Source organism: Grus americana, chromosome 9, assembly GCF_028858705.1.
Source record: "Grus americana isolate bGruAme1 chromosome 9, bGruAme1.mat, whole genome shotgun sequence".
NCBI classification, from domain to species: domain Eukaryota; kingdom Metazoa; phylum Chordata; class Aves; order Gruiformes; family Gruidae; genus Grus; species Grus americana.
Genome location: NC_072860.1, coordinates 6,573,959 through 6,646,047, shown reverse-complemented (window position 1 = coordinate 6,646,047; position 72,089 = coordinate 6,573,959). Strand labels below are relative to the sequence as shown.

The 72,089-nt window shown below is 37.7% G+C and overlaps 2 protein-coding genes across 6 annotated transcripts; both read left to right on the top strand.

Moving 5' to 3' along the window:
• The first annotated feature begins 21,099 nt into the window (after positions 1 to 21,099).
• NMNAT3 (nicotinamide nucleotide adenylyltransferase 3) lies at positions 21,100 to 50,571 on the top strand. 5 transcript variants are annotated; one of them, XM_054835812.1, is made up of 7 exons: positions 21,100 to 21,217; positions 21,781 to 21,869; positions 30,483 to 30,602; positions 32,798 to 32,934; positions 40,800 to 40,983; positions 45,307 to 45,416; positions 48,464 to 48,875. In XM_054835812.1, exons 4-7 carry the CDS (start codon positions 32,826 to 32,828, stop codon positions 48,871 to 48,873), a joined length of 813 nt encoding a protein of 270 aa, XP_054691787.1. In that variant the 5' UTR covers positions 21,100 to 21,217; positions 21,781 to 21,869; positions 30,483 to 30,602; positions 32,798 to 32,825; the 3' UTR covers positions 48,874 to 48,875. The 5 variants fall into 5 exon arrangements, with proteins under 5 accessions (XP_054691787.1, XP_054691788.1, XP_054691789.1 ...); XM_054835813.1 differs by lacking the exon at positions 21,781 to 21,869 and having other exon boundaries at positions 21,126 to 21,217; positions 30,493 to 30,602; XM_054835814.1 differs by lacking the exon at positions 21,781 to 21,869 and having other exon boundaries at positions 21,191 to 21,217.
• Positions 50,369 to 67,019, top strand: RBP1 (retinol binding protein 1). Its single transcript, XM_054835816.1, has 4 exons — positions 50,369 to 50,492; positions 51,108 to 51,286; positions 63,389 to 63,490; positions 66,763 to 67,019. The coding sequence occupies exons 1-4, from the start codon at positions 50,420 to 50,422 to the stop codon at positions 66,814 to 66,816; spliced, it is 408 nt and encodes a 135-aa protein (XP_054691791.1). The 5' UTR covers positions 50,369 to 50,419; the 3' UTR covers positions 66,817 to 67,019.
• Positions 67,020 to 72,089: the final 5,070 nt, after the last annotated feature.

The window sequence follows — 72,089 nt, the reverse complement described above, 5'->3', positions numbered from 1 at the left end:
GCTGCTGTTTCATATAAACCCACCGACTTTTACCAAATAAAATATTTAAAAGCTTTTAAATGTTTTACCAGTGTATCTAGCATTTTCCCTATTGGTTCAGATAAGTTGTTTAGTACCAACTTGGCAAATATACACAACAAAATTTGAAATCTGAGAGCGCTTTGAAATTAAAACTTAATTGATTGCACTTCAGATTGGGGTGGTAGGGGAGGAGGAGAAGCTAGTGTTCCTACCAAGAAGCACACTTATACCCACTAGTTGCAAGAAGGACTGCTCCAGAAGCACCTGAAACAAGCAAACCTTTCCCATAAAATAATGAGGACTTCTGAACACAGTTATCTCCTCTCTAATGAGAACAATTTGACCTTTATGAACACACCAGTTGCAGATCCTTTAGTCCTGTCTGACGTATTTCCAGTTAGAAAATCATGCCATATGTGTACCCTATGAAGTGGTGACTTGATCAAAACAACGAAACGTGAGTGTGCCAAGGGAAGGCCTACAAATCTGCACAGAGCGCCCTTCTCTTGCAAAGCCTCGGCAGCATTAAAGCAGATTGCCTTTTTGTTAACCAGTCTCAGGTCTCTATGGAAGTCAACATCTGAAATAAGAAAATTATCCTTTCTGATCAGCTAACAAACTCATATAGAACATCAAAAAAGAAACATTTCGCTACCTGTTTCATGCCATAAATGTACTGAAACAGGCAGAAAATAGAATTTTTAACTGTGTAGTCCTCTGTATGATGTTGAGAGACAGGTTAACTTTGGCTCCACTTGCTGGGCTCCCTCTCCTGGTGTATACAAGGTAGTTTCAACACTTCAGTAATGAGGGGTTTGGCTGACCTTAACTTCAAGCTTCATTTCTGATATTCTTTCATTCACTCCTCACGTGAAATCCAAATCCCCTCATTCTGAAACTCCCTTATCAAAAAAATAGATAAGTTTTAGCAATTACTCATGAAATAAATTATCTGCTTTTCTAATTAATAGACCAAAGGCAGTGTTTGCAGAAGACCTTCTTCTAAACATTTTTATTGTCATAGATGTCTAGCTGTGCTTCATTTGTGCTTTTTTTCGATTTCTTCAAATGGGAAGCTAGTGGGGATTTTCTTGAGGTGAGGGGAAAGGCTGGTGTGGTGAAAAGATGAAGTCCTGTACATTTTGAGGAGAATTCCAAGCCAGGTCAGCATAAGAAGTTGAAGTACACACTGCTGGACAGTGGAAAAGTCCCCTTAGGATCCATAGGGCCACCAAGATTTGGGGCAGGACTCGTCCTGCTGTATGCCACACTCAGGGAAGAGATGACAACAGTAATCAAAGTCTCTCTTACTCACCCTTATTAAATGCAGCTATATGAAATTCAGTGATCTGTCCTGACAGCTTTTCGTATTACCTTCCTCCACCTTCATATAAAAAAACATTTAGAGTGCAAACATTTATTTTTAAGCATTATCCAGCAAAGAGAGGTATTGTGAAATCACCGTTTTCCAGTTGACACAAACCACCTGTTTATGGGCTATCACTATTTAGCTTCTATTGCTGAATTATACTGTGTGATTTGGAGGATGACATCCATCAGTCCCATCTGGTCTTAAACTTTGTTCTGTTAGAAGAACTAGGAGTTACAGAAATCCTCAACGATTATCAAGAGAAACATGAGGCATGAGTTACTTAGTGATATAAAAATAAAGGCATCTATTTCTGAGTTTGCTATAGCTCCAGAGACCATTTCATGGCTAAGGACCTTCATTTCCATTTCTAACATGAGCACGTTTTCTGCATCGAACTTCACTTCTTGCATTGTCTCAGAGTATAAAATTTTTTCTGGCCCAATTCCCAAAGAAAGGAAATTTCCATTGTGTTCTGTAAGTATTTGGGCTCCAGTAGGAATAGCAACAGGGATCCATTTCCCTGCCGTAAGGAATGAGAATTTCATAGTCAACCGCACCGCAGTCCCTCAAAGCTGGTGGGGACTAGGACCCTGACAGAGGACTGTAGCCTCTTTAGCCTGCGCAGTTTAAGCTCTCAAATACTCCACCCTCCTACCCAGCCCTAGGTTTGTTGTACAGTAGCTGTTAGAGCTCAGCATTCCAGACCCTCTGGTAATATGTTTCTTACCTCATCATTACATAAAAGCATTACATAATGAATAATATCATATAAAAATCAAGTTCTAATGCTATAATTAAAGAAAATCACACTAGTGAAAGACAAGCATGTATAATGATTTAAAGGAAAGAGAAAGAAATGTAGGATTTCATGATGTGGGTGAAAAAAATGTAACGCAAAGATAATTCCTAACATAAGCTACAAGCAGATCTGAATCTGAGACACCAATCATCCATCACAGCAAAATAAATGTTCTTCCATTCCACCTCCCACACCTCGTACAACTCATGTTTCTGCTTGTAGCCATACCTCTCTTCCTCTAGTGTTAAGCTAACCAGAAGGCCTGAGGAAATATCCTATTCCTAGGGACCCATTTCTTTCAAAGCTTTTTGACACAAGATAGTGAAAAGCAGCAAACGAAAGCCTGATCTCACATCAAGTAGAACTCTGTTCTCTACCACCAGCTGTTCAGAGAGAAAAATTCTTCCTGGCATAGCACAGGTGGCACGCACAAAGTGCAAATTAAAGCTGGGGCTTCTACACAACACAGGTGGAAGACACAGCAGTTGTGCTGGCCTAGTGATCTGTGCCTGACCTGTGCACACGAGAGTGACAAGATGGGATGGACAGACAGGCAAGAACGGGTCACAGAACAAGTGCGGGCGGCAGGCTGTGCTGCAGCAGCTACAGAGGCTGTGACCAGCACCCGGGCTCTAATTCGGAAGCAAGTTGCACTTCTGAACACATAACCTGTTTGAGTGAAGTTCATTTAGCCTTTTAAAAGCTAAATGTTGTAGGTTTTTATTTAACAGGTTTTAAATACCTGTAAGAGATGTGTGCATTAAACTATACAGCTTATTGTTAATTATTATTCCCCTAAAAAAACAGAAGTTGTACAGATAGCTCTGTACAGTCAATACTAATGAAAACCAATCAATAGCCAAATAACAGCTGATGATTTCGGTTGTACCAGGACAACTTCATATAGGTGAGATTATGCCAGATTCATTCTGACATAAGAGACATGAAAGATGAGATTTACTGACATATTCCAATGGTCTGAGCCACTGTGGCAATGCAAACCAGCCATAACCCCAGCTCAGCCCAATGAATAGCAAAGGACTCTGGCTCCTCTCTATCAAAGAGGAGCAAAGCTGCAACAATATACTGGTGCCACTGAAATAAACTTCCCCAACTGCATTATGGAGCTGAAAACAACATGCAGCAAGTGTGACATTTGCCACATTTATTGTGTTTCATTTTTTTGGAGTATGGCTGGAACACTTTTTGTATTTTCCAGTGTGGGCTGTTCACTATTTAGGCCATCTCATTACGTGTTTGTGAGACTGTCTCGTTCGCTGCTCCTTTATCTCTTCTGCATCAGAAGGAATTTAGTCCCAGAGCACAATTCCCAGGGAGACAGGGATAGGCATACTGATGTGTGAGGGAAATCAAGAAAAATAAATATGAGCATAGAAAATGTCTTAATAAAGGTCCCAAAAGCCAAGTTGGGTCTTAAACTCTTACGTACAGAACATACAATATTTTACAGATGTGAAGTCCTTCCTCCTTATGTCCAATGAGCAGTAATATTAGTCTCCATGGATCAGAATAGACCAAAGAGTATTACTTTCCACTTTAGAGAAAGAATTGGTTCTAATAATGCCCCCAAAATTCAGAATGGAGAAATGTAAATAAACATGGCAATTTTCTTAGAATTAAAGTAGGTAATTTTTACACCTATCTTTGTAGGAATCTTTAAATATTCCTAGTATTTCAATTTCACATATATTATTAAAAAGCACAGGTCAGCATATGACAGCCTTCCCTACATTTTGGGTCATTTCTCAGGTAGGATAACCTGAACGTTTTCAGTGAGAAATAACTGGAACAAAACATTGTGTTGTGAAGAAATTCTGACTTCAAAATCCTGCAGTAGACTTCAAGCATAATTAGACTTTGCCTCTTCATGTCTCCTAGTAGCTGCTCTACAAAGGTCCTTATCTGTGTTTATCACAGCTGGTACAGCAGATTGCTGAGGGATGGCCTTTGAAATACCTTGCAAAAGCTTTAAGACTAAAGCACAAGATCTTCGGCTGAATCTACGATCAGACAAAATGCCAGTACAGCACTGGGAACTCTGCTGTGTGCATTTGCCTTAATTCAGCAGCTGATCCCAGCTTGTTGAACCAGTTGTTTACATGCAGTTTTTGTAACAGCCAAACATTCAGCAAGATGCAACAGTAAACCACAAATGGTAAAAAGGGGATATTTCCAATGAAAAGTAACTGCGCGCACAGGAAAGAGGTGGAAACAATTTCCCTAAGTGATGCAGCTTGTTAAACTGTTTCAGACACCTGTATTTGTAACTGTCAGTGAGAACATGGATGGGTAAAGCAAGAAATGACAAAGTGAGCCCATTCCAGCTTTCCAAATTCAGAGAGGAAGATTATATTAATCAGCCTGAAAGGGAAGAGACAAAAATATATCCTACATCCCTTAAGGCAGGACCATGCCACAACAGCTCTTTGGTACGGGAACAGGAGCTTTCCAGTGTCAACTGTATATGAAGCCATTAGCAGAATGGTCATGCACGCTTATTAGAAGCACCACCTTTTATTTGCCTGTTGAAATTTATGATATGGGGAGAAGTACATTTGTAGCTGTTGTGCAAAAAAACCACTGGTGATTGCAGATTTGTAGAGAAATGGTGAAAGATCGTACATCAAATAAAAAACACAGTATCTATACATTTGGTGGTATCTTATAAGCTTTCTCTATTTTCAGGTCAGATTAAACTCATCCTCTCACTTCACCACTCTCTTCCATGCTGTAACCATTGTTGATACAATAAGACCAGCTCTGCCACTTACATTGAACTGTACAAGTATCTACGTGAAATGCAAATCTATGACAAACATGGGATCATTATGTTTGTCCTGCTCACTCAGGCAATAGTAGTCTTACCTAACTTTTAATATCACGTGCTTCCATGTGCAAACACGAGAACTGGATCAGGGAAAAGTACATAAATGTCCCATATGGGACTTCATTTTGGAGTACCAAAGCACATCCATAATGGGCAAAGCCCCACAGAAGCTAAATCAGTGACCCACAATGGGAAGGTTAGCTGTCTGCTTTTCTATTTTCTGTTGAACTGGAGGCTAAATGCCATATACAAGAATTACCTCCTTACAAAGTAATTTTTTTTTTTTAAGAGCTGTGTTTCTCATTAATTCAGTTTTCTCTCTGAAGCAGCCTATTATTGTTCTGTTCTCCAGTGCGTGAAATCTAGCTTTTCCCCACCTTGTATTTTCTTTAGTTATGGAATTTTTGTAACAATTGTATGAATGTGTTAGTGGTGCCAATGTTTCATTTATAATATTGCTAAAGAGAATTCTAAATGTATCAAAATCAAACTTTCCATGCTAATCCAGTAAGTGTATCTGAGGAGGAAATGATCACTCACTGGACCTTCTGTATAAGTTGCACTTCTAGCACAATTTCAATGCTAACAAGGATTTTACTGATCTCAATTTTAGCAAAGTTAGACATATATTCCATTACAGACTCTACAAACAGGTGAATTTCATAATATCCTGATTTTTTGGTGGGTTTTCTTTCATTCTCACTTGCAGATACATGAACCAAATTACTTTTTTAGACTATTCAGTCTGGTAGACAGTATATAAAGTAGCAGAAGGGTACATGCGTAGGAAGTAGCTACCAATAAACTTCATCCTACAAATGTTTGGTACAATTTCCTACTGATTTTGATATAAGCTGCTTTAACTTTTCATAGCTTATCTCCTTTTTCACTATTCATTTTAGGTGTTGCACACTGCACAGCTTAAGGATGAATATTGAAGGACATACACCAAGATTTCATTGCCCGTTACTACTGCTAAAAAGAATGACATGACTCAAATATTCTTCGTTTTACATACTCTGCTTCTGTATCTGAAAGTCAAAAGCTATTTTAACCCTTCCTTTGGCAAGATGGGGGCAGCCACGTTTTAAAATAGTTGCATTATATTTTCTTATGCCTTCTTGCTTCTAAGCCCATATTGACATAGTCTGTCTTACAGATGGAATTAAAAAAATCATTCTTCACAACTCCTTAAGAAATTCTAGTTATGTTGTTCAAAAATATTTATATTGTTTACTAAATAAATAGTTCAGAGAAAACTGTGAAAAGAATTATTTCTTACTGACCCTGGTGGCATCAGAAAGTCATCTCCACACAGAGAAGTCTGTTACTCAATAGCCACAGGAGTTCTGCAGGGCAAGGATGGTCCATTGTCCAGAGACTTAAATTTGGATTTCTATTATTTCACAAGTTTCCTATTTTACCTTGGCCAAATTACACAAACCCAGGCATTCAAAAGTTACCCAGATGCTATAGATCACTATGGGGTTATCTACCTAAACAGTTTTAAGAATCTGTATCCATCTTTTCCTCTCTAAATTGCAGACAGCATATCCCTACCCAATACGGATGTTAAGCTAATAAACATTTTAAAGATCATCAGTTCCTCTGTAACAAGTGCCAATGACTGATAGGAGGAAAAGTTACCTAGGTTTTTTGAAGCATCTCTTTTGAAGAATTCTTATTCTAACTTAAGGGCAAATTCATTTCCTGAATAAAGCAGAACCCCTGTCATTAACCTCACTGAATTGCAAGCCTTGGTAAAAACTCCCACCTTTCCTACTATTGCTTTGATTCAAATTATTCACGTTTAAAGAAAGCCAAATTAGTAAGAAATGCGAATTCAGTTCCATAAAGCAATTTCAGAGATAACGAGCACCTGCATCCTCACTGTAGAAAACTTTACAAGAGGAGCCCTTTATTGCCTAATTCACAATTCAGCATTACTATGTATGGGCTCAGGAAACTCTGGAGGAGAATAAATTAAATGTTAATTATGTTTCCTTTAACCTAACCCTCCTTTAATATACCTGTTTCTAGCCATATAATATTCATAGATGGTTGAACCATTCATGGTTTAAGATGCTTTTAGATGTGAAAAGACTTAAATCAGGTATTGCATTCCCTAGATTTTTTTTTTCCTGCGTATTTTGTTGGAGTTTAAGACTTCTCTTAAAAAAAGTCCATTATCTTTTTAAGAACATCAGGCATATTTTTCTTCTTCATCTCGCTGTGCCATTTCTTGCAAATTGCAAAGAAATGGAGTCATTCTAAATATGGCACTGTTGAACTCATTCACTGCATTTCAATGTCAACACACATTAAAGTTTTGGGGTTTCTTTCCCTCCTCCTTACTACTGTTTTACTCTGATTTTCTTTCCTTTCTGAAAGAGGTCGGCCATTTCTATAGTAGTTTGACTGTCTGTATTGTACACATAAACAAAAATTAGAGGTTAGACACACAACTGTTTTAACCTTTTCGTATATGCAAGTAATATTTCCTCCAAAGAGACACTGCTCCTCTCGTGCACAATCGCAATTTTATTTTTAACTAGTTCTTTATTCAATGCCATGCTTTACCTTGAAGGTTCATAACTTTCATCTTACAAAGAAATCTGTCATCATTGCCACTGCGGTCTACACTATTAGATTCCAAAGACTAATAGTCCTGCAGCTGACACCGAAGTTGTTCACTTCTGCAATTCTAAGGGCTCTGTGCTGGCGTCATACTCTGCTACCAACAAATACAACTAGCGGGAAGAATGCAGAGAAACCGAAAACAGGAAGGAATGAAATACCAAATTTCAGCAGTACATGAGAGGTGCAGACTTACCATAGCTTTAACAAAAATCAAAATCTATTTGTTATGAGTCTCAAACAAATGTTTGCATAAAAGTCTGGATAGGATAGAAGAAAGAGATGAAGAGCTGGTTTAGTACATTCTTTTCTTCTCTTTAAGATCAGCAGCATGAAGAAACGACATTACAGTGACGTTACCTCACTCTACATTATGCAATCTTTGACCACACAGGCACCAGGATCCAGAGGGGTAGATGCCCTCATGTAAAAGGCTTAGTCATGTAGAACCAAGAGGATTAAAGCTCTGCTAAAGTAAATATACTGCAGCCTGGAAAAGCTCAGGGATGCTGGGACAAATGGAATTGCTGGTTTAGTTTATTGTTTATTGGTATCACAGTTGTCTAGGGGAGAAAGAAGCAAATGAACTCGTCTGCTCTGTACATTATGGGTATTTGCAGCAGAATCATTGGATTTTTTTCTCTTCTCTCCTTTTCTAATCCAAGCAGCACTTTGGAAATATCTTTTTTAAACAGGCTGAATTTTCTTCTCCTGCTGCTAAAACAGCTACTAGTTTACACAAGCCTTAGCTTATAATTTTGACAAACTAAATATGCAGATCCTGATTTTTGTGTCTGTCTTGCTGCATTAAAAACCCCACATCATTATGATTGCATGTTTGGAGGAGTGTTCTTATAAGCATTTCATAGATTAGCATAAGCAGTCATTAGAGGAAACAGTAAAATTGCTCAGTAGAGCAGGAGGAAAGCCAACCTGAAAAGAACAACATAGATAATGTAGATAGGCACAAACCTAAAGCTAAGTGAAAAAACTTGGGCAAGTTGCAAGCAAAATGAGAGTTGAGCTAAGGAGGAAGAATAGTAGTCCTTAGTCACTGGAGCCACTGGGTTGAATATTGCACTATTTAAAGAGGGGATACTGAGCTGTCTTTTCAGAGTCTCTTGGTCTCCTGGAAACAAATTTTCCTTCAGAGACAGAACTCAGTAACCACCTTCCCCAAGGCCCAAACAGGAATAAAAAAACATGCAGATTTCACATGAAGGTGAAGAGTAGTAACTGGTCACGTCTTCCTCTCGCCCCTAAAGAGAGGTACCAAAGCTAGGGCCAACATGAGGACACAGTGTTCCCAAACATCTGAGCTACCTCAAGACTTCCTCCGGACTTCATGAATTTGTGAGTGAAACTATCTTCTCTTTCAGAGGACATGATAGAATACCCATGAGAAAGCTTTTAGAACAATATCCCCCTCCTGAATGGCTTTTAATATGAGACAATCATTGCCTGGAGCACAGCTAGGCAGATGCAGACTTACTCTGAAGTTTATACCTGCAGCTACAAAAATAAGAGCACAAAATCTCATTGACATAAAGGAGCCCCTCCCTCATACCAAGACAGTTTCATATTCCAGACAGTTCTCACTGTACCCTGATCACATCATTAATCATAAAGGCCCCATAGCTAACAAAATATCCTCTTCTTTGAGAATAAAAACAATACTGAAAGGTCAATAGAAGTAACGGCATGAATCATAATAGCAGGCAATTATATCTGCTGTGGTATCAACAAGGTACTCAAAAATGGCATCAGAAGTTGCTTGATCAATGACTGGAGCAGGATAAATGAGCTCAGTGAAAGCGTAGTTGTCTGACAGCTATAGCAAATACAGCCTTGACTACAGGTGCTTGAACTTCATTACTATTAATGGTGGGTTCCCACTTGGAGGCCTCAGTTACAAAATCCTCAGTGGAACAAATGGTTAGCAACAAAGATATTTCTCAGAGTTTGCTAGAACATTGATGTGTTGGGGGTCAGGATTTAATGGTGCTTATAAGTTGAGGATTTGAAATGGTAATTTTAACTACAGCTAAGCTAAGTTTTTGTTAAAATCTTTTGTTAAAGTCTACTCCATTTGACTTAACTTCAAGAAGTTACTACAAGATATCATGCTATTTCAAATAGCTGTTTAAAACAGCTAAGCGTTACTTATTTCACATCATGAAGAGAAACATGATACACCAACTTTTACACAATCATAGCATGTTGTCTTTGTGTGTTCTACTGCAGTAAAAGCTCCCACCTGCATTATCCACTTGGAGATGCATCTAAACATCTTTCACAGAAATGGAGAAATGTTATCCCATCTCTTTTGCAAACTTGCCTTCCGTTCTTCGGTATCAAGAAACTCAGCTAAGAAATTTTTGCATGTAACCATATAAATCATTCTGGTCCTAAGTATATGTCACAAAACAATCATGCAGTGATGGTCAGCATGTTTACAAGAACACCCTAATGAATAACAGATTGTAGAATGAAGACCTAATTTTTGCATTCAAATTCTAGCAGAAATTTCCAGAAGAAAAATGTACGGACAGTCTCCACTTCTGAACTTCTGCCTCTGAATTCCTCTACTCTCATACAGATAAATTAACTTGCAGTTGTAATCTCATTAGCCAAGAAATTCTTCCAATATCTTACAGTTACACAATTTCTGCTTTTTTCTTTTTGTTGGCTATATAGATTTATACATATAAAGCACTCCATCACATATATTTCCTGTTTAATATACATAAAATGCCAGCAATAACTGAATATCCTCTCACAAACTGTCCAGGTCTTTTTGGAAAATAAACTAATGGCAACCTGTTGAATCTTACTAAGGAGAGATTTTGCTATTTTTACTGCAGCATGCAAATAACTATAATTATTTATGCTGCAAAAAATTTTAGTAAAAAGTATTTTTGAAAGTCACAGGTCCGTAAATTATATTTTTTTATATAAATCATGAAAATATATATCATAATATCTCAATTAACTATACCCATAGCTACATTTAATGCAACCAAGAATGAAGTTCTACTAAAACCCACTGGAAGTGATGTAGCAAGCCTGACATACGTCTTTGTTGATTGAAATGGTGCCTTTAAACATACTGCAATAAATCTGCACCTTGTCTAATGTTAATCAAAAATATGCACCAGAGCAATGATCCAATGCATTAATCATGGTATACAATTGCAGTAAAATAATAAACAGCCACAGCTTGAATAATGTTTATAGTTTGATGACAATGCTTTTCCAGTCAATTGTCAAACACTTATTTTTTCCCCGAATAAAATCTTTACTATAGATTTAGGGCAATGAACAATATTTAAAACCTCACGCAGATGACATTCATGAGATATTTTTCTCATCATTCAGCAATAACTTATTCACTTTTCTTCTTCATTTTATTCAACCAAATTGCTATGAGAACAGTTGCCAGGACATTGACATTGTAACATTTACCTTCATATGTGTTCTCAAAAACATTATTTCTCCACAAAATGGAACATTGAAAATTGGATAGATTATTTCTTGAGGGCAATGAAAATAATGTTGTTTACTGCTACTTTTCTAGGTTTTTATATATAATAAGACACTGAAATTAGCTCCTTGGGAGGGTAAATGAAGTAAGCCCATTCATTGTACAGCAGAAGCAATAACTCACTTTAATCCCATGTTAATATAATTTTGCCTGGATTTTTTTTTTTAGAAATACACTGATTCTGTTCAATTCTGGTGCAAATTATGCACCCTTTGTACATTCTGAGCATGCCTTGATAACCACAGATTCCATTATGTGTTTAATAATTGACTATTCAATAGAGCATTGATGCATTTTTGTCTGGAACTAATTCACCTTTGTCTGTGTATCAGCATGAATGTACAGTGAATTACAGATATGGTCTTGAAATGTAAAGGCCATATGCTTTATTCATCTCAGGTTTTTTAAACTACATATTCATGACAGGCACTGCTTAGAAATTAATATCCTAACTTGTATAAGCTAGTGTACGTACAAAATGATTTATTAGAGCAGTGATTCATTGAAAAGCACCTTGAACCTTTATCGGGAAAACAGCACCTCCTGTAACAGGCCTGACCTCAAAAAGAGAATTACTCGTTGCTGTATTTGCAGAGATATGCGTGACATGGCATATTAACAAATAAAAACAGTGGTTAGGGTATTTAAAACAAATTTTAAAAAGCCACAGAGAAAATTGCTATTACTCATACACATGAATATCTCTGTGGCAGAAAAGCAAGCATAGAGTCATAGAATGGTTTGGGTGGGAAGGGACCTCAAAGATCATCTAGTTCCAACCCCCTGCCATGGGCAGGGACACCCTCCACTAGACCAGGCTGCCCAAAGCCCCATCCAGCCTGGTCTTGAACACTTCCAGGGATGGGGCATCCACAACCTCTCTGGGCAACCTGTTCCAGTGCCTCACCACCCTCACAGTAAAGAATTTCTTTCTAACATCTAATCCAAATCGACCCTCCTTCAGCTTAAACCCATTACCCCTTGTCCTGTCACTACACCCCCTGGAAGCATGAGAAAGTACTCAGTGTTCCATGCAGACCTGGTACCCCACCATTGCCAACTCAGGAAAAAAAAAAGGTTTGTAACAAAGTGCTTATTCACAAAGATACCATATTCCATCTCACCAAAAAATAAGCATTTCCATTACCTCTGTTCTCTCCAAACAATTCTTACCAAGATCAATCAGCCTGGGTAGTTTCAACCACAAGCTTACTGATTTAGGCCACACAACCCCACTAAATTCAGTCAGTATTAGCCAAGAACAAAAAACAGACTGAAGAAAATCTCTAAAATTTTCAACGAATGACATATAATCTCAAGAAGAAAAAGTAGTAATTTTTCCCCACTGGGAAAAATTATCATTTAGCTATACAGTTACCAAACTACTTTTTCATCCTTAGAAGCTCTATGTCTAAAGGCGAAGTTGGTCTATAGTACATCAGTCAAGCCAGCACCTTTAAGAGCAATAAATTCACATAAAGACTATTCATGTCACTTTGCCATAACTGCACTATTGGCCCAACGGTGCCTTTGAATTTCCTCTAACTATAACCAATGCCTAAGGCTTCAGAAGTAAAACAGCAATGCCCAGAAGTAAGACGACAGCTGCTTTTAGCCCAATCTGTAAGATCATAAATGTTAAATTTATTAGCCAGTTATCCAGTTCTTATAAGACACCCCTTTTCCTCCTCAGCACAGTGATAAGTCAGTAACTATTATAACACATACAGGCTGACATATATCATATTAGAATGTATGCTAAACAAATGATAATATTCAATTTCACATTTTAAGAGACTTCAGGTACAAAATGTGCTATTGGTTTATTATTAGCAAGTGATTATTCTCAGATAACTGCAGAGTATACTACCATTTCAAACATGTCTGGGCAAGCTTACCTTAACTCTTGCTGTCTCCCCAGCCATCCATCCAGGTTCTTTTGTTTTAGCATCTTAATATGTTCACTTCAAACCATAACAGACTTTCTTCCCTTAATTTACAGTTAATTATTTTCCCTCAGAAGATTTAAGGAATGCTATAGACTAAAAAGTACCCCTTATTTTGTAGGATGACAAAGGGTACTGCAAGCATTTTTCTCCACCAACACACAGCCATATCTCGAGAAGCATTTCATTAAACTGGATCACAGTTTTGCCGAAGCTATGACAGAAACCACCATGACTATTCTCCAAAGTCCCCACATAAATGCACTATTTCAAAAGTCCCATTCAAAGGGACATACTATCACAGCAATAACTCACGCTTGTAAGGTCAAGCAATACATTTGTTAAATTCTATTTTGGGGCTACCTACAGATACCCTGTGTGTTCAGTTGGATAAATAACCTTTCACTACTGCTATCAAACCAACAAAACAGAGCTAGTGGGTTCTGTTAAATAAGTGCTGTTTGTCACACACCTGTAGTTGCTGACAAGCAAGGTAATTCCTATGCATATATGGAAAGGATCCAAAGTCTTGTCAGCTGCAAGCTGTTGGCACAGCTGTAGCAGTGGGGCCACTGCAAGTACCCCATTATCTTTTAGGTCTGGATCCTGTATAGAGAAGAGAAAAAACAAAAAAGGGAAAAAAAAAAAGAAAAAAACCAAAAAAAACCCTGAAAAGATCTGACCCAGGGTTTTTAGGAATCTACCATTATTGACTTTTAACACACTTGTGATGTCTAAATTTCATTTCTCTGAGGACTTGTTGTTTGACTACACAGCTATCCAAGTGTTACACAGCTTCATTCTTGATTGGATGCTTGTCTGTGATTGTGTCTCACCTGTTACTGGTGGAGCTCTCAACAGGAAAAGTCAATTTAGCAATTTTCTGAAGCAAACAGGAACTTACAAGATGTGGACTCAATTCACAGGCCAGTTAAAGTTTTGGGAATCTCCTAAATGATTTTTTTAGATGTTTAATGTGGTCCTGTTGTACTTAAGAATATTTTTACTCTTTCCCACCTTTCTTTGTTGAGAATACCTTTGAGAAGTACTGTTGATTCCCAGCGATATATTTCACTTCATGTTTATTTAACAAGATATGCTCTTTACCTATTTATACAGTGTTAGAGCCCTGATATGTTGCACTTTCACACCTGTACTTCCATGTTTGTTGGGACTGTGATTACAGATACATGGGCAACAAAGATACTATGCATTAAGCTCTTAATTACATAGCCTGTTTTTCCTTGATTTTTTTCTTCAGGATAACTACCATTCATTTATAACACAGAAAGCTGTTTTTTTTGTTTGCATGTAACTCTGTTAAGTTGTCACTGCATTTAGCAAAATGTATCTAGGGAAAATGATAAAAGGGAAAATGCTTTCAATTGAAGACTTTGGGAGATAATGCAGGTTCTGCATTAGCTGGAAAATTACTGACATTTCATTGCATGAAGGATGCTGTTTACTAAGTGGATACTTCACCTTTTAAAGGGCTTATTACAAGGTTGGCTATATGCTGTACCATTACACAGAGATTTCGTCTTTCATCAACAACAATGGCAAGCAACAACACTGTTCTAAAGCTCTAGAGACATTTCAGCTGCTGATGGCTTCTAAGTAGTGAAAATAAACCAGCAGTTTCTCATTCCCGAGTTATTTTATGGATTTCATAGTTGGCTCTCTCGGTTCTCTGTATGCAGTCTAAATAAGTTGCCAAATGCCCCACCCAGGACTAAAATGCAAATGCACTCAAAAATGTGTGGGAAAGGAAGATTGCTGTTAAAACATTCATATCTTTAATGAAAAATAGACCAAGCCCTACTTATACGTAGTTTTCTGTCTCTTTTTTAATATGCATATATTGTCAATTGAATGTTAGCACATCACAGTCAGCTACTCTATTTTGCAATAATAACTAACAATGACAGTTATGCAAGATTTTATGGCTCTCCTGAAGGAAAAAATCTTGACACAGCAGTAATGAAAAGAAAAAAAAACAACCCTTAGGTCTGCTTTTCACAGAGCTTCATATAAAATATTCTTCTCTGCAAGGGTTTATTTCACCAGTGATCTCTGCAGGAAGAACAAAGCTACAGATAAAGTTAGGCATTGCCGTCAGATTCTGAATTGCCTGTGTACGGACAAGCCAATTAGTGACTAGCAATAAGTCATCAGGTGCAATTGAAAGGAATATGCAATCTGGCTTTCCCTTTCTCAAGAGGCACTTATCTTCTCATCTATTGCAGCTATAACTTGAAACGCCTCTGCAGTTGCCATCTGGCATGTAAGTGTGGATCTGGGCCTAAATAAGAAACAATAAAGACGGATGAAAGCCTTGATGCTTTGCGCTGCACAATACTGCTTTGTAAAAGATTCTTTATATTAAATTATACTGAAATCAAGATTTTGAGCATTATATTTATGCCCATCATATCATTTTAAAGTTTATATAAAACAGATTAAATAATCTTCTAGCCAAGTCATTAAAAATAGACTGGCAAGGGCTGAGAGAAAGAGAAATCCCCTAGCTGACAAAGATAACAGAAACCAAGAAAGAAAACTGTGTTAAAAATGGGTAAAATGTGATATTTACATTGCGTTTAATCTTTATGCTTTAAAGTACAATATTGCATGTTTTAAAAAGTGTACAAATATGAACTTCTTTTTTTTTTTTAATTAAAACCATGTTGTGCATTAGTAGTCCTTGAGGGGGATGGCAATATCAGCTACCCAGAAAAGGCAGGCATCCGACTGACGGTAAGGGGCTGCAGCTGACCATCACCCGAGTACGCTTCTCACCGCTTGGTGAAATTGTACAGCTTATTAAGCACATGAGCACTGTCACTGCGTGTGCCCAGACAGAATTCTCTTCTGGGAAGAGGGACACTGCAATGCCCCCTCAAAACACAAAAAACCCCACTACTGACCACTTTGTCCACAAAAATCTTTCTGTACTAACAGTAAGTTTGGTTGTAAGCAGGCAAAAACTCCCTCAATTTTCCCCTGACATCAATAGGAGAGAAGAAGAAAAGGAGGTCACATTGGGAAAAAAACCTGCAACTATAGTTTGCTCTCAGAAAATAGCAACAAACTTGAGCATTTCAGCAAACGTGTGGCTGTGGCAGCAGGAATCGAAGCCCATATTACCTCCATTACTTAGAGTGGGCAAATGATGAGCCTCACAGCAATTCCTCTCAGATAAGCAATAATGAAATCCACATATCGTACCCATTTTTCTATGTTACACAATCCCATCTTATGGAGAAGCTATTCTAAAAATTACAGAGCTCCCCAAAAGATGACGGCTCTTTTTCACAAGAAACCTTCAAGGTTTTGAAATTAGTCTTTGTTCTGCATTGAAAGAACACAAAATCTTCTCGGTGCCTTTGTAGAATGGAATTGTGTCAGATATCCAGTTTTATGAAAACCCATACGCTTTCCAGTATTAGACTTGTTTTCTTTTCTCTTTGCCCTGTTTGTGCAAGAGATCAGCGAGGACTATGCAGTCAAAACTTTATCAGAACAAATATGCCACCATGATGCAATTAAATTTTGACTAGTTATATATTTTAACTGAAAGTAATTTAATTAAAATTATTCCAATCATTACAGAACTGTTCCCTGCATTTTAAACAGAATCTTGAAGCCCAGAACTTTGTTGTTCCTCTCACGTATAACCAGCGTAAAGTTACAAAGGTTCTGTTCAGGCTAAGGCGGCAAAGTGAGTTACTGTCATCCAACAGTATAGAAGCGAATGTTTCTTTTCGATCCAATTTCATTCTCGGTAAACAGATGTAGAATATATACTGTATTCTCACCACAACCTTTTTTACTACTGGAGTTGCTGCTCTAGAGACTTTGCTGACGTGGCCCTCCCCACACCCAGCTCTCAGCGGGGCCCCCACCGCTTTTCTCTCAGGAAGCCACAGCCCCACTCAGCACAGGGACGTCTGTCCGGCCGCATCAATGCACAGAGATCCAGCAAGTGCCCATACCGGATTGCGTCACTCAGAGGAGTGTTTTCTCTGCTGCTTTACCCATGTACCGCAGGTGCTGTACAGTAACTTAGCTGTACAGAAACGTGTTAAAGTACAAGCATTTTTTGTCTCCATCCTTTCTGAATTGGAACAGAGCCAGACCAGGAAAACAGGAATGGTTTCCTTCTGATAACGATATTACTCCCACTTTCAGCTCAGCAGAACTATTAGATCTCAAACTTCCAATTATGTAGAGGCTTTAGCTATAGGAAAGCTGACATTTGACAAAAATGATGCTGTGGTTTCCAGTACAATTATTAAAAATACCTGCAGTAAAATTCTTTAGATTACAGAGGATGCTAACATCCATCAACAGAGTTTACGAATTAAAAGCAAGGTGCCAAATACATTTATAAAATCCACTTGAAAGAAACACTACCAAGTTTCTTATATTAAAAAATTGATTTTTAAATGATCTGATAAAAATTCTCTTGGACTGCATATATATGTTGTTATTTCCAGATACAATCCCACATAAGTTTTTTAAGAGTCATTAGATTACCAAACATAACCCTAATACTGAGATTTTATCAACCAATAATACCACTGTGCTGGAAGGGTAATATAGAATGTTATCTGAAACATTATGGAAACAAAATGAGCTATTTTAATGTAACTAAAATTCAAAATACAAGCAAGTAAAATCAATGACCAAAAGGAAAAGACAAAATGAATGGAAGACAATGCCTACCAAGATACAATTGATATATATTGACAGAATTTTACAAACACTGGAGGATTAAGGAGGGAGAGAGAAAAAACCCCAAAACAATTTAAAATGCATGCATGACAGACTCTCTAATAAAACAGAGAAAGAGAGAAAGAGAGAAAGAGAGAGAGAGAGAGAGAAAGAAAGAAAGAGAAAAAGAGAGAGAGAGAGAAATGAACCAAACATTCCATTCTGTTCACCTGTGACAAAAAACTGCTTTGATCGTCATGGAGCCTGAAACAAGTAAGAAATTTTTATTTATCTGCCTTTCAGTGTTTGTATTTTATCTTCTAGATATGTCTTCCTTGCAGCCAAGTTAAAAAGTTCTATGATTGTTATTTGAGCCCTTTTAAGTTGGTTTTGGTTTTTTTTTTTTTCCTTAGCTTTTAAATAAAGCTTTGTATTCTGCCCTGTCTCTACCTCTGCTCATTTATCCTGTGCAGCTTCAGAGGAATATAGCACACTGGAGCCTGCTTTGCTTTGTTTCCGTACTGCATTTTAGCTCACTGCTCGCTTCAGTAATAACGGATTTGCTAATGTTTGCCTTTAATTCTAATAGCAATCAAGCAACTGAATGATTTTCATTTACAGGAAGTTAACATTTTCTTGCCCACCCGTATTTGTAATATTTGATTTAATGTTCAAACTAACCGTAACTGCAGCATTTAAGTAATTTAAAAATAAAAGCTTGTGTATTTACTCCATAGACTAAGCCGAGTGAATGATTGCCTCTTTGTCCAAGCCAAGACTTCAAGCTAATGCTTTCCAATTCTGTTATGGAGGGTAAAGGTTAATGAACACTTCTCTCGTGTTTCTCTTCTCCATCTCCTCCCAGTAGAATTTTTTCAGATCTGAACTATGCATCAGTAAAGGCCAGATGCCCAGAACTGAAAGATTATGCTGACTTGCCGTGCTGCTGTTTTGGCAGATTTTACAATTACAAGGCCTAATTCTACAGCCTTGACGTGCATAACTTATGTAAGACCCTGGGAGCTTTATGTCTCAAGAACCGCAGCAAACGCCAAATTTTCATACAGCTACCAATTCATAGCATCTGGAACAACTTTGGCTTGGAATTTCATACTCATAGTTTTACACCTTGACATGGGTATTCCAGCTTATGTTTTACTTAATGGTAATAGAAGATTAACAGAATAGTATTGTTGCTCCAAACTCCCACCGGAACTAGTCAAGAATTGAAACACATGAAAATAAGACTACTGGGATAAAGAGCAGAAGCTGGTCCAGTGATTACCACTATCTTCAGGTGCTAGTCAGAACCTTACATGATTTTTTTAATGGTAACTTTGTCTTAATTTATTTGCTGGAAGACAGGTTTTAATTGGTTCATCTTTCATAATCATCTTGGAACTTTCTGTGGTCATTTGTTCTTCCCTTGCAGCATGGCATCTCAGCGCTTCAGCTCTTGCCCACTTTCTTGTCTGACGCTCATCTGTTCCCATACTGTCTCTTTTACATCACTGCACTTCAGGCACAATTTGCAATTCCATCCTCTTCAAGAGGGCTCAACGGGGAGCACAGTTTAGGATCAGACCTACTGCTCCATTTATTTACCATTAGCAAATTATTCTAGATACAACTCATCTTAAAAAGCATTCTATTTATTAAACAGTTTTAAAATGGAAAACATGTTTAAAGGCAACAAGCAAGAAATGCTTATTACTACAACTACGATTCAATGTACGACAAAAATGGTGAAGGACAGATCCTCAACTAGCATAGAACAGTTCCCACTGAGATCAGTGGAGCCACATTAATTTGTGTCAGATACTCACCCTTAGTTTTCAAGCCTGATGCACAAGATTTAATCTTTGGATTGGCTTTCTTTTTTTGTAAATGAAGCACAATGTTTCCTTTTATAGGGAACTTTATTTATTCCCAAAACACATAACAGTAATTAAAAATCTACAAAGAAGAGGTTTTAATTTTAGCTACTTATTTTCAGAATAGGCTTTTAGTAAGCCCGGTCAGCAAAAATAAATGATCCATTATGCACTCGGATGTCAACTTCATAGAGTTTTTTAAAATGGACTTTTCTCCCTCAAAGGGAGTCGGGGGAATTACTGTTTCTATAACATTGTAGATCCCTTGATAGGAAAGATTATTTCTACATACACATCAGTTAATTTCAATACTGCCTATCTGGCTTTTCATCATTATATAATCCCATAGGATTATAATCCCATAGGATTTTAAAGCCTGAGTGCCTATAGTCTAGGCTGCTTATATGTAAGAAATTGCTTGCATTGTCTTTTTGTCCAACATTTTTACATCTATATATGCTTAAAAGCAGAAGCCATGATGCTTTATATACTTATCTGGATCATTTTTTTTAAGCTTGTGCCTTGTCTTGGGAGTCTAATTTATGATTTCAGACTTTACCTAAAGTTATGCTTAAACAGTATATACCCTGCTCCCAGTCACAAGCCAAAGACTCAAATGCTGAAACGATCCCTTGGCCAGCCTTTGGCAAGGCCAATCAAAGATTTGAAGTACGGCTCTTGGCCTCCATGCAGCACTGAAGTTTTATCATTTACATGTGCATTTTACATTGTAAAGCTTAAAAATACAATCCACGATCCTGTTTATTTTTTACCACGATGTCACACAAGAGGAATAGCTGTGCTTCCCTTTAACATTATAAAAATTAGGAGATTTTGGGTAGATTCTAAAACTAGTTGGTGACATTCTGACATCTCAAGAAACTGGATTTTACATGCCTAAGAATTAAAGAGAATAAGCAAATTACTTAAAACTCTCTGGAGTCCAAATTTTGCTAGAATCTATTCAACACACAGTTTATGACGTCTCTGTATTTTGCACAATATTCAATAGCTGATGGAGATGGCTATTCATCAAACAGAGAAAGCTGACCTTCCTTACTCCAAGTCTCTGAGAAAGACACAAGAACTCACAAACTCGTTTCGGTTGCAAATTGACCTCGCCACCCTGAAAGCACAACCCTGGAGCCGCAGAGCCCATCCTCAAAAACAGAAGGAAGAGCAGGAAGCCAAAAGTGTGGAACGTCACCTTCAGGTGAACAACGGAGCTAACCCATCAACTTTCCTGCTAACAAGAGGAGGACGCTTAGCAGTGCTCAGGAAACGATAAATCGCGATGTCCCAGCGCAGCACTGGCAGGAGCAGGTGGCAGTGCGGAGCCAGCCCCGAGGGCGAGCGGCATCGCGGGGCGGGGGAAAGGGGGAGGCAACGGCCGCTCCCCCGCTTGTCCTGCACTGCCAGAGGCCGACCCAGCACGGCCCGGCTCAGCCCCGCCAGCCGCGGTAAGGAAGGAAGAGGCGGCGGGGGCGGCGGGGGGGGGCTGGCAGCGGCCAGAGGGGGCCGGCGGGGTGGTGGTGGGGCCCTCCGGCAGCCGCCGTGCCGCTTGCGCTCGGGCTTCGGCCTTCCGCCCGCAGCTGGGGCCGGCGGGGATCCCGGAGCGCGGCGGGCTGGCGGCGGCGATGGCTCGGCTGCTCCGCGCCGCCTCCTCGCAAGGGCCGGAGCCTCGCGGTGCCCGGGCCGGGACCAGGACCGGGGCTACGCGGGTGTGCTGGCCCGTGTAGCCGGCGGAGAGGGAAACACAAAGCACCAACGTGGGCAGTGCCCGTGCGGAGCGGGGCCTTTGGTGAAGGGACGGGCTGGGCCCGAGAGGCAGCGCTGGAGGCGGTTCTGCCCGCTCTGCCTGTAGTGCCGTTTATCCCCGGAACTCTGTCAAAAACAGTCAGCGGCTGACGTCTGTCGAACTGTCTGCGTCAAATACATGATAAACATATATCCGGGATCATATATATAAAATAGCAAATTAAAGCTTTTTCCTTTTTTCTTTTTTTTTTTCTTTTTTACCCAGAACACCTACTCAAGTGCCAGTGCCAGTTAAAGAAGACAAGGATATATGGAGGCTACTTTTTTTTTTTTTTAATCTCTCTGGCTTTCACTGTGTAATTTATTCATCTTCTCCACTTCAGTTTAAGAGCTTGTTTCCCCCCTTGTGCAACAGCTGTTGTTTGGTTTTATAAATGATCCCTGATGTTTGTTTTCTTTAAGCTTTGTAGCAATATAATATGTGCAAGTAGTTCATTTTTCAGGCATTATTATTAGCTACTTAAGTCTAGTTACATTGCATGATTCTAGCAATAAATTAGCTACATGCCTTTAATTTTGGAAATGCAAATTTTAGAATTTAGCATAGCTATGATAAGCTAATTAGCGTTCAGATGATCTAGAAGACCTTAGAGAAGCCAGAGATATCTGAGGGGAGCACTGAGGACACAATAGGAGACAGTTCTGTCAAAGGGGAATTTGAGCAGTTTGAAATTCTGCCTTTAAAAATAATGAGACAAATCAGATTTCATTGCAGTGATGATTTCTAAGGTCTTAATTCATAAAATGTATAAGCAGCTACTGCTGCATCTGCCGTAGCAGATTAAATTGGCTGGGTGAAACCGCTAAACCCCAGCTGTCTGCCCTGTCCATAGCAGGGCACTAGTGCCCTGAAGGAGGGCTGCCTGAATCTCAAGAGCCAACTTCACTACATTTTTTCCACATATTGTTGGTTTAGTGCAATGCGCTACTCAGAAATGCTCTAGAAGCCCCTTAGCTCACCAAGCATTGTGTGTTTTTCTTAACAGTAACAAGAAGAACGGTTGGACTTGATGATCTTAGGGGTCTTTCCCAACCTTAAAGATTCTGTGATTCTATAAGAAACTAAGAAATAAGGCTTACAAAGTATGATGGAGATCTTCAGAAACACAAGAAATGCTGTACTGTGTCAGACTAACAGCCTGTCCAGCCCTGCGATCTGTCTCAGGCAATGGAGAGAGGAGATGCGATTTCTGGAAACTAACCTGGCCACCTGCTTCCCCTTGTGTTCCCTGCCACCAGCCACAGCCGCTTCATTAGGGACACCATACATGCATGTATCCTCTGCAGGGTACACGTTTGCCTGGTGTAAAATGTTTGTTGCTTTCACTGACTGCCCCCTAGATCCAATATTGCAGGGAGAAGTTTTGCGTTCAGTTAATCTAGTGCCTTCATCATTTTGTAAATCTCAACAGTAGCCTCCCCCAAGCTTCTCATCTCCAAACCAAACAGTCCCAGACATTTCTTTGCCTCTCTGGAATAGTAGTAGCTCCATTCACTTGACCGTTTGAACTGCCCTTCATGACCTGAGACCAGAACTACTCATAGTTAGTCAAGACGTGGGCACATCCAGGTTTTCTGTAGTGCTAAGGCAATACCCTATGTGATGGGCTCTGTGTGGTTTTTGATGTTTATTTCAACTATTATAAGAACTTACGAACATTTAGGATGATAGTTGCAATGTGATTGCAGTGGTAATTAGGTACCTGATTTCATTGTAGTTGTTTCAGAATCTCACTTCTTTTTCTTTGGGTAGATAGAAATCCCCATACAGGTGAGATATTCTTAAAGGGCAAGCAAAACATTTTGGACAATAAGCAGGGAACATACATGTTTGTATCATTTCCTTAAATTCTTTGGCTGTACAAAATGAAGCAAATTTAATTGCAAATAGCCTTCTCAATGTCAAGTATGTTACACTTAGGGACACTGGGATGCTATTGAATTGGTGCAGGAGGGCAGGCTGTTTCAAACAGCAGCTTTATATTAGAATTATATATTATTATATATTATTAATTATTAACCTCAACTGTTCAGTTGGGTTTGTTGGCTGTGGCAGTAACTAATAGATGAAGTTTCAGAGGAAAATGAGTAAACCTATCATGCACTTAATAAACTGAGCAGTTCTATATATTGCAGAAGAATTACTTCTTGCTTCCTGGATGTGGTCAGGTAAACCTTGAAGCACAGAAAGATAGCCTCCTTAGTCAAGTTTTTCATTTTCTTTTAATTCTTTACTTTGTTAGAAGACCTCTTCCATATAACTGTAGAGCCAGTGAGATTGTTTTTCCTAACTATGCAGCATCAGGAGTTAGTTGCTCCTAACGCAGTAGATAGCAAATAGTTATCCCTTTTTTGAAACAGAAAAGTAAGCAGTGGGATTATGGATGTTGATGTTGTAACTTTGGTCCTGCTGGATGTTCTGGAAATCCTGCATTACCCTGTGGTTGCTATATATGCTTATTTTGCATTTGAGTTCTGCAGTAAGTACTTTTAGGGGTTTCATTAGTTTGCTACTTTTTAAAGGCAGCCTTATAAGAAAAGATTTCAGTGACTGAAGATGCTTTCTTTACCACTACCACTTAAATATCTACCATTTGTGTGCAAGTTCTCTTTCTGTTACTAGATTTGCCTTAGGTTCTGCTAAATGTATTTTACTAATTGTAAGAAAATTGCAGATGTTCATAGAAGAAAAATTACTCTGAATGGCTTCTCAAAAGGAACTCTTGAAGTTTTACTATGAGTTTGTTTTGACAGACAAGTCAGTGCTTTCACTAAATCAGCAGTTTGTTTGCTTAAAATTAGCCGCCCTAGGTTGCAGTTCTGCATGTATCCTCTTTTTCTAGAAATCAATGTTTTGTTCTTGCTGGATGACTGACTCATACATGCAAGTAGAAGGATAACTGTTGGTTACTTAGAATAGTTTATACAACCGTAGAAGAAGAAAAAGCTTATTCATTAGTGTGATAAGGGCACAAGGAATAGGAAAGGAGTTGAGTGTTAGATGTTGAGAGGACACTAGGGATTACCGGATTAGTAATTATAGAGATCATACTGCAGTGAATACAAGAAGATGCCAGGAGCTGATTGGATTCTCTTGGCCTTGTGGAAGTGCTACAAGAAGGTGCAGGAACTGCTGTTGTGTAATGCATGCTGAGATCCTGCGTTACCCAGCAAACACTGAATGTGCATAGTTTGCCAAGCTGGTCGGTTTTTAACTTAGTTTCCATGTAGTTCTGGGTTAGTGTAGTGTCATTGGCTTTGTCAAGTGATTATGTATAGCAGATGAAACTGCTACACAGCTCCGTGTGTAAGCATTGCTGGATGTTTTATGGGCAGTTAGAATGAAATGTCTTTTTTAGAAAATGGGGAGTATTCCATGATTTACCCAGAGAATACAGGGAAAGAACGTAAGACTGTTATGCTGTGGTTTGTCTTTACATTCTGACTGTTTAAAGATGACAGATAAATCTGAAAACCTAAAAATATTTAGTAAATGCACGTATATATGTATGTAAACAATATGTGAGTTTATTGTTGATGTACATGAATGGTGTTTTTTGAATTCCATGTTGCTGAGTTGTTGAATTCCATATTGCTATCCAGGCAATAGGCAGCCTGGAAGCATGATTATTTTGCAGGATGAGGATCCAGACTAAGACTATTAAGAAAACTATATCCTACCCAATACTGTCATGGGAGTATCTCTATGGACATCTTATTGGCTAGACTCTGGGGACTGGACACTTTTGTCCCACTGTCTAATTCTGGTTATAAACCTGCAACAACTCACAGGCTTAAAAAAATATTTTGTAGTTGACTGGAATTCACTGGCACTGTTTTGTGTGTGTTGAGAATACCATTTTTTTAAGGTTGTGCTAAGGAATTATTCTGCTTAATTTTTTTGTTCTTGAAAATCATTTAAGGTGATACCATGTTCATTATTAACTGGAGATTCAATTTTAGCCTGTGTTTCAGACTGTATGAGTCCTCTGGTTATTTTATTATTTAAAGTTTTCATGCTTTGTCCATGTGCACTTTTTATGGTGAATTTTTTTGTCTAGTGCCTTTTAACCATAGTTTCTTTTTAGCAGTGGAGCAGAAATAGTTGGGAATGGGAATTACAAACAGAGAAGTAGTTTTTATATGGAAGAAAAAAGTCATTTAAAGGACACGATAGCGTAAATCATGTTTAAATTGATTTCAGAGATGTAACTGATGAAGAGGTCTTGTTGGCTCTTCTGTGAAAGGGAATTTCCCCACTGATATAGCCTGAAATAAAGAAATTGCAAGAATGAAGTGTTGTACTGTGTTTTGAAGGATTCTAATCTCAGAAGAGAAAGAGACAATTCTGCTAAGGTTGCTTTCCTTGTTAGTCACCCAGGCACTTGGAATTTGGGCCACAGACATATTGCAGTTTTCTGTGAGGGAACTTGGCCATGGATAGCTTTTTGGTCTCTACCATTTGCTGGGAAAATTTGCTGCCTGAACAAAGCTGAAGAAAAAATGGCGAGTACCCCAAGATTAAGCTGATCTTCCGTCTTAAGTCAAAGAACCCTACGCATTACCAAAGACAATATTTGTTGTGCTCTGGGCCATTTTCATAAGCTGCTGCTCTAGTGATGACTGCAATAAGCTTGGAGGTGATTAGGTTTGGGCGTTTCTTTGAAGCTGATTTAGAGACTGCGATGGCACTTGCATTTTCTGACTAGAAGTCTGTGTGGGAATTGGAAGGGGCAACTTCATACTTCTGATATGCTGAATCTGATAGAAAACCATGTATCCTATCATATACTTTGTTAATGGCTTTCCAGTGAAAGTCAAAGAAATGAAATGCACCTGAGTCACTGGTATCTAACAATAATATGATCCATCACGTGACCCTGACAAAGCTATTTTAGAGGATAAGAGTGTCATATTAGGCTTATGTGTAATATTTATGTGCACCTTGTGAAATTCTTCTTGGCTGGGGTGAGTAACTTTCTGATGAGCAAATAAAATATTACCCTAGATGATACATTTTTCATTTTTTCTCTCACCTAGATATTTATGTTATGTTCATTATTAAAGTGGAGGGTGGGGATATGCAGGTAAATATTTGTCACTGTTGTGGAGGATTGATTTCAGTGACAGCACATGCTGAGAACTTACTGACTGGAGTAACTTTTGTTATGGCAGTGACTCCCATTATTAACACCGTAAGAAAATCTGATATCTAGTCATATTTTTAAGGGATCTTTGTGTACTGTGGTTTGCTGTGATTTGGGTCAGCTACTAAAATATACTTTTTATTTTCTGACTTTGAAAATGTGTCTTGCAACCATAACATCCTTACTGTCACCTGGTGTAAAACTCAGCTGGGCTCAGTGCAGCTAGATGAATTGATAGACGGTAACGATGTGGTCCAGTAAAAGGATGGATGTGGGCAGCTTTGAATTCGTTCAACTCTAAATTTCATCTACATTAGTCAAGATTCACCCTCACAGGAAGTGATAATACTTACCCTGTGCTAGGATTCTTTTTATTTCTGCTCTTTGCAGCAATTTTACCTCAAAGGTGAGTCTGCCTCATAGCGTGCAGATATCAGTGCCTTGTCCTCCAGTTTACTAATTTAACAGCTCATGGACCAGACTGCACTGCTCAGCACTCCATTGTGCTTCTGATAATTAATCAGGTACAGCTTTAATTACGGACTTTCAACAGAACTTAACTGTGGTCATCTGTAACGTCATCTATTATTGACATATTGTAGGAATATAGGCAACAGAAAAAGAACTTGCAGGAATTTTCTATTGAACATTTTAATGATTTTTCCATCATAAAACCTTTTTTAATATAGCTTAAGCGTGGTCTCATTTGAAGGTATCTGCCCTTCTCTGTATAGCCATGTGATGTACCATATTGTTGAGAGCTTTCTGAACTGCAGGCACTCATGTGTAAGATAACTGGCATTTATATGAAGACACCTGCTTGGCCAAGGCTGTTGGTGCCTGTGCCCAGGGCAGAGCACACAGACTCAGAAGCGCTCACCAGAAGGACCTGGTTATTGCATGAAATGGGAATGGAATGGAACAATACACAGTTATTGCATGAAATGGGAACATACTGTAACTTGTCTCCTTCAAACCTTATTAAGTCATCTCTTTCATCATTAAAAACAATACCTATAATGTTCCAAAGCAACCAGACTTCACCGTCTCTGGTCAGAGCTGTGCTTTCTCTTGCTTCCATTATTTATGAATTTTGAAGACAGACAGCAAAGATGACAAAAGATTTGTTATCTTTTACTGATTAAGAAGTACAAACAAAAGGCAGTGTCTGTCATGTCAGGAGGAAAGCGGAACTAACAGGAGATGTATTTACTGTTTACTGACTTCATGCAAAGACCAAACGTAATTTCTTTTTAAAAGCAGATTTAAATTTATAAAATTAAATCAATTATTATACTCTTAAAATAAACATCCAAATCTTACTAATACTGCTTGATAATAGTGATGTTAACAGACTTTTTCCCAAGATTTCTGTCAAATGCTTTTAGACTAGTTGAAAGTAGAAGGTGCAGTCTTGCAATTATTAAAATATTTTTAAAATATTAAAATATTTTTCAATATTAAAATATTAATCACATATGAAGATAGTACAGTAATTGGCGGGGGTGAGAGCCTCAGTACAAATGTAAATTTTCAATTATTTTCTGCCCCTTCTCTCAAGAAACTGAGGATTTGAAACTGGTTTGCCAGGTAGTGAATACCTAATCAATTTAAAGTGTTACCATACAATTTACTATTTCTGCTTCTGGCAGTTGCAGTAATCATAGAATCATAGAATGGTTTGAGTTGTGGGGGTTTGTTTCTTTTAGCACCAACGTCTAAAAATTACTGATTAGTACTAACAAGAGAGAGAGAGACTGTAAAAGAAAAAGGTTGGTTTTTTTCCTGTAACAAATTTGATTTGTTAAGAATACCACTTTATAAACTCAGTAAGAGAATGCTGAGAAAATGATGTGAAACAAAGCACCTGTTCCTGGAAGTTTTGGTTGCATTCCTTCTCTGCGGCCTGTGCTTAATCAATGTCTAAATATACTGGGAAGGTACACAGTGCTGTTGGGTAGGACAGAAAAGGTCCTAAAATTGCATGTGCGTGACAATGCATTGGTCCTTGTAATGCATATAGTATCTCTATTAAAATAGGGGTGGTACCAGTATTAGAATTTCTTCAAAATAAATATTGTCTGCTTATATCTAGATTTTTCTCTTCCTTTCAGTTCCTGGGTAGGTGGAATATTTTGATGCAAGAGTGATTTTAAGTACAAAAGTGATTCCTTTATAGAATTAATCATCCTCAAAGGATTCTTGAGATGATCATTTAATGATTATGGAGCACTTGCATGTAGGTAGCTTATACATAAAAGCAGTAGTTTGTCACAGATGTAACAGGGAGAATTAGGGAGAAGAAGACATGAAGGAGGTATCTACAGGTCCCGTCACTTTGGTTAAGGTATGTGTGAAGCCAGGTCCAGCCTCTGAAATAGTTGAACCTTAGTTCTGCTTTCACAGTTATGGAAGTGGAGGCACAGAGATAAGGACCTGAATTCTAGAAGGGCTGAATAATTGCTGTTTCTGCTGATTGATAACATCATTACATTGCAGCACTCCTAAAAGTTGGGTACCAAGGAAATCCCAGAAAGAAAGTTTGCTTTCTTGGGTGCAGCCCTCTTTTAGATGTCACGCTCTGTCCTTTCTTCCCCTCCCAATCTGTGTGCATTGTGCATTTTTAATTCTCCTTTCCTGTTGGAGATCAAGATACATGTTTGACTTAATTGGAATTTCTTTTTACAGCCTTGCAACAAGACTGGATTAACAGTTGAATTATCCATGCACAACTTCTTCAGAACTACTTATTTTAGCTAGATTTGGGAACAGCAATAGGAGGAAATGCTTCTATGTTTTCTGCGGCACCATTAATGGAATACACATTGTGTAGGGACAATTGCTAGGAAACAAATTAATCACATATTATTTATTTAACAAAGTACAGTATTGATGTTATACTTGAGTGACTTTTTGCAAACATACAGCAATTAATAGGTGCAAATTGGTATTAGCATATTTAAATTGATGCAGAAACTCTGCTTTCTTGGTGTGTAGGCCATTTGGCAAGAGAGGCAACTTGTTGAAGTATTCAGGACTGGCTTAATGGCTTATTTTTATGGAGTACATGAAATAGAAATGTATTCCCCTGGTACAATGTGCACACTCAGTAAATGCTGGATAACAGCACGGTCACCTACTTGTTTGTAGTTTGTATTCAGTTGGTGAAACTAGTTAAGGACAGTCTGCTTCATGCGTGTAGGTAAAATGCACATGACTTTGAGCTGAATGTTAGTGGAAGTCTGTAGTTGTTGGAACACTGGGATGCTGTAGCACTTACAAGAAGTGTGACGGCCACTGCGGCACATCAGGTCAAGAGACTTTCTCCTCGGTTTAAAGTTCTGTCTTTAAAGTTTTCTCCTGTGTTTGATTTCTCAAGAGAGCTTAGCTGAAAAATCAGTTAACTCTCTTTTTTTTCTGTTATTTTTGGTGGTGGTTGAATGATTTTAAACCTTTAATTAATCACAGCTGACATAGAGGCTGAATCAGAGAGTTTTGTTTGCAGTCTTAAAAGGTGTACTATACATGTTGAATAAGTTTAGGATACACCATATAGGTGATAGTAGGAATAAAAATGCTGCTGTTTTGATTTTTATTTACAAATATAGATATTTTATATATATGGGGCAGGGGTGTGTATATATGTATAAAAACATCTTTTGAAATGCCTCTTTGCTACATGTTTACTATTAGTACATTCTTGGTTTGATTTTTTTCTTTTTCTGTTTGTCTTTTTGTTGTTGGTGGTTTGGTTTTTGAGTTTCCTTTAGCAGTACCATCTGGTTACCATTAAGAACTACAGGTTGAAGTCTTTCCGTAGAGTCTCCGAGGTATAAATGAGTAAGAGCTGCAATCAAACTATCCAATACATCTGTTTCAGGTGAGAAATAGAGAAGTCTATAGAATTAAAAGCTTCTTTTAAAAAAAACCAAAATAAATCATTCAGTTTATAACTTTTAAGGTGGCAAAGAAAAGAACTGCAAAGGAAACTTAAACTATACTTCATCAGAACAGAAAAGAGGATATCAGAGCCATCAACTAGTAGATGTAAGAGCTAGAGCTACTATTGATATGTGTAATGGGGAAGAATGGGTACGTGTTTTTCCCCTTGAATGCGTAGTTGTTTGAGTGAGGTGATACTGCTTGGCAATTGGGTAAAGTTGTATGACTGTGTCATTGATTTTAAGTTCTCATATAATATTGTATAAGCCTCTTTGCAGGGCTGGATGCTGAGTGACATCATTGTAGTTATTACTGTAAAAAGTTTCTGCTTCTAGGAAATTCTTAGTCTGGAATTAGTTTATTTACCATTGAGAGTTCAGCATTGACTAATCTGTGTCAACATATTATCTATCTAGCAAAAAGTTGGGACTATAGAAGAACACCGATATATTCTAGCAATGATTTCTTTTTCAGTTAATCACAGATACTAATGTTTTGCTGCCTCTTTCAGGGCAAAAAGACCTTCCCCATACAATGAAGATACATTTACAGAATTGCTGATATTGAACAAAAGAATGCTTTGAGTTTGATTTTTCTGAATAAAGAAAAAAGTTTGTAAAGTCTGTAAAGTTTGCATATAATTTTCAGGTATAAGTTTGTTAGTGTCTATACAGGGACAGTAAATCAGAGTAAAGAGCGAGTGCTGTGAAATGTGCTTCCTGCAGCTGCTACAATTGTAGATTTTCAATGGCTCTACAGCCATCTACAGCATTTTTTCTCCCCCAGTATATCTCCCTTAGTATGATGGGAGATACGAGAAATGAGTAAAGTAAAATGAAAAAAGTGTAAAAGAATCTTTATATTAAGTACTAGGTTGTCAAGGTACAGATAGCATGTATGCTTCAAAGAATTTTCTCTATAAAAAGTTTGCAAACTGCCAATATGTCACAAATAAAAATATTAAAACTTGTTGCTAGGTTCACTGAATGCTGTTAAATGGTACAGTCCTAGTCTTCACAGTTGAAAACTCTCTGTAAATGAACTGATAGAGTTGGCAGCTATAAAACATCAACTTGATTTATCAATTTGATCAACTCGATTGATTTAACCATTATTGTTAAATTTTTTCTAAGAAAAGGGAAAAAAATATAAGGTAGTATAAGGACTTGGAACAGTGAGAGGTAGGCTCTGAGCTACAGCGCTTTGGTACACTGCAGGTGGAGAATAGGATTTGGTTAAACAGACCACGGAATGTGTACTGGATTCGGTCTGTTAACCCATGACCAGCTTCTGAAGTTTGGGATGCAAGTGTCTTCTGCAGGAAGAGTGTTACACTTGATGGAGTGGGCTGGAGGCCAGGGAAAGGGAAGAGAACAGTGTATGTGTGTATGATATATGGGTATGAGCATTGTAGAGATTTCAAATCCTAGGTAAAGAAGAGAGCCCCATCTAAATACCGGATTCACAGATATGTATGTGGGACACAACTGTTTTTATCATGCTGGATATATTCTGGATCAGCTGTAAAAAGAGCTATGCACATAAGTAGCTTCAAGCACAGTGACCAACTTAAACTGATAGCCACTGCGTTTTTATTGAGATGACTGACATTTTAACTAAATTATATAAGGATTGTTTGTAAATGCACCTGCAGGGCTTCTAACAGCATTGCTCCCCACCCACTCACCCTGTATATTTAATAAAAAATAATAATCTGTTTTTGTGGCAGATCTGTGGGTTCCAAAATTATTAATAGGGGTTGGCAGAAAGACAGAACAAAACCTTGTTTTTTGACAAAAGCAGGTTAAATAAAAATAAAAAACATGTAAAAAATCTAAAAAATTTTTAATAATAGTGACAATATGAATTTCTAGAAATACTTTCTAGCCATCTCTGTATGTGGGGAAACAGAATTTGTTGATGCTCTCCTAATTAATATCAAAGAACATATGCATTTCTGAGCTAGTACTTCCTTTATGCTGTGATGATACGGAGGATTGATCTTGTGATACTTTAGTAGTGTTCCAGGAATAGACAGTTCTGAAAACAGTGCTCCTTTTACTTAGAGGAACAATGGGCAGACTGCTCTTTGTCAAGCTTGTCTTTTATTTTAATAACTTTTTTTTTCTTTAGGGTGGAATTTTAATGGTTTGATGTCAGAATGAAGAGCAGGATACCTGTCATTCTTCTAGCTTGTGGCTCCTTTAACCCCATCACAAACATGCATATGCGTTTATTTGAGCTGGCTAGAGATCACCTGCACCAAACAGGTCAGTAAGGTGTTGTTAGGATCACGCACATGTGGTGGTTTACTGTGAAAATGAAGAAAGATTTTTAACGCTTGCTATAGATAAGCTGTCAGTTTACAGCTGGCTTAATTTTAATATTCTTTATTGATCATTCAGTATGAGGCTTTCATGGCATATTCAATATAGAAAGTCTAGCATTGCCTCTTCCTTTGGCTCAGCACATAAACAAGTATCATAATGCAAATAAAGTGAAAGTTTTATCAGCAGTTTTAGGACCATATTCATGGAACAGGCTAAGCCTTGTGAAGGAGAATGCTTAACAATTTTGAAACTGAGAAGAAACATTTCTGTTCAAATTTCATGCTTTTATGACGCATTGTGTTTTAATATGAAGAAGTGTTACACTTAGCAGTTTTGACAGCCAGGTGAAACCGGAGAAAAGATGAAACGTTAATTATTCATTATCCATCTTCACTAAGAGGTACAAGTTATCTCCCCTAGGAAAATCATTTCCTCATAAAGGAGATGAGAAAAGCTAGATGTCAGCAGGCTAGAAAGTTTTGGCAACAAAGGAGAAAGGAAGGTAACATCGGGAACTTAAGCAAGAATCAGAAAAGCTACTGAGAAGCATTGAACTCTAAGCTTGATCAGCTACTTCGTTGCTCAGGCTTTTATTTTTTTTTCCATATGGCAGCTAAAATATACACATATGTTTCTGGAAGAGGTTGGAAGGGAATCATAGCTTATTGGAACCTGATAGAGAAGTTCCTAGGGAGGTGGTTCAGTAGGAACCTGAACAGAAAATAATAGTAAAAGGAATTTGGCTGTCAAATTGTAGGGAGGGAGGGAGGGAGAGAATCTGGTAACCACTGATACCGTTTTGCAGTAAAAGCAGCAACTGCATACTTGCCATATACTGTGAGAATACTTCGACATTCATGAGGAAGAATTACACAACCAGCTCTGAGGGCTGCCTCTACAAGTCTCTGGTGTCCTGTGACTGTAAAATTATATTGTTCCTCCCGCAAGATGACAAATAAAGGGTTAAAAAAGGGTTTGAATTGGCTTTTCTTACTGTAATTTTATAACTGCTTCTGTTGCCCAGGTGTGCAAGGATAGAAAGGTAATGTGAGACCAATTGGTAATTCTGTCGAAGTCATATGTTATAGTCCAGTAACTTATTTCTTTACCTTGAAAGAAAGATTGAACTGGGAAATGAATTATGATTCTGTCTGAATCACAATTCATTGTCTGGTCTGCTCCAGGGTCTGTGTAACAAGAAGACTCCACCCCTTACTCAGAGCAGTTTACTTAGGTCGAGTGAAAATCATATTAAAAATGAAATTTTGAAAGGCTGAAATGAAAGTTGTGCATTTTTTAAGCACTTTAACGTCAGTGCTTAGTTCTGGTTAGGATGTGACTCGCCTTTTGACTTACTAGTTTAATATGTGGAGTCTTACTAGTATAAGTACTTCATGCATTAAAGAAGGGGACTTCATTTGAGTCTGGGTTGCCTACAGTGTTGTCATTGCACTTTGTGAATGTTTAACCCAGGATGTCTGCAAAGCAAGAATCCTCAGTTAGCTTGTGGAAGCTTTACTCATCCTAAGTAGAGGTAGCTTTATTTGAAGTAACTGTAAATGTAGATATATGTGTTTATATGTATGGATACACAAATCTGGTATATGGTCTTTCTTGCTACCGTGAAGACAGTTTCTCAAACAGAAGGGGTTGGCAACATGCTATAAAAATGATTAATTCTGGATGCCTGTTTTATGGCAGAACCATTCCCACTCAGGAAATTAATTGGTCATTCTCTCATGTTTTTAGTCCTGTTTCCACTTCTGCAGTTACCCAGGGAAGGAGAGGAGAAATTGGAGCTTATTTACTGAGAAGAAGTACTAGTTGCAGACTGGGAGCTGATAGTGGGCTGGAGGACAATGGTTATACATGACTAAAGCTTGTTTGAAGTGAGTTAGTGGTCTGCCATATTCATACTGATTCCCTTCTCAGTGAGAATAATGCACTTCCGAGCTAACGTACAGACTGAATGCCTGAAGAAGTAACTAGCGTGAGTGAAGAATTACCTAGCACGAGGCGTGATATTTCCTAGACTGTGAGAATGACTGACTTCTGGTGATACTTCGGTATTTCTGCTCAATCACAAACTGGGCAGAAACGAGTTGTGCAGTAGCTTGGCTGGAGTTGACTTCACAGTCAAGTTTTACTGTTATGAATGACATGGCTATCCCCGATGTGCGTCCTGACTGACATCTCCAGTAATTCTGTCTGCCAGCTTTTTGTACATCACTTCCATTTCAAATGCTGTCTAATCTTATTTTTCATACATCCTTACTTTAAGTAGGGAATTTTATTGAGTTTCCAATACTTTAAGCTGTATTAGTAGTTTTATTGCCACATGTCAAGTAATTCATCCTTTTTCTGTTAATATCAGTCGACAATTCTTGTCATGCCACCTTTTAAATACAACAGACGTAGCTACGTGTGACTGCATAATTCTAATGATTTTCTTTATCTGGATTTTGTCTCTACTCATGTGAATTTGACTTTTTATACATTGTGCTGGTTTTGGCTGGGATACAATTAATTTCCTTCACAGTAGCTAGTACAGGGCTGTGTTTTGGATTTGTGCTGAAAACAGTGTTGGTAACACAGAGATGGTTTCGTTCCTGCTGAGCAGTGCTTACACAGAGCCAAGGGCTTTTCTGCTTCTCACCCCACCCACCAGCGAGCAGACTGGGGGTGCACGAGGAGCTGGGAGGGGACACAGCTGGGACAGCTGACCCCGACTGACCAAAGGGATATCCCATACCGTATGATGTCATGCTCAGCATATAAAGCTGGGGGAAGAAGAAGGGAGCAGGGGATGTTTGGCATGATGGTGTTTGTCTTCCCAAGTAACGGTTACATGTGATGGAGCGCTGCTTTCCAGGAGATGGCTGAACACCTGCCTGCCCATGGGAAGTGGTGAATTAATTCCTTGGTTTGCTTTGCTTGCGTGCACAGCTTTTGTTTTACCTGTTGAACTGTCTTTATCTCAACCCACGAGTTCTCTCACTTTTACCCTTCCGATTCTCTCCCCATCCCGAGTGAGCGGTTGCGTGGTGCACGGTTGCCAGCTGGGGTTAAACCACGACACACGTCCTCACATGTAGCTAGAATTTTCTCAGATTCAACCCCTTGTTTTAAAATTGTTTCTTGAAACTGACTGTGGCAAATGCCTTTCCAGTCTGTTAATACCTAATGTCAGATGCTTTTTTTTCTCTTTGACTGTATTTCTCAGTTGACCATAAAGTCCAAAGAAATAGTACTAGAATCACTCTATGTATGATGTTTGAAACTTTGTTTTCCAAGTATTGCCAGTGAAGGATACTTACATCACCAAGTTTCCAGATAAGACCAGAAGGGATAGAGGGTAAAGGAGGGGGGTATGAAAGACAAGATGTTTCTATCTATGACAAGACAGATGCAAGGGAGAGGTGAAGAAAAATGAGTTACTAGCTTATGAAAATGTGGGGAAAATGTGACACAATCAATGGGTTGTGTCAGATGCAGTGCTGGGCAGCAGAGCTGAGAAGTCCAAGTAGTCGTCAGTCACTAACCAGCCTTGGGAATTTGGAAGTTTATGTTGTGCAAGGGCTGCATCTGATTAAAATGGACTGATATTTTCAAGGGAGGGATAGGAACAGATTGTATCAGTAGTAAGTCAGCATAAATGCAGACTTCAGTTTATTTTCCTGCAACAATTCTGATAACTGGAATTTGAAAACACCACCAAAAAAATGGTTTAATCCTACTGTTTTGATAGTGTGTATAGCAATACAGATACATGACTGGAATAGGATCAGATCAGCAGTATTTACTCACTACATATACAATAAATAGACAGTAGTTAAAATTAACTGAACTTAAAAAATGAAAAGGAAACAAATCTTTGTTGTTTTTTTAATTACAAGATTTACAGCAGTGTTTGCTTAAATAGAGCAGTACTTGATTATTAGGCTCTGCCCTTGAAAGACACATGAAGAGGGATGCATGTGTGGCTTAGGATTCAGAAAGAATTAAAGCTGTAGAGTACGCTTTGCAGAGGTGCAAATCAAAGCAACAAAAGTATAAATCTTAAAACATCACAAGACACACCACATCCCTATAGAAAACACTTCTGTTAGATAAAACTCAGTTTTTTGAATACTGTTATCATTGCATACAGTTTAGGTCCTAACCTTTTTCTGAATTTAAGGAACACTTTTCTAAATGGAAGAAGTGTAGGTGTCTTTCTGTTCCACAAGTTTTGTTGTCTTACTCTAAAACCCAGTGGAATAAAGGGTTGGCATCCCCTGCTTGCAGTGGTATTTTGGTTATGCCTTGTATTTGACTTTGGAATCCTAGTCATCTGTTTTGTAGCATCTCTGAAGAGAACCATTGCTTCCCAGTCATGTTACATGGCAAAAGTCAGCTTGGATGAGAGCATTTCAGAATAAGGTGTCCTGTGAGTAGAGCTACAATACTTTTATTATTCACATTGTTACTCTCAAGATGGTGGTTTTATCCTTCCTTTCTGGAGGAAATACTTATTTTCATAGCTGTCAAGATACTGCCTTTCCTTCTTTTTGTCCAAATCCAGTGAACTCTATGGAAGTGAAGGTGTATTTTGAGGTCTTGATACAAAATGTTCATTAAAGATGAGATGTGTGGAGATCATTCAGCATTTGTTTGAGGACTGATCATTGTGCATGCTCAGTTACTCAGCTGTTGGAGGAGAGTTCTTGAAGTTGCGATGTATTTGAGTGGCTGCCTGACTACAGAGGTAAATCTGTATCTTCAGGCCCTGTAGTTCACTCAACCAGGTGGATATGATTTATGTTTGTGTAGGTACTCGAATGGCATCTGTCACTACAATTTTTGCACACTTCATCTAATTCAGTGAATGCGTCTTTCAAGCACTCTGAAGTGGTGAAGGTAGTCATCCATCCTATGGAGAGCTATCCTAAAAGATTATCCATTACTGCTCTCATATATTTGTTGTTTACGTTGACTTTCAATGCAATGATTGCGGAATTGTTTACCCTTTTGACTTTCCTTCTGTTGAATACCCCTCACAGAAAATGACTGAACATGAAGTTAAAAAATCTTGCCTATTTTCTTTTTCTTTTTCATGCTTGGCAATCTCTACATACATGTCACGGGAAGGTAAGCGTAGGATGGTATCCTTTTGATATTTAGTCTGTAAATCATTTTGAACAACTGAAATATTTGGGATTACTTGTATCTAGTTTTTCTTTTCCCTCCTATGTAGCGTCTGAACAAAGATGTTAGATATCCTTCCCTCCACCTCAGTTAATTATAACCTATAAATAAAATTAACATTTTGGTTTAAATGGGGAATGAAAAATCCTTGTATTTGTTTTCCTAGCATTACTAGGCTGAGAGTTCTGGGAGGATAACTGTTGAATTCTTGTGGTTTCAAGGGAAACCATTACTATTACTTCAGTACAGAATTTTATCATGTGATTTTAATATATATGTAGTCACACATAGAAGGCTGATAAAAGAAATTAAATAAACCAATTAACTAACCGTATTTGTAAAAGCAAATGTGGCAGCAGTTGTTTCAGTGAAGAAATGAAAACTTACGTTAATGTAAGCTCTTGTTGCATCTTAGATTGTTAGAACAGGAGATTGTATTGTAACTATTTTCCAACATTGTTCACTTCTGATAGCAAGTTTTACATCATTTTATGTTTTGAAATATGTCCTATGACACCTGAGAGGAAGATGAGTAGTGGGCAAGAGTTAAATGTATGGAAATAATACTTTTATTTGGTTTTCTATAGTGGTTACTTACTTTTATTATTTACTTTTTGGTATAGTTTCTAATAGTAAATCCCAGACTTACTACTAGAAGAAATTAATCTTTAAAAGCCCTGCCAAAATACATGTATGATTTTATTTTTGAGTGCTAAAGCTTGTAGTTTTAGGTGGAAGGCTCTCATGCATCATGTTTGCATAGTGCTGGGTCACTCAGTCGTTGTGAATCATCTCAAGCAGTTATTGTATTTGACTTTTGGTACTTAAGTATTGGCAGCCTTGATTTTTCTCTTCCACTTGGTTTCATTTGTGCTTTGGAACAAGCTGATATGGCATCAGAAGCTCATATCTCGTCCAATTTGTGCAATTCTAGGCCAGACTAGAGACTGAAATTTTTACAAGTCACAAGGATATGGCAGAGTTGCAATCATTCTTGGCTAACATCTCACGCAGTTTTAATTTTTACAGTTAATGTATTCATTTAAAATATAAGAGAACAATTTTTATCTGTAGAAACTGAAAAGAAAGGAACTGAAATGTGGAAAATAAAATTTTTGTGTAACAAAAAACGTTTAATGAGGGTAACATATTAATGAATTCAAACTGTAATTTCTTTCCCTTTAAATGAGAAGTTGTTATAGCATTGTATATTATCAAAGTACCAGAAAATAATTGTTGTTGATAAATCAAGTGAAATTATTTCCAATTTCAGATCAAGAGTTGGAATGAATAGTATACACATATCTGCATGTTTCTGGAAAGTTTTATCTTGCTCTATTGACCATTTTGCCTATAAAGAGAATGTTTTAAAACGGGATAGTTTGGACTGACATTTTAACAGGAGACAGGCCTGTAAATCTCACTGAACCTTAATGGTATTTTTTTAAACCCAACTCACTTTAAGTTCTTTAGAAAATTTTACCCTATTACATCAAAATAAATGTGAAGTTACTGAATTGTCATTGTATAATATTAAATTGTCATGTGCCAGTATCAGAAATTAGGAGTCCAGGGGTATCATTTTCATTACAATCCAATAGCAGGAACTTGCTGCATTTAAGTTTCTTTGTTGAAACAATTGAATTAGAAAAAAGGAAGAGGATTTTTTTTCCCCCTTCAGTATCATATTTACCATAGTTATTGAAAATGCATGTGTTATATTAGAAATCATTTTATTTCATTTCTGTTTATTTGAAACACCCTTTCTCTCCTCTCCATTTCTTGAGGGACGCAGCTCATATCAGTGCTTTATTTCCCTGTTGATTTATTAAAATCAGAGCTTCATTTTTGTTTCCTGATTTGAGGCTAGAACTGCAGTCTAACAAAAAAGAGCTTGTTGTGTTAATGATTACGTTATGTTACAGCAGTAGAAAAATATGGGCATATTTTCAACTTTTATTAACATGATCAGCCAGATAGAAAGGGTCTTTAATGGCTCTTAAGCTGCTGTTGGAACCACAGTGCTGCAAGTCTCATTTTAGACTCCATTAGCCCCATCTTTGTTCTTGAATCTTCTGATTTGTCTGAATCACATTAATCACAGATGCAGTAATATGGTGTAATTCTTGCTTTAACACAATGAAAAGGCACAATGATTTTGATAAATAACAAGCATCAGATGCTTAAGAACAAAGCAGTGGTCAGTTAAGTCATCCATTGCTCTGGCTGTATAAAGGCTGTACTTATTGGAATATAAAACTTAATTATATTTAGCAATTTTGATAGTTTGCATCATAAATTATAAACATCTCTACTCGAAAATTGTGTGTTCATCCATTCCTTTTTGAATCATCTAGTAGAGTAAACATATTGATAGTAATTGTGAGCAGTTCACAGAGGAACAAGAAGGCTGCTATTTCATTATTTAAATTGCTGTTAATGTATTAAAAATAAAACCTAGATCAAGTTGTTCATAGCCTCTCACAGCTGAAGTTAACCATGCTTTAAAGAGGTTGGACTAGATGAGCTCCCGAAGTCCCATCCACCGTAAAATTTCAAGATTCTGTGAAGATGACTTTTTCTTTTTTAATTTTTTTTCTTTTTTTTTTCTTCAAAAGGAAGATATCAGGTGATTGAAGGCATAGTGTCTCCTGTTAATGATGACTATGGAAAGAAAGGCTTGGTTTCAGCAAGGCACCGGATAGCAATGGCTAAACTAGCACTGGAGACATCTGACTGGATTCGAGTTGATCCATGGGAGACTGAGCAGGAGACATGGACAGAGACAGTAAAAGTGTTAAGGTAATTAATTTTTTTTTTTCCTTTCTCTATGAAATTACTGATTGCCAAGAATCTCTTAGGCTACCAAGTCAACGCACAGAACTTGCTCCTGTAAAACACCAAAGCAAAGCAGATCGTGTCTGTTTATGGCATCATCTGCTAGGAGATAAAGTACTATATCTGTATGCAATGAAAATTCACATCGCTTTCCTTCAGAAAGGCTGCGTAGTCAGTATTCCCCATCTGGAGTCTGTCCTTTCCTAGTGCAAAGTGTGTTCAAAAAGCGTGTAGACATGGCACTTCGGGACATGGTCTAGTAGACATGGTGGTGTTGGGTTGGCGATTGGACTTGATGATCCTAGAGGTCTTTTCCAACCTTAAAGATTCTATGATTCTATGAAAGCAGATAGGCTTTCCCCAGACCTATGCAGTACTCCACAGTACTGCACTTGGGCCGTTTAAGTAGTTAGATGCACATGGAAAGTCTCTGCCAAGAGAGAGTCTTGCAAAATTCTAGTCACTGAAAGAGTTCTGGAGAAATGTTCTTGGCTTTCATGTTATTTCTCTTGTTCTTAAGTCTCAAAGCAGGTAATACAGAGATCTTAATCAGAAAGTAAGAGAGTTTGCAAACAAACCTGTTCTTTAAGAGCATCCCTATTCCACATTAGCTACATTGGCATTATTATGCCTGCAGCTTTATCTATTCACACATTCTTGAAAAGTTTTCTTATTAATTCTAATGGCAAGTTAAACGCAAGCCCATAACTGCTGATGTTTTCTTCAAAATCACTGAGTTTTGCTGTGGTTTTGAGTTGGAAGTAAAAACTAAACAATTTGTCCAAAACCTGTTAACTTGATGTAAGGGCCTTGAAACATGCCTTTTTCCCATACAGTTAGTCTTGGTAATAAATGCATTATGGGGCAAGGTATGAAAGCATAAACTTCTTGTGCCAGCCACTTTTTGGAAATGTAGATGCTACAAAAATCAACAGATATTGTTAAAGTGAAAGACTTCATGGATGCCTTTCAAGAAGGCAAGTGCACTGTAAGAACTATCAATGATTCTTCATTTCTATCCACATTTTCTAGATTACTTTCTAAACGGAAACAGTTGTTTGTGTAGCTTAAGGCTCTAAAATGTGCCTTCCAACAACTGCCCAGAAATCTCTTATGGCTGTGTGTGAAAGCAATTATAAAACATACCAGTTACTTTACAAAAGCATACATGAGAATAACCTACATACTTACAAAGCAACTTACAAAGGCTTTTTCGTTCTGCTTCTATTTGCTTTGCTGAGTGAACGTAGACATCCAGTTGCTTTTTTGCCCCTTTCCTCCAGCCAGCAGAATAGGATCAGGACGGGAGGAAGACTAGGCAATGCTACCCTGTCTTTGCAGAAAACTTCTCTGTTCTTTTCTCTAATCACAATTGCATATTCCAGTGTGAGAAATCACCAAAAGGTCTGTCCTGCAATATTGGTTGGGTATGGGATTTTTCTCCTAAACTTCAGTTTTGTAAAGCTATTTTCCTCTAGAGAAGCAGCCACAAATATTAGAGATCAGGTGGTCCTACTTAGAAAGGCTTTGATCTTGCACAGCTCCAGCTGCAGTGAGTACTACTTGCAAAATTGGGTCTGTAAATTGTAAATCCACTTCAGAGTCCTTTAGGTACAGTAAATAAAACCTGTATGTATAATATTCTACTTGGGGAAAGCAGTATCAATGTGGTGTGAACAGACAGACTTCCTGTCTGTCTAGAAAGTGAACCTCTAGTTATATAAATAAATTCACAAAATGTTAAAATGTATGCCTGTTAAGGAGAAAAATGAGCATAAAGCATTTTTCCCCAAATGATGACCTATATTAATGAGCTGAACCAGTGCCATAATCTAATGCTGAACCCTGTCCCTTGAATGGGGAAGCAGCATTCTGATGAAATAGCACATGTAGGTATTTTGCCTTTATATTGTATTTTAACTGTCACACGTGAATATTAAAAAAAAAGGTGGTTTTAGGGCTAGATCCTTACCAAGGATAAATAGGCAATAGTTTATTGTGGAGTTCTGCTTCTTCATAAGTGTTGAAGGTTAATCTATAGATTCCTCCCTGGTCAAAGAACCAACAACCAATTGCTGCCTTCACTATAAGCTCCCTCAGGTAGGAAACTTTGTACTAACAGAAAGAGATTTTGCTATTGCAAGGCAAAGGCAAAAAACATTATTGTACCTAAATGTCTCTTCTTATCAGTATTTTGAATTGTACACTTAACTGCAGTAGAACATTGTGTCCTTAGACACAGGAATGGCTTTTTCCTACAATACTTGTTTTACCTGAGTGCAATGAAATTGTCACATTTCATCAAAATCTATGGATTTTGCAGAGGCTCCCATAATAGTTATGACATAAAAGAATTTTAAGCAGCAAAGCTCATATCCCACTTGTGATGGTGCTATTAGTTGCCTGTTATATTAAGTGAGTATGGAAATTTTGGAGACTATCCCAAGGCTTTTTTTAGAGAGGAGGAGGGAACACGATAGAGCTATTTCCCACTTAGCGGCTGTTCCTCAATATTCTTCCTAGACAAGGAAACAGTATTGTCAGTAACCAAAGAGCTACATGCATTCCACTTGTAATGTAGATTTGACTGTGGTGCAGATATACTATGAATAATTTAGAATTGGCAAAGATCTATCTTACCCGACTTTCGTTGAATTGTGTTTGTGATTTAATTATATAGTTTTTCAAAGCTTCATGCACAGTTCAGAAAATGCTTGATAAACTGACAGATTGCTTTGTCCTTTTTAGTGAGTCTTTAAAATAACACAAGCCTCCCTGCCCCAGCACTTGAAACACCTGCTGAACGGACCTTTTGGCAGTTAAGATTTTGCAGTACTTGTAACATTAGTCCTGCAGCAAGCTCTTTGCCAAGAGTTCTTACTTTTGAATCATGGCCCAAGAATGTCAGTCCATGATACAAAGTTAGTGTACTTGACTATACGTAGCATCAGCCTGTTTACAACAAGGCAGGATTAAAACCAGAAATGTAGGAAGGCACGGGGCAAGCTACTGCTACCTACTCTCTACTACCATATGTCTCTCACCTCTTGCCTTTGCAGTTTCTTTAGCCAATGGCTGAGCATCAAAAATTACTGGAGAGAGTTATGCAGCCTGTCTAGGTGTATGTTCATGACACTTGCGCAACTTATTCCTGTGGCTAAAAGTATTTGCATGATTTGAAGAGTGTACATTTAAATCACAAAACTATAAATTCATTCCTTAGGCCAGACGTTCAAAGGGTTACCTATGGCTTTGTACACATACTGAATTCAGACTGTACCTTTTAAGTCATAATCTTTGCTTTGATACAGTTATAGAAGACCTGATGGTCACTTTGGTTGTATATTACTAGACAGAGACAGGACACTGGCTTGAGTCTGTTGTCTACCTGTCCTGTTTAACCATGACCTTGTTTCCTGAAATGATTTTAGCTCATGCCAATATGAGCCATGCCTACATATGGCTCGGGATTGTGCAAGTCGGGGACTATTCTAAACAGGCAAGGCCATGCTGATTTGGAAGGAAGGGAGTTTAGGTGTTTGGATCTACGACTGGCACATGCCCTCATGATCAAAGAAGAGGCCACTACCATGAGGTAATAGTACCAGTATTGCAGTGGGGCACCAGTGATCAGGAGCAGCAAAAGAATAAAGTAATAGAAACCTGGAAAAACTGACAAAAGGATCTTTGCCTGCCTTCCTGGATCTGAACTCAGTAAAATCAGAAGAATAGCATATGTCAAAAATCTTATAAGAATTGTATATTTTGAATTTCTCAGGATTCTGATTCTTTTAATTAAAATGAAAGGGAAAACCACAAGGTGAAAACTCAGGGAACATGTTTTTGTGGAGAAGAGGATGAGAGAGAATAAGAATGTCTCCTCCGGAAAACTTTGGAGTACACGTTAAAGAAACATCATCATGAGGGGTTGTATTTAATCAAGAAATTAAATGTAGTGATTGAAGTGTGATTTAATCCTGTTTCAAGCAAAAACCTGCACAATGTTTTAAATGTAATGTTACTACCAAAATTGCCATAATCGTAGAATTTCAAAAAGGAATTGAAAAACAGAATGCCGTTGCAGAGATTGCTTGTGAATTCAGCAAAATGTTAACTACAGTGATATTAATCTCATGGTAGAATGAATATGCTAAATTCTTAACAAATTGTATTCAAATCCAAAACGCATAAAAGCAGACTGTGTTCTTGAATTTGAAAGTGCCAGGTAATCTCTTTGTGCATCTCTGAGAGGATTACCTCACACAGAAGCCTTTATTTTAAATGCAGGCACCATTACAATGAATCACTCCGATTGCTCCAGTCCAAGAAGGAATTCATGAAAAACAAACAGCCCATAGAAAGATCTACAGAGGATTCCCTTTCTTACCAGCACTCAGGTTGGTTCATAACTGTAAACATGACTCTTTGTTTAGCATTAAAAACAATACAGCTTTACCAGATGACTAATTGATGAAAAAGTTGAACGTAGTAGCTGGTAAGTTTTGAGGATTGGAGCTGCCTGCCAAAAACAAGCCATGCCAAATGCCAGCATGACTGCTGGCACAGTTATTTTGTAGTAACTCCCACATAGACAGGAGACTTATTTTGAAGTTGTATTAATTCTTGGTTTTATAAGCATCTCTTTAGCTGTGTCAGAGATGTATGTTGTGGCCCTACTGGTTTTGCAAAGCATAGAATATATGAATGAAAAGTATCAAAAAGGATAGGGATTACTTAGAATTGTAATTCTAGTGTTAGACAATGGACGAAATATATGGATACCACACCACTGATGCTGATGCATTGCTGTTTACTGCTGTCGACATTAAAGTACAGCAGGTTCTGGAAACACTGTCAGTTTTGGGTTTCTGATTTTATCATATTCCCTAGCCCTATGACTTGCTAAGATACTGCTAGATTTTTGATACATTACATTTTTCCTGTAGTATTGCAGCACTTCTTGGACATGAATAATACATTTTAGTTGTTCATGGTTATACAAAAGTTTCCAAAGGATGAGTTGTTATATCTGTATAGATGGCAGAGGAAAAAAGTCTCAAGGCATTTGGACTGCAGTGGAATCTTGTGTCTGATGGGGTTAATGATTGTTAGCAAGTGACAAGTCAGATTATTCCACATTGCCACACTGACAAAAATTAGTGTGAAAGTAGTAAAGACTATTTTAATTTTCCATTACAAAAAATTCTTTTGGCCATTATTTTCTGTACTTATTTCAAACTTTATAGCATTTTATGTAAAAAAGTCAAGAAAATAAATATTAAAACTAGCCTTTCTTTTCCAATAAAGTTTCTCAGTTTAGAATTCATCAGTCATCATCACAGGTTTCCTCTAAAGTCAAAACCAAAAGGCATAGCAAAAACTGGGTGAGAACGAGGACAGGCAAGAAACAGGATTTTCTGTTCCAATGCCTCACCACCCTCACAGTAAAGAATTTCTTCCTAATATCTACCTTCCTTCAGCTTAAGGACAATTTCTCTACCTGCCCTTGCTTCCACCCTCTGTAGGCTTCCTTTTTGTCTTTGAGTTTATCCAGGAGCTCCTTGTTCATCCATTCAGGCCTCTTGATGTTTTTGCCTGACTTCCTCTGTTGGGATGCATTGCTCCTGAGCATGGAGGAGATGATCCTTGAATACTAACCAGCTGTCTTGACCCCTCTTCCCTCCAGGGCTTTATCCCATGGTACTCTACCAAGCAGATCCCTGAAGAGGCCAAAGTCTGCTCTCCTGAAGGCCAGGGTAGTGAGCTTGCTGTGCACCCTGCTCACTTCCCTAAGGATCTTGAACTCCACCATTTCATGGTCACTGCAGCCAAGGCTGCCCTTGAGCTTCACATTCCCAACCAGCCCCTCCTTGTTGATGAGAACAAGGCCCAGCATGGCACCTCTCCTCTTTGGCTCCTCTATCACTTGGAGAAGGAAGTGATCATCAACACATTCCAGGAACCTCCTGGATTGCTTACGCCCTGCTGTGTTGTTCCTCCAATAGATACTAGGGTGGTTAAGGTCCTCCATGAGGACCAGGGCTTGTGAACGTGAGGCTGTTTCTATCTGTCTATAGAGGGCCTCATCTGCTCAGTCTTCCTGGTCAAGTGGCCTGTGGCAGACCCCCACTATAGTGTCGCCTGTACTTGCCCTCCCTTTGATCCTGACCCATAAGCTCTCAGTCAGCGCCTCATCCATCCCTGTGTGGAGCTCCATGCACTCCAGCTGGTCATTGACACAGAGGGTGACACTCCCTCCTCGTCTCCCATGCCTGTCCTTCCTAAAGAGCCTGTATCCTTCCATTCCGACACTCAAGTCATAGGAGCCATTCCACCACCTCTCCGTGATGCCAATAAGATCACAGCCCTGCAGGCATGCTCTAACTCCTCTTGTCAGAGGAGCACATCTGCAAGATCATTTACAACCACGAATAAATGTAAAATGGAGACAATCCCTCCATCCTTCCCCTTCATTTCACATGAATGCAAGGCTGTGAAAATACCTAGTCAATGTTTGTAAAATACTCGGATGGTATAACAACGAGTGCTCTAGAATAGGCTTTGAGGAAGGAGAGAGTTCTGTCCTGGGACTTAGGCAGTGGGCAGCAAATAAGAAATGGAGAGACAACAAAAAAAATTGTAGTAGTGAAGTATCATTCTTGGTCATTATTCGAGGCGCAGCAAGCTTGGCTTTAGATCTCTTTGTACTAGAACAAAAATGCCATGACCACGTCACACAAAATATTATCTGTATAATATTCTGCTGGTTCAAATTTCTCTAAAAATAAAATAAAACTTAGCAGGTCAACTAACTAGCTTATTGTACCAGTAAGGGTAATTCGATTAGATACAGTCCGTCGTGTTTTAGATGATACAGGTGTACAAACTCAGGCGAAATTCTAGGTTGTTCTCTGGCTAACGTGACAGTATGCAAACATTGTGTCTGTGTGCCAGGGTGCAGTAGGGCAGCTGCTCCCTAAGGGACAGGGGCCATATGTGGTAACACAGCAGCAGGCAAGGGCCTCGCTAGCTGGGGTTGTTCCCACGGTACCTGAGCAAAGAGATCAGGGCAGACTGGGGTGAAGTAGCCAGGTTCAAGCAAGTCTAGTCTTCGTGCTAAAATGATTCCCTTCTTTATTTGCTTCTTCCCCTTTTTGGCTTGCTTGAGCGGAGGAATAATTCTCCTTTAACATTGTACAGATAATATTTGATATGCTGTGAGTGATGATGAAGTAGGTGATGGAGTAATTGTGACCAGACACATAAAATCCAAGCTGAATTTTTCTTACAACTTTTTGAAAGAAAACTGGAGTAAAGGTAAATGATTTAAAAAAAAGAAAAAAAAAAAGAAAAAACAAGTGATGAGTTAAAACCAATTTTAAGTGTAAACTTCCTAGAAAATTGAGCAAGTATAGAAATCTCTCATTTCCTTTTGTCTTTCCAGTTCTGCCAGAATTAAAGCTGCTCTGTGGGGCTGATTTTCTACAGACATTTAAGACACCCAATCTCTGGAAAGAAAGACACATCAAAGAAATAGTGGAAAAGTTTGGTTTGGTCTGTATTAGCCGTGCTGGCTCTGATCCTGCTCAGTATATCAAGGAATCAGACCTTTTAACTAAATTTCAGCACAATATCTTTCTGGTGAAAGAATGGATTCAGAATGAAATCAGTGCAACACAGATACGCTATGCCTTGTGCAGAGGATTAAGTGTAAAATATCTCATACCAGATTCTGTTATATCCTACATTGCACACCATAATATCTACACAGAAGAGAGTGAGCGGAGGAATGAAGGTGACTTGCTTCAGCCTCTTAAGTTGCACAACACAACAGTAAACCCACTAAATGACTGATGTCTGTAGTGTGTGAAGTGCACAGACTCGGCATTTTTTCATGTAAAGTTCTTGAGAAAGTTATTTCTTGTTAATGAGGGGAAAGTACCTCAGTCCAAATTTTCTTGAATTCATGTGGTGGTTTAAATTCATGGGTTTGTGTGTGGTAGTGCTTAAGCAAATTGGGATGCTCAGCTGCATAGCTTAAAATACATGAAGAACAGCTTTCTTCTGAAAATAAAAAAAGATCTTAACAATAACTGTTAATCTCTAGCAATACTTAAGGGTCAAACATAGTACTTTCCTGAATTGTAATTCTGTAATACTACAGAGATTTTTAACATGAAGATGCCTTACTGTTCTGAAGCAGCAAAATAAAATGAACCAAAACTTTTCTTTACATATATTTAAATATATATTACTGCTAAACTTTGACTCTTTAGGACCCTGAGTAAGTTTTTGTGTTTTAGCAGTTTGGACAAGAGATGGAAATAAATCTTCTTTCATGCAAGCACTTAAAAATGCGTGCACCATTCATGTCACTTTTAAGCCTCCAGATTCACAAATGACAGACAGTCCTCATCCCCAGATTTAAAGTGGGTTTCTTTGCTTCTCTGATCCAGTCTTCTATAAGAGTAAATAATTGCCAGAGCCCTGGTGTAGATAACATATCCAAGAGGAACTTCAGCTGCACCATTTGAAAATACACAGGGAAAATAAATGAAAAGAGCTAAGAGGCTTTCTCAGTATTTGAGCCCTAATGTTAGCCAGAAAAATCCATTCTCTTGTATGTTGGTTGTATCTCATTTTTGACAGAAGACACCTTCAAAGAATATAGAATCTCTGTAAAGTGCTAGTTCTGTGTTTCAATGTTGCTTAAATTAACTGAAAGCATGCATTCAGTAGTGATGTAACATTTATCAATATACAGAATTAACTACTGCTTCTTAATACAAGTTTCCACCTAACTAGCCCTTTTTGAGCCCTCAGTTGGCCAAACAGCTTTCACTGGTAGTTCTCTAGAATTAAGGAGCTTGTGGAACAAGATAAAGTAAAGCCAGACACAAATTGCTTTCAGTGAAAGAGTCTGTATGATCATTTTCTGAAAAGAAGGCATGAAGTAGCTGGAACGTATTCAAGGAAGAAGGATTCACCTCAAAAACCACACAAGATAAGCACCTGTATAGCTTTGGCTAATATCCTAAACTAAAGCTAGTTAACAGGGGTTTTTTCTGAGTGGTATGAAAAATGAAGAGTAATATGGTTAAATTTGATCTCCAGATAATCAGTACCCTCACAGAAGTTCCATGGAAGTTGAATGTTTCATTTTGCTTAAATCAAGTCATCCACTGTCATTAGAAATCTCAGAGGTTCAGCCTTGTGGAAGGATTTAAAGGCAACACTTCAGCAATAATCGGATTAGAAGGACTTGCATAGCTACATGGTCTAAAAAAGAGATAAAAGAAACCAGAGTTCAAACTCGCCACAAAGAAAGGCAGTGAGCTGTGTGGTGCAGAATCAACACACTGTTCTGAGACTTTGATTTTGACAATTACCTAAAGTAGGGATGCCTGCAGATTTCAATGGTTACTGGAAAATGGTCAGCAATGACAATTTTGAGGAGTATCTGAAAGCACTGGGTAAGGTTCCCTTCGTGTTTCTTTAATAAATAATCAATAAATGCAACCTTAGTCTTTACATGAATCTACTTTTTCTTGTACAGTCATAAATCATTTTTGTGAGAAATATTTTTTTCAGGAATGCACTTTAAGAATTGCCTTATGCAAAATTGTTTTGTCTTAAGCAGCCTCTACTTTTTACCATCTTGAAGCTTACATTAACAGAGATTAAACTACATAGCTTGCAGAGGTAAGTGGCAGATTTCAAACTTAAAAAAACAACCATAATTTGAAAAAGAGTAAATTTTTTATGTGTAATAAAGAGACAGTAATATACTTAATGCACGTTTGTTTGTTTGCATTTGATGTAAAGTGCTAGTATTTCTATAGAAATATTGAAGGCCTTATTAACTGTCAAATACAAATGGTATTCTTTAGGATTCCACCTAATCAGAAAATCAAAACAATAACTTATTTAAGTTAAAGGAATTAGGTTATGGACTATTCCTGATGAGAAAGCTGGCCTGAAAGATCTGGACATTTATTTATCTTTGTTCATTTTAGTTCTCCCAAGAGCTACAAGCTGCTTTTTGTGGTAGACTTTTCTGGATTAAAATAATTCTTTTTCTTTTTCAGATGTAAATGTTGCTGTAAGAAAAATAGCAAACTTGCTAAAACCTGACAAAGAAATCCTTCAGAATGGGGATCATATGATCATTAAAACGCTAAGCACTTTTAGAAACTACATCATGGAATTTGATGTAGGAAAGGAGTTTGAGGAGGATTTAGCTGGGGTGGATGATCGCAAATGCATGGTAAGAATTAGAACTGTAACAGACAAAAAAAAAATTAATTTATAATCTGAGGCCTTTCACAGACCACATCTGTTAACCATTTTGTGTGGCTATTCCTAAAATTATTTCTGTACTTCTCAGTTTGCCAAGATGTGCACTCAGTTTTTAGCATGCCTTTACATTAAAGGAATGCTAATTTTAATGAGGAACACAAAACAATTTTATCAGTGAACGAACAGTAACTTCAATGAAACATTACTTAATTATACTGGGATATTTGTTAGTCAAAAAGACATTTATGTTCAGACTTTCCAAATCTCTTCATTGAGTAATGTTTTACAGTGCAGGAAATACACTGATTGCAGGGTCAGACACTACTCCCCACATGGAAGAATGGCCAAGTGCTTAGAAATTGCAGCTTTTCTTTCTTGTTCTTGTTCCTGTGCTCCTTCCTTCCAGGGTGTATGTATTAGAGCAGATGTGTTAATTAGCCTACTGGAACAAACCTTATTGCAATCAGTATGCAAACACTGAGGACTCTGTCTTATGAGCAATTTTTGCTTGCCAGAGAGACAATATTTTCTAACTTATGACTGATAAATACCAATTAACGGGGGAAAAACTTGAGAATACCAAGTTCTTTCCTGTTAGTCTGAAAGCATGACACCTGCAATATCCTACAGTGAAGAAGTTGATAAGCAAAACAAAATTATCTCAGGAGGACTACAGAGGAGAAATCACATAAAAGAGAATTAATAGGTTTCCGTTCTTAAAAATATAGTGCCATTTAAACCCCATACTATTCTCCTACACTAGGATATGCAAATTTGTTTTTGCTCTGGTGATGGCAGGAAAGGGAAGGATCATGAAGCTCAGAAAAAAAGAATGGCTAGCTAGTGAATGCCTCAACTAATCCTTCTGTAGACCTTGTTACAGAGGGTAGAAGCGTGATAGAGTGCAGAATACAAAATTCACAGAAGGGAGAAGCAACGTTTATTTGTCTATAGGAAAGTGCCCCAATGTTGTAATGCATTTTTGACTGCTGGAAGGCTCTTGATCAGGATAATGAGGTCCAGATCCACTGAACAGTTATGAGCCCAAAGAAAGACTTACACTTAAGTGGCTAAATTACTATCAAAGATAGGAATGATAAAAGCATCCGCTCAAGTGCTAAAAATGTCTGAAATCCTCAATGTTTGAGTCAGTGAAGTTTATGTGTGTACAGAACTGTCTCCATCTAAGCATTATCTATACTTAAATACCATTAAACACCATCTAAAGGAGGACTAAAACATCCTCTATATGGTGGAAAGAATTAATTGTGCTCTGAGGCTGTCTAGCATGTACCTGCAATGAGTTCTTACAAAATGTGTCAGACAAACACTGTGCTGAAAGATCAGATTTAGAAGACATGGTAATGTGGCCCTTGCCTAATCCTGTTTTCAAAATACTGAACAGATTTAACACACTACTCTTAATTTCCTGACAAATACCCTAAATAGTCATTATTTGTAACAGGCCAAAATTCTCTAGCCTATTTTGCTAAAGTGAGTGATGGGGAAGAATTCAAAATGTTGAACCAGAAAGAAGAAATTAGGGAAAAATTATTCTTGTCACTACAACAGCTATTTGATTTGGAGTTGAACCTAGTTCACCCTACTTCCAGGGGTTGCTTAAACATTTTATATATTGGCTGTTTAGTGCAAAATCCTCACTCAGCCTTGGAAGCAGAATGTGCCAGCACCTTCTTGCCTTTTCCAAAAAAATCCAAAGGGCAGTCACTAACTCTGACTGTTTTGTTAAGAATGACTTAGGCTTGTAACTCAGAAAAATTTTCAGAAATCCTCCACATCCCTTTATGGTCTCCAACAACAGATACCAGCTGCAGCTGTACAGTTGAGGTCACTGATCACTGGTTTTCTATTTGCCTTGTAGCAATGTATCATACTTTGTAGTTCAGTTTTGTTATTAAAGATTTCTTTTCTACATGAGATCTCAGTTTTCTCAAAGGCATAACAATACAAGAAGCTGTCTTTCTGAAGCCACGTCAGCCCAAATCTGATAACCATGTCAGGCAAAACTTGCAGTTGTTAAGCAACAAAATAACTCCAATGGTCCAGAAAGAGTCTTCTGAGAGAAGGGTCATGGAGGTGATAAGAGATACTGGACCACTCCCTGCGTGGTGTTATGAAGAAAACCACCATAAAAGCAAAGGTTGATTATAATTCTTGGTGTTTCCTTTTCTCATCTATAGCTTGTGAAACTGCGTGCCATAAATGGCTTAATCATTAATAGTCTCCATGTGTAATGGGAGAGAGAGTGAATCTATTATTGTTATTTATATTGTGGACTGAGCAGACCACTGGGCAAGTTTTATCCAAGTAGCTCAATGTATGAGAAGTACAAAGTAACATGGATAAGACAAATTATACATTAAACATTAATCTATATAGCACAGCAATCATCAGGACACTAGCAAAAATAACCTTAGAAGTAATTAATCCAGTAGGTATAGATCATTTTTTCTTTTAATGAAGAATATATCATCTATCTAGAGTTAACATATCAGTAAAAATAATATTAGCATGATGAACAGGTTAAATCTTGTGTATAATTCACTGAAATTGTGTTCACCTTTCAGTTGTAAAACATGTCTTTGAGTCGGTCTGGGTAGAGTCTAACTACAGTAATTCCAGATTGATGCTGTCTGTGATGAGTAAAAGCTAAAAAGTTCTGCTGATACTTATTTTAGAAGTAAATCAAAGGTGTGACAGTAGGAATTGATACTCCTGTGATGGTATAGGCCCCCTCCTTCATTTCACTTAGGATTTTTTTCATTTTTGTAGTTGGTCACTCCTGGAAGTCTGTCTGAACTTCCTGGAACAGTGAGTTAATTGAGCTGGATAAACCTTAGCAGTTTCAGTTTGTCCTTTTTTTGACCTTTAACTGTCGCTTTCCTTTATGCAACACGTGTTTAGGTGATTCTGTTTTCTTAAGGGATATAGGTAACAACAGTTGGTGATGTTAGTTCCTTTAAGATTTTGTTTCTGTTGGGAAGTGAAAATTTGCTACTTTGGAATCTCAAGAAGCTCAAAAGTCCTGGTAGTTTAGTTAAAGATGCAGTTTCTCTGTTCTGTAAAACCAAAGATTGGGATAGTTGACCGCACCGATGTGTGGACACAGGAGAGCTCACTAATCACAGCGCAAAGTACTTCCAAGAAGATGGTTGATACTCAATGCGTTCCAAGCATTACTGAAACTGTGTATGGAGCAAGCTGCAGCACAGCCCGGTCTCTTAAGAAATCTAGACATTTGCATTCAATTAGCTCCATAATACTGCCGTGCTTCTCCTGGAGCTTTCCCCCCGACATTTTGTCTCATAGATAGAAGTTAAATAAAAGTTTCTCTCTTTGCTTGGCAATTTCATGAAAGATGTGTTTCATCAAGTTTAATCATAGTTAATATTTTGATTTGTTAAAAACTTGGCAGTTTTAACTACAAAGGTAGAATGAAAGTTTACATATTCATGAGCATCTTTTATTCTTTACAAATGTTACAAGGTGCACATGAGATGGTGTAGAAAGAAGTTTAGAACATTAATGTTGTATTACTTTATTTCTCATATGATGTAAAGTTTGAATTGGACCATGTGATAAAGTTTCTACTACTTTGAAGAGTTTGTTCATGGTTTTAATTGGTAACATATATCAGCTGTATAGTGTACAAAGACAGAAATTTAAAGTGAAATGGATAACAATGGCTTTGGTTTTCCTGAGCTGAGTATTTGATCCTGCTGTCTTCATTCTCAGTGAAGCTCCAGCCTCATCATGAAATTTCCTCAATTTTAAAGATGAATGCTGTAATCTTGAGTTGTGATTAATTTAGTGAGGATCTCAGGTATTGCACTACGTATAAAACCTCGTTTCATGCACATTACTGTGGAAAAAATTTACTGTGCACAGAAGAGGCAAGACCTTACTGAAACAACAATTAATTGATAACTATCTCTTGAAGTATGTCTCACTCATTGCCACATAATTTTTCCTCCCTTTTTCACCACCAGTAATAAAGTGAAGATGAGGAAACATCTGCAATGTGAAATATGTATCATTAAACATAAGATTGGGGCAGGATCTGACACTAAGCAGAAAAGTTAGCTTTATGTACCTTCATAGTGTATTCGCTTAGTACATCAGTCAAAAGTTTATAAAAAGGTTAACTGACAAAACTTAAAGGCTGAAACAAAGGCTGAAGTTTCATGTTCCAAGTCTTTGCACCCAATGAGTCAAAGCAGACCAAGAATGGGATAACTCAGGTGCAAAAATTACTTACCTAGAATTTTTACTTTTCTAATAATTTTGCTGCTAAAGTCAGAGAAAGTTTTTGCATTACAATTTTATTCTGCTGTTCAAACATTTGAATGAGACTGAATTGCTTTAGCTCACCCTATCCAGAATGAATCTGTCTTTTGACAGAGACTAAGGGCAAGTGATCTGTTTAAAAAAATCAAGGAAGATTCTATGTTCTAACAGTTGGATAACTGAAAACAGCATTAGTTGCATTAGAATTGAATATTTGGCTACGCAAGTGAAGGATGCTTCAGTAATTCAGAGCCTTGTGCTCTTTGGCTTAGTAATTTTTTTCTTACATTAAAGCAGGAAAGGAAATGACAATGACTGGGGACTGGTAAACATAAACCAGCAAGAATTTGAAAGCGAAGGTGGGAAATCGTACATATTAACTATTTATTAACAAAAACAGAATACAAGCAGAATATAACCATGGATAAGTTATCAAATGGGTGTTTGGAGTTCCATTATTGGAACTAATATAACTTTTAGTCATAGTTAAGTCTTGCTGGGGTGGGGTAGGGTGAGGGGGATTGGGGAGTTGTAGAATTCACTCATCAGATTTATCATACATCTTACCATACAGAGTATCTTCCTGAAAATATATAGTCATTTAATGTTTAAGACAGCTGCACAAGGATTGTTCATAGGCATCTGACCAATCCTTCTGTCACATAAACCAGTGCTAGTTGCAGGTGCCGTATCCTAGTGAAAGGAGGTAAGTTGTTTGAATGTGATCATGGCTCTGTTTTAAACAAACATGCCTAATGTGAAACTGATTCCTCTCTAGTTTATATTCAGGAAAAATGCAATGAAGTTTAGTTGTTGTGGACATAATTTGATTTATACTGCTGCAAGGTCAGAATAAAGCCCTGTTATAAAATTACATGGCTCGTGAAGCTTATTTAACTATTTAGGCAGGGTTCCTCTGTTCCACAAATGGAATTAACAGCTATTAATCTAGTTTAGAGTAGGTATTGGAATGAAGACTTTGCTGCCAGAAAAAACAGCAACCAACAATCAACATTCCAATACTTGGAATTCCAGTAGGGATCCCCCACAGGGCAAGAAGACTCAAAAGAAGTTGTGCCTATCTAGTAAGATGCAAGATCAGCAATATGAATTTATTTGATCTCTGTAATTCAACTATTTTGTGTCTTTACCTCTTCAAATTTGGTGGTTTTCTGTTTGGCTTGTAACTATTTTCTCCTATACTCTGTTGGAAAAAGCATTGTTCTAGAATGACTGTTGCTGGGAGGTGTTTTTATGTCATTGCCTGTGTGTATATACTAGTGTTCTCTCAAATCTAGTGCCCTTTCTCCCTGCGGTACTGTAAGTTACCCAGCTCCTCATTGGAAAATTCTCTGTCTTTTGGGGGGTTTTAATCTAAAGGAGGTAGTCTTCATGTAGTTATCTGACCTTTTACAAACTGCTGTTCACAAGTGAGGAAGAATAGTCCTCCGGTCAACCTCTCAGAGGCTCCAGAGAACAGGGGTCCACTCTTGGATCTGTCTCAGGCGCTCTAAAACTCTGCTTCGTTCAGTCTCTGTGCCTCAGTAAAGAGGAGCTGTTTCCTTTTTTCTCCCTTGTTTCACGCTGCATGCACTTTTGGCATTACTGCTTATTACCTGTAAGTGATATGCTCAGCACATTTGTGCAGTGATATCAAATGAGATCTCTAGAATCTTTTGCCATATAATTTAAGATGTCATTAACTTCAGATTTTGCAGTGCTGGATTCATGTCTAAAACCCGAGACTGTTCAGAAGCTTTCAGCTAGTTATTCACAAAACCTCTGCTGACACACTGAAGCTTTGTAGGAGAGGTGGGTTTGGCTGGGCTTAGCATTTTGGCTTTTTGTGAATCCTAAAAAGCTCGGAGAGTTATGAATGCAGAAAGTGGAATGAGAAAGAATCAGCTGAAAACCTGAGAACCAGATTTACCAAATCCAATTTTGAATGAAAAACCATTAGCGTTAGGTACAATTGCATCTTGCTAAAATTACACAGGGGATAGATCAATTATATACATTAATTTAAACACTAAGTGTCTTAGAATTGATTCTGATCCTTGCACAAAGTGAATTGGATGTGCTGTTTTGTACTATTTTTTCTAGCATAGGATGTACACAAGTCTTCCTTTTTTTTAATTATTTGTATACAATTTTATTTCAATAAGAATAAAACCCCCACCATTCCTAAGAAATAAAACATTACGCACTGTCCAAAATATTGATTCTACTCCTCCTCCCACATATTTTCACCTGCATAGCCTGGAGCTTTGACACATTTACTTTCCTACTCCCTGGAACATGTCTCCAGTCGTTGCTTTCCGTTATTGCTCTTATAAGCAAGGATTCAAAATAATGAATTTGAAAATTTAAGATCTGATCCTATCTGACAGCAGCTTACCCTTTGATCTAAAATTTGTCAATCCAAGCCTAAGCCCAGTTGCTAGCAATGGAGATACTGACAATCATACAAGCAAAATACTGCTTCTAGAAGTGTCTCATCTGTTGACTACAGTGAACTTCAGTAAGCTTATCAGTCAGGTGCAGAACGCCCCTGCTATAACCAGCTTGTCTTTCAATAACAATCTGAGCAAGTTTGTAATGGCACGAGCACATTTCAGAGTCCTGTAGCTATAGATACCTATTATGAGACATCTGCCAGTCCCAGAAGCAGTTGAGAAATGAGTTGTATTGTACTACCAACTATTTCCTAAGAGTTACCTTGGGGAGTTCTTTTGCTGCATGGCTGAAAACAGGAATGGCGAAATGGGAGGTTAGATGTGTGTTTCTGCAGGGTTGAACTGAAGTTAGTAAGAGAAGAAAAGGTTGGTATAGACTTTATCATCCAACCTAGCTACAGGATGGCTAAATACGTGTAGCCGTTGTCCAGCAACAGTATCTTGAGATAAAGTCCAGGATCCTACCACTAATTTTTCTGTTGGGTTTTTGTTTTCTCAGTAGTTTCTCTGTCTGTCACCAACCTGCCAAATACAGATTTAATGAATTAAGAGGAGTTACAGGATGGAGAGATGACAAACCCTAAACATGGTTGTAGCCCTCCTGCTGGCAGTGTACAGCATGCCTTCTACATGGAAGGCCATAGGCAGTGACTACAACATCGCAGAATGCCCCTTCACAGTTACATTAGATTTTGTCTGCGATATCAACATTAGTTTATTCCATCAGCACTTCATTTGATGAAAATTTCCCCTGCAGAATGCTTACCAGAGTTTTTAATATCACTTTGACACTTAGTAAGATGAAAATGCTTTACCTTGAGAGGCTATTAAATATCTTGTTGGATGTATTGTCATGTTTGACTAAAAATTCTAGGCTATTTTCTTTGGTGTTATTTGTAAACCCAATACAGGACACAGCTCAAATTGAATTTTCCTATGTCATCTGACCTAAGCAATTACTTTCCATCGTTCAATCCTTCTTAAATCATAATTACAGTTGTAAAATGACTGGTCATTCTCATAAGCAGAGAATTTCTGGATTGAGATGGAGCATGGAGTGTGTCATGCAGTTTTAGAGCATTGCAGTCATTTGCTGCACCATAATATAGAGACAACACTCTGAAGGGAAGTAGAAGAAAAATAGAACTGGTACTGCTGTGTTTCTCCTACAGATGGGAAATCAATAACATATTTTTGATGAAAGGTGGTAGCTACAATTCATATTTGTAAATGTAATGTGTCGAAAATCTATGTAACATTAACAAAAAATGTTCTTGGACTACTTTTTTTTCCAAAAACAAAAGTTATTTTCTTTCATTCACCTGTAAAATACATTATGTATCTTCAACTGCAGAGTACGTGACACAAGCAAGCACATTACGAATAGCCAACCTGGGAATGAGAAACATTGTGCAGAGCCAGCATCAAATGGTTTTGCACTTAGACCTCACTGGGAAATGCAAAGTTCTCTGAGAAAATAGTCTGTTTGATGAATATTTCAGTAAATTACAAAAGTCAGTATCTCTGGCTGTGGGTCAACATGACTTGCCCCTAGAAGCTGGAAGTAAAATCTATTGTAATACTGCAAGACTTCACTACTGTTACTGCTACTACAGAAAATGCAAACACATAGTCAATAGATTTGTTTTGGTTTTGCTAAATATTTCATTTAATAAATATACCTTGCCTCATAACTGAAAACAGTAATGAGAATAATTATTTCTTCTAGCTTTAAATTTCAGGAAGGTGGTGTTGCTATGCACATGTATTTAAATCTTCATAACACAAAGAGATTAAATCACTAACAAAAGTATATGAATGGCCAAGTAATAAAAGCAAAATATTAAGTACACAAAAATAGTATAAGACTACAGAAATCATATCATAAAACTAAAGAAAATTTGAACATTTTTTGTGTTCTCAAGCTATTTCTGTTGAGGTTTCCTACAGAATTAAATGCATTTGACCTAAGAAGTATTCGTCTTGGGTTTAGGTATAATGAGGTAGTAAGTAAACAAAACTTAAGCTTGCTTATGATGAACTAATTATGTACTATCTAGTTGAAAGGAATAAATGAAGTCTTTGATTTATCCTACAAGTATCATAAGATGCTCAAGAAGGCAGGAGCCTTCTGTTTTAGAGAAATACTACATTTTCATCTAGTTGGTTCTGTTACCATTAGGAAAAGGCAGCTTTCCAGTGTCCTGAAAGTTTGTCTACTTCTCCTCCTCCTCCTGCTTCTGGAGGAAGAATAGGAACTGTGTGCCTGGGGATGCTGTGCTCACCAAACCCTGGCAAAGATTTTCAGTCATTCCAGATAGGAAACAGTAGCTCAGTCTCTGTAATCAGGCGAATCTTAGGTAATGCTATTACCAAAATGAGGGCAAACAAGGTTAATTATAAAAGCCTACTTTTCTAAGAAAAGTTGCTTTACATAAAAGGTAAAGCATTTCTTTATCTTGATAGTAAGTGCGTGCTGGGAGAGGAAAACAACAGCAACTAAATGTTCATACAGAACAGCCTTACTAGTCTATTCAAGTGCTTGACTCATAGTTATACAATGGTGATATCCTGATCCAATCTTTAAAAATAAACCTTTGCTCTTATATACAACAAAAGAGATTATATTTACCAACATTTGTCCTACAGTGGTATTTCTGGAATATTATTATTATGTTCTGACTCAAATATTTGGAGATGTTCTAAGGCAAGCATTGCTGTATCTATCTTAGCTGTTGGTAAAGGGTGGACTATTTGCAGCAGCCAGTGCACACATAACAGCCATAGCAACTCCAGCCTCAACTAATACTCAACGGGTGTCTCAATAGAGACATCTGGAATGGAAGAACTTATTTCAATCTGAGTTAAAAGAGAAGTTTCTATCTTCTGTATTAGTTGTGTCTTTCATTATATGAGACATTACAGTTTGACCTAAAGAAAGAAAAGATAAAAATGCAACTGATTAATCGTACTGTCATAAAGTGGTTGTATCTGCTAAGAAAGAAGAGAACATTATGTTCTCCTGAAATATATATTCTGCCCTTTATAACCTTCATAGCAAAATAGCCACATACAAAAATCAGAAGCTGTATGGTTTACTCATAGCCCTTCAATATTTCTATTTCTCAAAGGGAAGGCAGAGGATGATAACTGAGAATATTGGCAGATAAAACAGCTTGGTTAACCATCTGTGGTAGTATACTCTCTGTGGTTATCACCAAATTGCTAAAAGCAGTATCTAATCTTGACTAGAAAAACAAGAAAGCCAGAGAAAAAAAGAATGTTGTTTTTTGAGATGAAACAATTTGAATCACCCTTGGTAGCTGAAAAAGTTAACATTTCCTTGCACTGCTACAAACATTTTTCAATTGCCCCAAGTGTACTAAGCTAGTGAATATTATCAAGACTTCCACAACTGACTTTGAACATTAGTAGTACTAATAAAGTTGGATCTTACTTTATCATGGTATATTGCCTTTGAATTCACATATAAACCCACAAAACTTTAACTATTAAGCTATTCTAGTGATTAAACTATGCAGAGCTACTACTCAATGGATAAAAATAAGTTCAGTTACTAAGCAAAGTTGCATATACAAATTCTTCATTCCACAGTGTCCCTCACATCTACAAGTCATTGGTAGAAATAATATTCATTTTCTAATATATTCATTTTTTAGAATCATCAGTCTTAGATATGTTAACTTATAAATCAAAAAATTTTCACTTTGACTGGTATTATTTGTTATCTTCTATCTCCAGCTGGACATCTACAGATTCAAAACATATATAAACTATGATGACCACATTAACTACAGCTTTACCCAAATGCTTTGTTCCTGCCTGCATTAGCACTTTTTACTTTAAAAGGATATGGGTTTTTTTAAATGTTATCTACTACTTGGTTTAAATACGTCATTTTACGAGAGTGAACAGAAGAATTTGTGAATGCATTTTCCATATCGGACAGATTTTTAGCAAGGACACATGAGTTTGTCTTTCAGAGACCCCATATGGTGCAAACAGACTATATGGGATCAATAACAATGCCTTGCCTATTATTATCTATGCTGGCACTCTTTCTAGTGATTCATTTTCCATGCTTGTTTAGCCTAAAGCTTCCCAGAGGTGGAGACTGCTGGCTGTACTCATTTAAAGATAGTGGCTATCATGTTTATCATTTAAGAATTAATTGTTTGTGACATACAGAAATAATATAAATAGAGCTGTGTAGTTGTTGAACTGGTTTTAGTTCCCAGAATGACAAATGTAGGCTGATTTATTTTCTTAGAAACTACACAGGATGGATGCAGTAAGTTTAATGATAGAATAGAATTCATCTTTTCTCTATATTTGACTACTCAAACAGGCAGTGGCTGAAGACACAACGTAGACAGTAATTCCATATTTAGTCCTCAACAAACAAGCTCGTTTAAAAGCCATGTGCTACTATTGATGTTAAACTATCCTCATGGAGCACAAATTGTCACTGCTCTTCCCCTTCCCTCTTGAAATATTTTACAGAGTATTGCTTCTCTTTATCTTAGGAGGACGTGAAAGGCAAATTGTCAGTAAAGACTAACCAGAGTAACAAACTGTAGGATGCACCCTTGTACATTTAAATAGTTTTATGAATCAAGTTCTACTGAACTTACTCAGGACAGCACCAACATTCACAAAAGGTGTTGAATCCTGCAACACCCTACTCTCACTCTTATTCTGCCGGTCCTGGCTCAAGTAGTTCTCCAGCTACAGTTACACAAAGCAGGATGCTGGCAAAGTTACCAATTTGCTGATACTTCCAAACCACTCTGCTTGATGATGGAAGGCAGATTAAGACATCAGGAAAAAAAGCTCAGAATTTAAAAGCCTTGTTCTTCCATAGCTGCCAGTAGGTGGATACTTTTTTCAGGTAGAGCAGCTGGAGAATCTTCCTTATGGTGGAAAAAACAATCTCAAGTTTTTAGCTCCTTTTACAAATACAGTGTTAGGCTGCACATCCCTTCTGCTGCTGTATTTGTCAGCAGTGATAGAGGAGTGTGCTCTTACACAATGATTTTTATGATTTTTTTTTTCTTGAATTTAAACAGCTTTAGCTCATCCTTTCAGGTTTTGGCAGGCAGTTGGGCAGCAACTTTCTATTTAAGCTCATTTCTTTTGTAATTATCCTAAGAGTTACAGCACTCTACAGTTATTCATCTTATGAGATACACTAATTATTATATTAGAGAGAAGTTTTGCTTTAAGGAAACTAATCGTAGTATCAGAGAACACTACAGTAATACTGAACATACATGTTTTGTTAGACCACCGTATCTTGGGATGGAGATAAGCTTCTTTGTGTACAGAATGGAGAAAAAGAAGGTCGTGGTTGGACCCAGTGGATTGAAGGAGATGAAATGCACCTGGTAAGATCATGTGACAGGGTTTAAATGCCACTCTATTAAAATGGTTAGATGTAATGCAGCAGGCTGTGTGCTATGTTATCTTGGCTTACTTTGACATAATTAAGTATCGGTGCAGCATTTGACTTGTTTCTAAAGCAACAATTTCATTTGGAGCCATTATGCTTTTATGTCCCTTACAAAGACAGCCTGATTTCAAAGCAGTACTCTGAGTTAACTATCAGTCCAGACGTACCATTTTGAAATGTTTACACTGAGGAAGACATTTAACAGAATGTCCTTCATGCACCCTGTGAAATATGCAGTTTGGGAGCTGGTAAAATTATGCATCCAACAATAAGCCATAAGGGGAAAATATACCATTGTTCTTTTAAAATAATTACAGGCCAGACTGCATTAGAGACTAGAGATCTAAAACAGCAATTAAGTTTTTGAAAAGTCATGTTCTTTCAGATCATCATTTTTGTTTTTCTATGTTAACAGGACCTGAAAGAAGATGCCTATTCTTTTCTCACATAGCTCTTTATAGCATCCCCACTCTCTCATCAATGTGGGTAAAAGGCAGTCTTCCTGCTGAGATAATAAAATCCAACCTCCATTTCTGGTTGCTGTTCAGTACTATTAGCATTCAGCAGTCTAAACGGATGTTCTCTAAATATTCAAATCAGTAGCAAAGTTACAAAATCTTTGCAAAAGTACCCCAAACCCCTTATTACTAAACACAATTTTCAGGAAGCACTGGAAGACCCAGAAACCAGTTCAGGAAAGGAATGTATATGACAGATCTTATCATGTGGACTACATACTTGATAAAATGCAGGTAGGGAGAAAGTTACTAAGTGATCACTTTATAGCTGAGTTGATGGGCTCACTGAAAGTAGGGAAGAAGCAATAAAAAGGAGACTCCAGAATTTCCTGTGTATACATATTCCTTCCATCTATGCACAAAACCACTACAGTATTTCCACACTACCTCCTAGCTTCACAAAAGTTGTTGCCATGACACCAAGCATTAGCCCTTTCAGATTCTCTGCTGCCAAACAGGTTGCAATTAGCCATACAATATCTGGCCTAGAAGTTCAACTTACATCTTGCTGCACTCAGTCATACACACATGTGCACTCGTGTACATATATGAAGCAATTGCACTAGTTGCTCTTGGATTTCTCTTTACTGGCATCCTGGTTTCTGTCCCTTGCCAGTGCTGCAGTCATCATTTCTTCCCATTTCCTGTCCCCAACACCAATTTCTTTAGCCCTGATTTCTGCTATCCTTACTCTGACTCATGCTCTAGCCATACAACCTAGCCATGGACCTCCAGGCCAGACCACTTTCTATGCTTAACCCTGTCAAGAATTTGATTTTAGAAGTTATAAATTCAGATTCAGTTGCTCAAACGTGTGTTTAGTGCCACTTTAGGTACCCCACGGTAACCTGACTGATGGGAGGCTGCTTTTCAGAAGGCTGTGAAGAGTTCTGTGTAATACCTGCCAGCTCATGCAGGCATCCATGCACTCGTTGGCACTTGTACCATTTATCACAACCTGTCTCTCGTACACAACAGCAGGTACAAAGTTACCTCAGGCAAAGGAAGTAACCAAGTATTTTAGAGGCCAGTTCCCAATATTTCACTTTTATATTTCATGAACTTCAAAAGATGTCCTTTATTTCTCTGAATCCTTGTTAATGTAACTCTCTCCATTAAACATACAGTAATAGAGTCCCATTTAGTATCTTATTTTTGACCAGCTAAGATTACTAGGTCCTATACTCTTGAGAGTCCTTTGATACAATGGGCAGTTACCTCTAAAAAATTGATACTTCGATAGCTTTATGATCCTATTGAACTTTACACAATGAGCCAAGTGTTAATTTAATTCTTTCCACAGTTCTGTAGAGAGTAGTACCACATCCTTTAGTAGTTTATCGCCTCCTATTTTCTCCATTTCATTCTATAGTCTGTACTTTGTAGTTCTTTTTCCTCCTTAGATTCTATTTTATGTGAGTGACTTATTTGACCATTCTCCATTTCCTTTTGAGTTTTATTGCCCTTCTCTATTGTATCGATTGCTTCTGCTCTGTAGGTTTTTGTCACTGTCAGCAGATCTTTTAGCCCTTATTGCACACTCCTCCTTCCGAGTTACCTATATAGAAGTGAACAAAACAGGTCCTAACTAAAATCACTGTATCAGTCTGCTTGTTTCATCAATTCATCATGAAGCACTTCCTCTTACTAGGGACTAGCAACATATGCCAATAAGATTATTGACTCAGTGTAAGGTTTTTTTAATATGTAATTTTTTTCAAAAAGTCCCCCATAAGAAAGTATGCATAACTTCCCAGGAAACTGCCTCCTGTTTCCTCAAAATATTCTGACAGCTTTATTAAAAGTCTTATCTTGAAATAGAAGGTACATCCCTTCTGCTAGGTTATACATAACCTTTGTCTTTATGTCCCTTAAGAAGTTCCACCCCTTCTTCCACTAAAACCAGTCAACACCTCCACACATCTCGTGTGCACTTCTCAAGTCTAACTAAAATAATTTTACTAATGGAGAAGATTAAACTGCATCTTCAGTGCGATTAGGTAAACAACAGTAGGCCTCACAAATCAGTGCCCTAGATGTAAACGTCATTGCACCTGCTTATGCACAGTTCACTAAGATCCAAGGACTAGCAGGTAGGGATTTTTGAAAAGCTCTTATGGAACAAAAAGGAACAGTAGACAGCATTAGGCATCCAGTATGATCAAGTTTAGTCAAAACTCACTGCTGTGCGGTGATTGATAGACCTAGATCAAGTCTTCTGTACACAACTACCTGTCCTTTTCTAGCCATCATCACTGTGTTACAAGAGTGGGCTTTCAGCTGATTTCTGGTTTTGTAGGTTTGAACTACCAGTCCTTAACATACAAATTCAGAACTGGTTATTCAAATCCAGCCCCAAATAACTTCTTTATGTGTCCAAAATAGAGAATGCCAGTTTCAAAGAACTAAGCAGTTGTGCACACTGCAAATAGAGAATAATGCACCAGGAACATATTTGGCCCTTTGAGATCTAAGATCCCAGAATAACTTCTCTTACTCCCTTTCACTAGAAAACAACCCCAAGCCAGCTGGTTTCTTTTAGGATCAAAAATAGGCTAAAATATGTACAAACTACCCAATCTAATTTGATAGAAAATTGTGGATTCAAATTAAGCTGGACATACACATGAATGCATAATGCATGTGTCCTATGTAAAAGTTGTCTTTTTTAATTATTTTCTCTTCCTAGGAAATAAGAGTGTGCGGAGTCAAGTGTAAGCAGGTTTTTAAGAAGGTACAGTGAGCCCACTGCTGATACAGAAGTGAAGAACAGTAGAATTTGCAGACTTACCACCAAATCTCCAAATGCTAGTAATGAACACCATCAGTGACAAGAGCAAACACAGAAATGAAGATCATATTAGAACTGTATAGTTAGAATAAAATATTTTTAACAAATCATTTTAAAGAAATAACTTCAAATAAAACTATTTTTAGAAATGCCAATTAAAGATACTAAACACTATAAATGTGTGCATACCATAATTCTTGACTACACCAAAATAGGACTGTTCAGTGTAAAACAAGATACTGGAGTTTAAGACATTGAAAATGAATTTTTTACTTACAATGGAAATCACCCTTCCATAGCCTTAGCAAGGGGCCTTCAGGTAGTCTTGTTTTCAAGTGTTGAATTTTAGTTGTAGGGAAGCAAATGAGAGCTCTAATGTGTGCCTTACACTTAAATCCTGAAGCCAGTGAGAATTTTACCATCAGCTCCAATGGAGCAGTACTTCACTGAAGGCATTCCACCAAAAATAAACATCTGATTTTTCAAAATAAGTAAAGGTATGGATCAATAGTCTGGAAAAACAGTACTTACAGAAGCATGACCAAGCGGCAATTCTTTTCTAAACGCTTTAGCCAATATCTGCCCATTCTTTTTTTTTTTTTTTTCTGGAGAATGTCATGGTTTAACCCCAGCCAGCAGCCGCTCATTCACTCCCCCCACAGCAGGATGAGGGAGAGAATCAGAAGAGTAAAAGTAAGAAAACTCGTGGGCTGAGATAAAGACAGTCCAACAGGTAAAACAAAAGCTGTGCACGCAAGCAAAGCAAAAGAAGGAATTCATTCCCCACTTCCCATCGGCAGGCAGGTGTTCAGCCATCCTCAGGAAAGCAGGGCTCTGTCACGTGTAACAGTTACTTGGGAAGACAAACACCATCACTCTGAACATGTCTCCTTCCTCCTCCTTCCTCAGCTTTATATGCCGAGCATGACATCATACGGTATGGGATATCCCTTTGGTCAGTTGGGGTCAGCTGTCCCAGCTGTGTCCCCTCCCAGCTCCTTGTGCACCCCCAGCCTACTCACTGGTGGGTGGGGTGAGAAGCAGAAAAGGCCTTGGCTCTGTGTAAGCACTGCTCAAGCAGTAACAAAAACATGCCTGTATTATCAAGGCTGTTTTCAGCACAAATCCAAAACACAGCCCTGTACTAGCTATTGTGAAGGAAATTTTCTATCCCAGCTAAAACCACCACAAGAAACTATTAGTAAGATCACTGCTAGAACCTGTATATAATTGTATACACACCACACAAAAGACATGACTAGCATTGCTTTGCACAATAGCATTTACAGATTTTTTTTACAACCCATCATAGTCCTCATGTTGTCATGCAGACTGAGTGCAAAGCATTAGCCTGGTTTAATCACTAGTTATATTAATAGTAATTTGCAAACCAAATTGTCATATTTTCAATCTATCAACACACTGGATATAAATTAGCACCACCACTTCACATGAAGTTCAAAAAGCCACAATGATACAGGGTGCCTGGGTGGATCAGACCCTTAGCATATGACACAATATTATGAGCGTCTCCTGAAACAACTGTTATTAGCCGTTTTCAGGGACTTAATCTTTGGGGAAGTTGCTATGGCAGAGTCTGAGGTGTTCTAAAGTGGGAACATACCTTTCCCTACTCTGCTGCAATGCCTGTGCATAGCATTGCTTTTGCCTTCTTTGGGAACCCAGTGCTGAGACTGAGAGAAATTTTAGACATTCCCTATGTAAATGGCAACAAATGCCGCCATTCTCTACTAATGAGAGAAATTTTTAAATATGCATTATTATTAAGCCTGTTTAGAAGAGCTAGTAGCCTGATCTAACATGAAGAAATGGAAGTTCAGAAACATTCATTGTAAACTATAAACTTAGTACAGCAAGGATGATAAACTTTCTGAACTGTGGTATTTCAACTGTACTATATATATTGTGAATGTAGCACCACATGTGCTGTAATAGACATCTAATTCAATTTTGTAAAGTTTTGGGTTTTAGTTTACATCAGAAAGTGCACAGAAAATATTATCCATGAAGACTTAAGCATCCCCATGTGATAAAGAGGTGAAAATTCTCCTGTTACTATTGCAACAGCTGTGGTTCATACTACTTAGAATTACAGACATAGGTAATGTGATTGTTCAAGTTCCCTTGTAATTCTTTTCTTGGCAATACATAATACTCATGCCTAAAAAGCCTGGGAATTATACTTGAGCCTAGTCAGTCAGGTACGTGCAGAAGCTGTTTTTCTCACATGGAAGAGTGTGTTAGCCATCTAGCTATGTTTCTATAGCTAAATGGATATCCCTCCTGACTGATATACAGACCAGCAGTTAATGGTGATTAAGTTTTCTTGTACTTGGAGTGGGACAGGTCAAAACTGATTAGTTAAGTAAGATAGAAAGGTTGTGGGGGTGGGAAAAGGATCAGAAACCTACGTATCTCAGGTGAAAAATACTGTTCTGCTTAAGTGAAATTGCGAATAGTTGACTACTTAAAATGTAATTTATCACCTTACACAAGGTTGGGGATATCCCAGTTGTCAAATTTCAGTGCATCAGTCATTTGTTTTTCTTGAAAGATTATTGAAAGAACTTCTTTCCTTCAAGTTTCTAAATTATTGATTTCATAACCATGCACACCTTCCAGACAACTCTCTACTCTTCAGCCCCAAGGAAAGCTAGAGAACAATGAAAAATAAGGAATGAACTCCAATTTCTCATTTATAACAGATCTTAATTTTTTCAGACCACCTATATTTTCCTTCTCATGTGAAAACTGAAACTACACTATAAAGAGATGGTTCACACCACTATCCACAATTAAACTTTGCATAATTCTTTTTAATGTTCAGCACTGAAACCTTTCTTGAAATGTAGTTTCCCTTCAATAGAACTTGGCAGTTCATAACCCTTAATTCACCAGACGTCTTCTAATTTTTGCCTCCAGCTCCCTGCAGTCTTGTGTAACATTCACAAATTTTGCAGAAGGTTGTAAATGGATCAGTTAACATCTAGCTAAGTAAATCCAATTGTTAAAAGCTATTATTATCATAATCAAACAGACAGCTTTTCCCCTTTGGGTCATTTGGTACAAGGGCAAATTTAGCACTGTACTAATAACTAATGGCTTATCAACCAGAAGGAACATAACCTGCTTCTAATTATGGAGAAAAGGCAAGCTCAGGAAGTACTTCGACAGTTCACATATGTAAAATACAGAAACTTCAGAAATATTTAACTTTGAATACATTTTCTTCACACCATCTGAATTGCCTGCCATTATAATTGTAACCTCTTATCTCTACTGCAGCAACCGTTTCCTTTGGAGAAGAAAATTATATTCGTTCATTGCTTCCATGATGATGTTCTCCAAATAATATGTATAAAATTAGCCATGCTGTTTCCATAAACCTTTAACAACTTGTTATCATAAAATGTAATTTAAAACTTCCTCCATAAAATAGCTGCTTACTGAACGCATAACATTCGACAATTACTTGACAAACATCAGCCTCCCTGACTACTTTATTAGTAGCCAAGACCTTCACAGTGAATTCATATCCAGACTTGCTTACTACACAGGAATCAAACTTCATATTAATTGTATTGATCCTCCACAGAATTTCAGCTATGGTTTGCCAATACCAACCCCGTATTTCTGCACAACTGCGTTACTTCCAGATGATAGACGTTCTTAATTTTGTAAGGAAAGACCAGTGCTTACTGCAGCAGTGTGAATGGAAAAGCAACAAGGTGCATTTCACCAGTTCTAAAAGTTAAATCCAGACTTGATATTATGGTCAATCCAGAAAACTCTAGATGACAAAAGCTGAAAAGTACATTAAGACCAATATGTTCCATAAGCATGATTGTTCTACTTCTTCAGTTCCCACAGTTTGCGCTTTTGTGTTCATTTTCTAGGTGTGTATGATCTTCTGAACGACTGGGGAACTCACTGCCACGTTTTATAGTTCTGTGGCTTTTTAGTGAAGAGCACACACAGAAGGAATACATATTTGCTGTCTTTATAGCACATGAAGGCATGTTGTGCATATGAAGTTTCAGCTTTATGGTAGAAGTAGAGAGATAACCATGTTTTTAGCAAGCATGGTGCAACAGAGCAAAATTCAGAGCATGAAAGTTCAGCATGGGCAACCTTGCTATGAAAACAGAGGCAGTAATGTGTAATACAGCTGTAGGCAACCTGCTTAGCTTTCCTGAAGATACAGAGGATTAAACAAACATTAGGGATAAACCAAAATTAATCTACCTGAGGTACGTAACACTACTATAGCTATAAATTCATCCAAAATTTATTAAATGTCAACCTGATTTTTCCAGGAAAAAAAAAATTTTGGTTTGATAATGTCAACTTCAACCTTCTGCAACATTATTGAAATATTCTGTGCAGATCTTTTCATTATAAGCCCCCTATGCTTAAAATATGCCTACTTCTGAAATGCATCCATAAATTTGGATTTGCATCTCTCTTATCCTGCTACTTTATTCCTTCCCCATAAATTCAGTCCTTTCTTTGCAGATCAGAGTGACTATAGCTTAGATGCTGAAATTTGTTCCAGTCCTGGGTATTCAGCCTACCGTTAACTTACTGCTCCCCTAACTTCCTCCTGTCCTTTTCCCTCTTTCCCTTCGACTCACTCACTATCCAACAATCTTGCATAGTCTGAGGAAGAAGGTCTGGAATACAGCGAGTTTTCTACTGGCTTTCTTATAATTCTTATAATTCCTTCCTTCCTTCTCTCTCCACCCCCCCACCCACTTTTTCCCCCTTGAATTTCACAATTGTTCCATACATTTCTATAATTGTTTTCTCTGGAAACTGCTTTACTATACATAAGGCTTACTTTTCCCCAGGGAATGCTCCCAGTGATTATATCATATCCTTTCCTGCTCTGCCCTGTCCAGCAGAGGACATTCTGCTCATTTGGACAATATACAAATTTGGGGCTTATCCCCACCATGAATTCCTACATGACTTCCAAGAGGAGCAGAGGATGCCACATTAGTGGCACTCTCCATAGCACCAAGTTCCAGTGCCAGAACTCTACCAAAAGCTTACAACTCTATGCTGGTGGCCACTTGGACCTCATAAAGCCCCCAAACAGGGAGGTCCATGGAGCATTGTTTTTACAAAAGTCTTTCCTATAGAGCTGAAGCAAGGCTCATGGAGGTGTTCAAAATTAAACCAAGTTTTTAGGTATAAATTTG

Coding starts and splice junctions, on each gene's coding strand:
- NMNAT3 (XM_054835811.1), top strand. CDS start 32,826: ATGAAGAGCAGGATACCTGTCATTCTTCTAGCTTGTGGCTCCTTTAAC. Junction 32,935..40,799: donor AGATCACCTGCACCAAACAG/GTCAGTAAGGTG, acceptor TTTCTTCAAAAG/GAAGATATCAGGTGATTGAA. Junction 40,984..45,306: donor GAGACAGTAAAAGTGTTAAG/GTAATTAATTTT, acceptor TTTTAAATGCAG/GCACCATTACAATGAATCAC.
- RBP1 (XM_054835816.1), top strand. CDS start 50,420: ATGCCTGCAGATTTCAATGGTTACTGGAAAATGGTCAGCAATGACAAT. Junction 50,493..51,107: donor GGAGTATCTGAAAGCACTGG/GTAAGGTTCCCT, acceptor TTTCTTTTTCAG/ATGTAAATGTTGCTGTAAGA. Junction 51,287..63,388: donor TGGATGATCGCAAATGCATG/GTAAGAATTAGA, acceptor ATGTTTTGTTAG/ACCACCGTATCTTGGGATGG.